General features: G+C 36.6%; 4 protein-coding genes and 1 long non-coding RNA gene across 8 annotated transcripts in view; 3 read left to right on the top strand and 2 right to left on the bottom strand.

Annotated features, from left to right (window-relative positions):
* Positions 1–5,505, top strand: part of LOC140883352 (uncharacterized) — a 19,731-nt gene extending 14,226 nt beyond the window's left edge. For all 3 annotated transcript variants that reach the window (XR_012150383.1, XR_012150382.1, XR_012150381.1), the window contains one exon: positions 4,707–5,505. This is a non-coding gene — a long non-coding RNA (uncharacterized lncRNA). The remainder of the gene's footprint in view (positions 1–4,706) is intronic.
* A 33,474-nt stretch (positions 5,506–38,979) lies between these two features.
* On the top strand, positions 38,980–40,714 carry LOC140880073 (uncharacterized). Its single transcript, XM_073284167.1, has 5 exons — positions 38,980–39,471; positions 39,556–39,649; positions 39,842–39,879; positions 39,959–40,094; positions 40,216–40,714. The coding sequence occupies exons 1-5, from the start codon at positions 39,106–39,108 to the stop codon at positions 40,629–40,631; spliced, it is 1,050 nt and encodes a 349-aa protein (XP_073140268.1). The 5' UTR covers positions 38,980–39,105; the 3' UTR covers positions 40,632–40,714.
* A 78-nt stretch (positions 40,715–40,792) lies between these two features.
* LOC140883071 (small ribosomal subunit protein cS23-like) lies at positions 40,793–42,096 on the bottom strand. Its single transcript, XM_073289379.1, has 2 exons — positions 41,724–42,096; positions 40,793–41,182 (listed from the first exon to the last, which is right to left on the bottom strand). Exons 1-2 carry the CDS (start codon positions 41,991–41,993, stop codon positions 40,904–40,906), a joined length of 549 nt encoding a protein of 182 aa, XP_073145480.1. The 5' UTR covers positions 41,994–42,096; the 3' UTR covers positions 40,793–40,903.
* Positions 42,097–56,176: 14,080 nt separating this feature from the next.
* Positions 56,177–63,595, top strand: LOC140879445 (uncharacterized). Of its 2 annotated transcripts, none has more exons than XM_073283138.1 (13): positions 56,177–56,292; positions 56,959–57,386; positions 57,528–57,774; positions 58,751–58,863; positions 59,007–59,086; positions 59,815–59,956; positions 60,064–60,144; positions 61,415–61,519; positions 61,631–61,813; positions 62,257–62,349; positions 62,825–62,964; positions 63,060–63,126; positions 63,269–63,595. In XM_073283138.1, exons 2-13 carry the CDS (start codon positions 56,994–56,996, stop codon positions 63,383–63,385), a joined length of 1,761 nt encoding a protein of 586 aa, XP_073139239.1. In that variant the 5' UTR covers positions 56,177–56,292; positions 56,959–56,993; the 3' UTR covers positions 63,386–63,595. The 2 variants fall into 2 exon arrangements, with proteins under 2 accessions (XP_073139239.1, XP_073139240.1); XM_073283139.1 differs by lacking the exon at positions 56,177–56,292 and adding an exon at positions 56,301–56,324.
* Positions 63,596–66,047: 2,452 nt separating this feature from the next.
* Positions 66,048–67,401, bottom strand: LOC140879133 (protein PLANT CADMIUM RESISTANCE 11-like). Its single transcript, XM_073282793.1, has 4 exons — positions 67,230–67,401; positions 66,956–67,027; positions 66,520–66,732; positions 66,048–66,124 (listed from the first exon to the last, which is right to left on the bottom strand). The coding sequence occupies exons 1-4, from the start codon at positions 67,399–67,401 to the stop codon at positions 66,048–66,050; spliced, it is 534 nt and encodes a 177-aa protein (XP_073138894.1).
* Between the last annotated feature and the right edge of the window lie 4,688 nt (positions 67,402–72,089).

Below are 72,089 nucleotides of genomic sequence, written 5' to 3'. Positions count from 1 at the left end.
TTGAAATAATGTTTTTAATCAAATCCGGAACAAATAAAACATCTCTTAAAAGTAACTTAAAACCGTTCTGCAAAATTAAATAAACATCTCCCACGGCTTTTGCTTCAACTCTGGAACCATTTCCGAGCCTCAGCTGGGTCTCACCCATCCTAAGCCTGCGACTTCTTGTCATCACCTGCAAATCATTGCAAATGTGAGATCCACATCCGGTATCCAATACCCAAGAAGTAGTATTAAGTGAAACATTTATTTCAATATAGAACATACCCTTTGCAGTTCGCAACTGCTCTAGATATTCCTTGCAGTTACGCTTCCAATGACCGGGCTTCTTGCAGTAATGGCAAACATCCTTGGATTTTTCCATGTTTGAAGCCTTTGTCTTGTACTTCTTCTCGGGTTCGATTTTCTTGGGTGGGGCAGAACGTTTCTTACCCTTTGTACTTGGCCCCTTCTTAGCAGAAGAAGAGGAGCCCACCAAGAAAGCAGGTTTATCCTTCTTTAATGTGGATTCATATGTCACAAGCATATTGACCATCTCTTCAAGGGAGGCCTCTATCTTGTTCATATTAAAATTTACCACAAATCCGTCAAACGAAGAAGGAAGAGACAGAAGTAGTAAGTCCACATTGAGTTCATGCTCCAACACCAAATCAAGGGTTACCAACTTCTGTATGAGCCAAATCACTCGTACCCCATGATCACGGACCGAAGTCCCTTCACGCATGCGACACGTCATTAGCTCCTTTACAGTAGCGAACCTTTAAGCCCTCGATTGAGCCCCAAAAAGTTCCTTGAGTTGAACGTGAATGTCAGCAGCATTCACGGTGTCCTCAAATCGCCTCTGGAGTTCATCAGACATCGAGGCTTGCATATAGCATTTGGTCTTGATATCATGGTCCCACCATGTATCAAGCTTGGCTAACTCCTCCGGACTTACGTCAGCTGGTGCTTCCTTCAGAGGAGATTTTTCTAACACGTAGAGCATCTTCTCCGAAGTCAAGACAATCTTCAACTTACGGAACCATTCCGTATAGTTTGCGCCAGTCAACTTATTTTGTTCGAGGATCGAGAAAAGTGGATTACGCGAATTCATCTTATGAAATACTGAAAAGAAACAGACATTTATCAGTGATTGTTTAAGCAATTTACTAAGACATAAAATAGGCGAAATTTATTTTATGAATCTCACTCCCACTATTTTGACGATTTCACTACCCTCTAGTGAAAACGGGAAACTGTTTTCCTTAGTGAGAACATGGAGTCCAATTGACAAACTTATGGTCCCGAATAATATCAGCCAACCATAATTTTCAAAAGGTAGAGCCCAATTGCTTCCAAAGCAACCTCCATGTTTTTACCTCATGTCCAATAAGGGCCCAATAATATGACGCCGTTTATTGTGACATGTCAAGATGACCCATCAATATTAAGTTGTGATGGACGGTCGCCATGTGGATCCACCAATAATATGAGCCGATCCCATGGGAGTTCCACCCAACTTACAACATGTGTCGATCCAATGTACAGCTTTCTGACGAACGGGCCCCCCCAATAATATGAGCCGGACCGTATCCGCGGGTAGCATCTCATACATTGATCGTTGATGGAAGGTAGGAACATTTAAACAAATTTAAATTTTCTTTATTTATCTTGATATCAATTTTAAATCATATTTAAAATGAGGGATTTTTAATTATAAAAATTTGTCTCATCATTTTTTAAAAATTTTGTATGCTTGCCGGATTCACACAATTATGTCTAAAACATGCATACAACTATAATATCACATATTATATAGGATGATCGATTCCATTTCTAATCGACCCGTGGTTGCCAATCACGAGTCTTAGTCAATCCTAGGTAATATGCAGTATGCAATGCAATCCTATTACATTTGCTTCCAATTTACATTTCTTCTGTCTTTATTGTCTGCTGGGCCCACCTCCATCTTCAAATCTTGATCTCCCACTAAATCTAATGTATTTACAATAAATAACAATGACAAGTAGGGGATACATTTTTAAGGGGTGGAAACGGGCCATAAACCAAGCCCACTTTTATTACATATGACATTCATATTGGGCCATAAACCAGGCCCATTAATAAAACCAACAACAATAAAACAAATGTAAATTCCTAACATACACCTACAAAATTGGTCATGGCAATCGATCATCCTTATCCAATAACATTTAATTCAAAATTAATTTATTGGATAACATGCAATGGCAATTTAAATTTAAATTTAAAAGGATAAAATCATATTTCATATATAAAATCTTATTTTACATATAAAATCATATTTTATCTTTTTATCAAATAAAATCATATTTTATCTATAAAATCCAATTTTATACATAAAATCATATTTTACTCAATATATCCATAAGATCATATCTTATCATCAATTGTACCAAAAATAATTAATTTCAAAATTCAATTAAAGGATAAAATATTAAAATTTTCCAAAAATTCAAATTTATCCAAAAATCAATTTTAAAATTTTCGGACTCGAACAATTCGATCCGACGCCTCGTGGACCAATCAAAACAATTTTCGATAGGACCAAAAATAGAATTTTAACATATTAAAATTTAATTTAAAAATTAAAATAATTTTTTTCGCGGGCCGCCCGGGACATTCCCGGGCCGGGCAGCCCGGCTGCCCCTAGGGCAGCGACGATCGCTGCCCCTGCCCCGGGCAGCGATCTAATCGCTGCCCGGGTTTTTGCCCGGGAAAAAAAAAATATTTTTATTTTTAAAATATTTATTTTGTTTCAAAAACCGAGGCCTAAAAAATTTTTGTACAATCGATTAATTTAATCGCTTGATCTGAGCAACCTGGCTCTGATACCACTATTGGATAACGCGGCGATCAGATCAATTAGGATTGATACCCGGTGCAGCGGAAGTTTAAAATTTTTGTATGGAACGATTCCATAATAGGTATCAACCTTACGATTAAATTGTGTGTGTAAAAATTAAATAACGATTATAAAATTTTTACCTTTAATCTCGAATCGAGATTTTGGACACCAACAGATTTCTCTGCTCTTGTTGTATATCCCTGGAACTGATGGACGAACTGTTCTTCAATCAGGTCCACGAACGGATATTTAATCCCTCTGATAGATTGCACTAGAAAATCTATCAGAAGTTTTCTATGAAGAGATTAACGAATTTGATCCGTTAAACCAGACTGTAATTCAAAATCACAGGCTGGATTTTTCTCGAGTAGAGGGAGAGAGGGGGGACGGCCACCTTTTAAAAATTAACTAGGGTTTTCGAAAAATCCTTGTGACCTGTTGTGTGTAATTTCTGTACTGCAATAACTTATTTATAATGTAGGCCACTAACAGCTTAGGGCCCATTAGTCATAAGTTCAGGCCCGACAAGCAAAGCCCGCATGTTCAGAAATTAATATAAAATTCATCGTGACTCCGATTGATAAACCGATTTCACCAATGTGCACAGAAACCATTTCTGCACCTTTTAAAGTCAAGATAAATTTTTCTGAATCCGAATTCAGTGATTTCCAAAAATGGCCATCCCTATGTCATTTTAGGAAATCTTACTCCTCTACTCTTAAATAAGAAGTCCAACTTCTTCGTTCATTAAATTTAACTCTTTAAATTTAACTATCTCAACGGGGATTAAAAATCCATTACATTGTGTGACCCTCAATGGTTCAGGGATACAGCTAGCCGTGGGCTCACAACTCCTTGTGACTCGGAACAATAATTTTTGACTTGCCCATCGAATCATGGTATGAGCGCCTAGAAACATCGCCCCATGATTCCCTAGGTATCACTGATAGTGCCTACAAGAACCAGTAGATTTTGGTTAGCATACAGTACGGTCCCTTCATCCAAATATCCCGATCGAATCAACAACCATTGGCATATCGAGAGTCGCTCGAGATTCGATAACTATGCAATGCATCTTGAAGATCAAATAGTGACATCGCATGTGCTACTAAGAAACCATTTCTTAAATCACATCATGTACTCTGGCCAGAGATTCGTCACACTAATATCTCCTCAGATCGCATAGGATATCCACACTCGCAAGTATGTGGTGAATCCTTGACAACAAAGCATCGACTCCTATATGTGTTGTAACTGTACCCAATCCCGACACCTGATGACCCCAATAGAGTCGGTAAACGAGTCAAAGCACAGTACTAGCATATAGAGTCTCAATGATGTCTCAAGTAGTAAGGACTAATGGTGTACAACCAAAACCGCGGACTATATCCACTCGATAAGTGATAACCACTTGGAAAGTCCGGATAGGGTAGTTCGATCATTCATCATATGAATATCCATTTGCATGCTTTGAACATCTCTATGTTCCCTACCAATGAAACGTGGTACTCTGCATCGCAAATGCTAGTCTCTAGCTTGAGCGATCCTTATCCTTATTATCGGACGGCTCAATCGACTAGGAACAGTTTAGAATATACAGTGACTATAAGATGTGTTTCATGATAGACATCTCCATGTTCTACCACATCTTACATACACTATAGTATATTCAAGGTCTTTATCAAAACAACAATAGTATATCACAATATCACAATATGAAGAAAGACAAAGTCATTGCCATTAATAAAAGTGTAAATTATATTAAACAAAAGATTGTTTATACAAAGAGTCATCAAAGCCCTTAGCCACAAGTTGGCTCACCGGGTACCCACTCTTTCAGGATCTTAATCTCCGCCGTCTTAAGATGTGTAGCATTTCAGTCCTTGAACATGATCATGATTTCAGTTTCCTTAATCCTTCTATGCCTGGTGATGTGACAATGGCACCTGCTCAACCCACTGAAGAATTTGTAGCCACTGCAATTTCCATTATCAAACTGCTTCTCCAACAAGATTTGTTCACTTTAAAGGAATCTCATTATCATGCGTTGCTTGCCTCTTTGGCAGTACTACGATCAAGCCCTGGTTTAGTTGACTCTCCCATAGGACAGCGACTACAATCTTTACCTACACTTTTTACCAAAGCACAAAATACCACATCACAATGCACCAAATGTCTTTCAAACATTGGAAGTTTCCATGCTACCATGACTCATTGGGATAATCTACAATCTCAAAGAACTGAAGATGTATCTCGACTGCTGCAACTTGGCATTGAATTTGATACCCTCGAAGAGTCCATAACCATCATAAAAGCTAAGTTAGCTAATCGAGAAACTCATAAGCCGACTCTGCTTGGTGAAGGGAAACAACTAAAGTCTAGAGTCATGGCCCTCGATGTGGACATCAAAACTTGTGGAGACACTTAGATGGTGAAGAAAGATGCATATTATGAATAGACTCAAGCCTTAACTTCTACCGATTCGATCCGTTTTGATTGTGAAGATAAATGGCAAACAGTCAAAGATTACTTTCTTGCTGATTAATTGAGTAATGAGAGATAAAAATTTTTAAAACCAGATGCGCTTTTGGAAATCACCTATTTTGCTCGTTTTGCTTATGTAGTGTTTTTGGTTTGAAAAATAATATCTGTGTTTTGCAATGAAATGTGTTGAGTGGTTGCAAAACATATTCGCATCAATGTATTTATTTATATTGATGCACAAGCCATTTTTTGGCTTGAAGTATTTACAATTTACAATAATCTATGGCTTCACAAACCATAGTTTTAAAACGTTATAACTCGATATTACTGGAGGTTAACTATGTTGAAAGCTCTATATATACACATATATTCATACTAAACAAAACACGAACTCACAAATATTCAATCACATTCAAGAAAAGAAAGTTCCTAGCTTACCTAATATATTTCAATGGCTAATTTCAATGAAGATATTTTGATGGAAATATTTTCATGGTTATCTTCAAAGAACATGTGTAAATTTTCTCTCGTGCCGAGATCAGTCGATGATCTATGCTCTGATGACTTTTTCAACAGAAAACAATCCAAAAACATGTGAATCTTGGGCGATTCCGATTTCTTCGTTCATAGTTATGGCTATAACAAAATGCTGCAACTTCATGAGAACTACAGTGTAGTAAATCCGAGCAGTCTCTTACCATAAAAAATCGATGAATTTGTGGGCAGATTCGAAAAGATTATGGACACCTTCTGTAACGACCCACTGTATCAAGACAGGTCTTTTCAGCGTGCTTTTGTCCTCACTCACACGTACCCTGAGAAACTTCCCAGGGGGTCACCCATCCTATAATTGCCCCAAGTCAAGCACGCTTAACTTTGGAGTTCTTATGTGATGAGCTCCCGAAAAGAAGATGCACCTTCTTGATATGAATAGTACATATGAAATCTTTTAAGCCCTCCTCAACCATGTAAGTCCCATACCTACACAGTCTCAGAATCTCTCTCATTCCGGCACGGGATCGGTTCATTCATGTCTCCCTCCGCCTAAAAGCCTACCAGGAGCCGCTCATTGTCCGTGCAACCTCTTGGCACCGACGATCACTCCCTGCCTCTTCAGCCCCGGGCGTCACATGCCCATCAGCTTCCGCTTGGTTCGTCCCCGAACCATACCGTACTAAGAGAGGTCGGCTCTGATACCATTTGTAACGACCCACTGTATCAAGACGGGTCTTTTCAGCGTGCTTTTGTCCTCACTCACACGCACCCTGAGAAACTTCTCAGGGGGTCACCCATCCTATAATTGCCCCAAGTCAAGCACGCTTAACTTTGGAGTTCTTATGTGATGAGCTCCCGAAAAGAAGATTCACCTTCTTGATATGAAAAGTACATATGAAATCTTTTAAGCCCTCCTCAACCATGTAGTCCCATACCTATACAGTCTCAGAATCCCTCTCATTTCGGCACGGGATCGGTTCATTCATGTCTCCCTCCGCCTAGAAGCCTACCAGGAGCCGCTCATTGTCCGTGCAACCTCTTGGCACCGACGATCACTCTCTGCCTCTTCAGCCCCAGGCGTCACACCTTCAATGGCTTGATATATAGCAGAAAAGATTAATAAGGCCCCTTGTTTATATTCAATCCGGCAACAAGATCATGCATGCAAGTCCCTGTTTCTACTGATGAAGAACGTTTTGACGTCGTTTTTGCGGATGAGGCACGTGGAAGTGTGTACAATTACATGTTGTTATCAGTCGTCCCATCGTTCGAGTGGGGCGCGGAGTCCCGATTCATGTTCTTCTCTCCAAGCGAGAGGATTTGGAAAGATTTATCAGGAGTGGACTTTGGCGGTAGGAACATAGCGTTTGATCTCAACGTCCAAGTTAAAAGAATTTTCTACTTGGTATCATACAGTGGACTATTCTTTGAAGGAAAGAGCCGATTACTTTGGTCATATATAGTGGCTTATGACACCAAAGATCACACCTCCAAGCTTGTCAAGATACCCAATAACGCGAGGAAAGGATCGTGGGACTCAAATAACTTGACTTTAATGCATCTGTTGTGCAGTTCCCCTTCAACATTAGCTAACCAATATGCATTTTCTTCCAATACTCAATGCACCTGAAATGGTCCTTTCTGATTTGGAGACCATTTTCCTCATTTCTTGTCTTTAGTGCATATCGGTAATATTGTATTTCATACAAGTTTGACTTCCTGAAATATTTTTGCTTTAACTGTTATTTTAACTATGTTGAAAGCTCTATATATACATATATATTCATACTAAACAAAACAAGAACTCACAAATGTTCAATCACATTCAAGGAAAGAAAGTTTCTGGCTTACCTGATATATTCCAATGGCTAATTTCAATGAAGATATGTTGATGGAAATCTTTTCATGGTTATCTGCAAAGAACATGCGTAAATTTTCTATCGTGCCAAGATCAGTCGATGATCTACGCTCTCATGAATTTTTCAATAGAAAACAATCCAAAAACATGCGAATCTTGGGCGATTCCGAATTCTTCGTTCATAGTTATGACTATAACAAAATGTTGCAACTTCATGAGAACTACAGTGTAGTAAATCCAAGCAGTCTCTTACCATGAAAAATCGACGAATTTGTGGGTGGATTCGGGAATATTATGGCCACCTTCAATGGATTGATATGTAGCAAAAAAGATGAATAAGGCCCCTTGTTTATATTCAATCAGGCAACAAGATCCTGCATGCAAGTCCCTGTTTATGCTGATGAAGGACGTTTTGACGTCATTTTCGCGGATGAGGCACATGGAAGTTTGTACAATTACACGTTGTTATCGGTCGTCCCATCGTCCAAGTAGGGCGGGGAGTCCCGATTCATATTCTTCTCTCCAAGCGAGAGGATTTGGAAAGATTTATCAAGAGTGGACTTTGGCGATAGGAACATAGTGTTTGATCGCACCGTCCAAGTTAAAGGAATTCTCTACTTGGTATCAGACAGTGGACTATTCTTTGTCTATAAGAGCCGATTATTCTGGCCATATATAGTGGCTTACGACACCAAAGATCACACCTCCAAACTCGTCAAGATACCCAATAACGCGAGGAAATGATCGTGGGAATCGAAGCACTTGCCATTAATGCATCTGTTGTGCGGTTCTCCTTCAACACTAGCTAACCAATATGCATTTCCTTCCAATACTCGATGCACCTGAAATGATCCTTTCTAATTTAGAGACCATTTTCCCCATTTCTTGTCTTTAGTGCCTATCGGTAATATTGTCTTCCATACCAGTTCGCCTTCCTGAAATGATTTTCGTTTTACCCGTTATTTTACTATGTAGAAAACTATATATATACACATATATTCATACTAAACAAAACACGAACTCTCAAATATTCAATCACATTCAAGAAAATAAAGTCACTGGCTTACCTGATATATTCCAATTGCTAATTTCAATGAAGATATGTTGATGGAAATCTTTTCAAGGTTATCTGCAAAGATCTTCCGTAAATTTTCTCTCGTGCCAAGATCAGTTGATGATCTATGCTCTGATGAATTTTTAAACAAAAAACAATCCAAAAACATGCGAATCTTGGGCGATTCCGATTTCTTCGTTCATAGTTATGGTTATAACAAAACGCTGCAACTTCATGAGAACTACAGCTTAGTAAATCCGAGCAGTCTCTTAGCATGAAAAACCGACGAATTTGTGGGTGGATTCGGGAAGATTTTGGCCACCTTAAATGGCTTGATATGTAGCAGAAAAGATGAATAAGGCACCTAGTTTATATTCAATCCGGCAACATGATCCTGCATGCTAGTCCCTATTTCTACTGATGAAGGACGTTTTGACGTTGTTTTCACGGATGAGGCACTTGGAAGTGTGTACAACTACACGTTGTTATTGGTAATCCCATCGTCCGAGTGGGGCAAGGAGTCCCGATTCATGTTCTTCTCTCCAAGCGATAGGATTTGGAAAGATTTATCAGGAGTGGACTTTGGCGGTAGGAACATAGCGTTTGATATCACCGTCCAAGTTAAAGGAAGTCTCTACTTTGTATCATACAGTGGACTATTATTTGCGGGAAATAGCCGATTATTTTGGCCATATATAGTGGCTTATGACACCAAAAATCACACCTCCAAACTCGTCAAAATACCTAATAATGCAAGGAAAGAATCATGAGACTCGAAGCACTTGCCATTAATGCATTTGTTGTGCGGTTCTCCTTCAACACTAGCTAACCAATATGAATTTCCTTCCAATACTCGATGCACTTGAAATGGTCCTTTTTATTTGGAGACCATTTTCCCCATTCCTTGTCTTTAGTATCTATCGGTAATATTGTCTTCCATACAAGTTCTCCTTCATGAAATGATTTTTGCTTTACCCGTTATTTTAATTATGTTGAAAGCTCCATATATACACATATATTCATACTAAACAAAACATGATCTCACAAATATTCAATCACATTCAAGAAAAGAAAGTTTCTGGCTTATCTGATATATTCCAATGGCTAATTTCAATGAAGATATGTTGATGAAAATCTTTTCATGGTTATCTGCAAAGAGCTTGCGTAAATTTTCTCTCGTGCCGAGATCAGTCAATGATCAACGCTCTGATGAATTTTTTTCAACAGAAAAAATCCAAAAACATGCAAATCTTGGGCGATTCCGATTTCTTCGTTCATATTTATGGCTATAATGAAACGCTGCAACTTCATGAGAACTACAGCGTAGTAAATCCGAGCAGTCTCTTACCATGAAAAACCGACAAATTTGTGGGTGGATTCAGGAAGATTTTTTCTACCTTCAATGGCTTGATAATTAGCATAAAATATGAATAAGACCCCTTGTTTATATTCAATCTGGCAACAAGATCATGCATGCAAGTCATTGTTTCTACTGATGAATGACGTTTTGACGTTGTTTTCACGGATGAGGCACGTGGAAGTGTGTACAATTACATGTTGTTATTGGTCGTCCCATCGTCCGAGTGGGGCATGGAGTCCCGATTCATGTTCTTCTCTCCAAGCGAGAGGATTTGGAAAGATTTATCAAGAGTGGACTTTGACGGTAGGAACATAACGTATCATCTCACCGTCCAAGTTAAAGTAATTATCTAATTTTTATCAGACAGTGGACTATTATTTGAGGGGAAGAGCCGATTGCTTTGGCAATATATAGTGGCTTATGACACCAAAGATCACACCTCCAAACTTGTCAAGATACCCAATAACGCGAGGAAATGATCATGGGACTCAAAGCACTTTACTTTAATGCATCTATTGTGCGGTTCCCCTTCAACACTAGCTAACCAATATGCATTTTCTTCCAATACTCGATGCACCTGAAATGGTCCTTTCTAATTTGGAGACCATTTTCCTCATTTCTTGTCTTTAGCGCCTATCGGTAATATTGTCTTTCATACAAGTTCGACTTCCTGAAATATTTTCGCTTTACCCGTTATTTTAACTATGTTGGAAGCTCTATATATACATATATATTCATACTAAACAAAACAAGAACTCACAAATGTTCAATCACATTCAAGAAAAGAAAGTTTCTCGCTTACCTGATATATTCCAATGGCTAATTTCAATGAATATATGTTGATGGAAATCTTTTCATGGATATCTGCAAAGAACAAGAGTAAATTTTCTCTCGTGCCGAGATCAGTCGATGATCTACGCTCTATTGATTTTTTCAATAGAAAACAATCCAAAAACATGTGAATCTTGGGCGATTCCGAATTCTTCGTTCATAGTTATGGCTATAACGAAATGCTGCAACTTCATGAGAACTACAGTGTAGTAAATCCGAGCAGTCTCTTACCATGAAAAACCGATGAATTTGTGAGTGGATTCGGGAATATTATGGCCATCTTCAATAGCTTGATATGTAGCAGAAAAGATGAATAAGGCCTCTTGTTTATATTCAATCCGGCAACAAGATCCTGCATGCAAGTCTCTGTTTATGCTGAAGAAGGACGTTTTGACGTCGTTTTTGCGGATGAGGCACATGGAAGTGTGTACAATTACACGTTGTTATCGGTATTCCCATCGTCCAAGAAGAGCGGGGAGTCCCGATTCATTTTCTTCACTCCAAGCGAGTGGATTTGGAAAGATTTATCAGGAGTGGACTTTGGCGATAGGAACATAGCGTTTGATATCACCGTCCAAGTTAAAGGAATTCTCTACTTGGTATCAGACAGTGGACTATTCTTTGACTAGAAGAGCCAATTATTATGGCCATATATAGTGGCTTACGACACCAAAGATCACACCTCCAAACTCTTCAAGATACCCAATAATGCGAGGAAAGTATCGTGGGACTCGAAGCACTTGCCATTAATGCATCTGTTGTGCGGTTCCCCTTCAACACTAGCTAACCAATATGCATTTCCTTCCAATACTTGATGCACCTGAAATGGTGATTTCTAATTTGGAGACCATTTTCCCCATTTCTTGTCTTTAGTGCCTATCGGTAATATTGTCTTCCATACAAGTTCGCCTTCCTGAAATGATTTTCTTTTTGCCCGTTATTTTACTATGTTGAAAGCTCTATATATACACATATAGTCATACTAAACAAAACACAAACTCATAAATATTCAACCACATTCAAGAAAATAAAGTTCCTGGCTTACCTGATATATTCCAATGGCTAATTTCAATGAAGATATGTTGATGGAAATCTTTTCAAGGTTATCTGCAAAGATATTCCGTAAATTTTTTCTCGTGCCGAGATCAGTTGATGATCTACGCTCTGCTGAATTTTTAAACAAAAAACAATCCAAAAAATGCGAATCTTGGGCGATTCCGATTTCTTCGTTCATAGTTATGGCTATAACGAAACGCTGCAACTTCATGAGAACTACAGCGTAGTAAATCCGAGCAGTATCTTACCATGAAAAACCGACGAATTTGTGGGTTGATTCGGGAAGATTTTGGCCACCTTCAATGTCTTGATATGTAGCTGAAAAGATGAATAAGGCACCTAGTTTATATTCAATCCGGCAACAAGATCCTGCAAGCAAGTCCCTATTTCTACTGATAAAGGACATTTTGACGTAGTTTTCGCGGATGAGGCACGTGGAAGTGTGTACAATTACACGTTGTTATTGGTCATCCCATCGTCCGAGTGGGGCGAGGAGTTCCGATACATGTTCTTCTCTCCAAGCGATAGGATTTTGAAAGATTTATCAGGAGTGGACTTTGGCGGTAGGAACATAGCGTTTGATATCACCATCCAAGTTAAAGGAATTCCCTACTTTGTATCATACAGTGGACTATTATTTAAGGGAAATAGCCGATTATTCTGGCCATATATAGTGGCTTATGCCACCAAAGATCACACCTCCAAACTCGTCAAGATACCTAATAACGCGATGAATGGATCGTGAGTGTAACGCCCCGTTTTTATCTTAAATGAATTTATTTGAGTTAATCGGATATTGCAGAGTTCTCGAGCCGGTTTGATTTTGATCAGGGTCCTTTTTGCAAATTTTGGAAATTTCAGGGACTAAAATGCAAATATTGATTTTTATATATTATCTACACATGAATTTTAATTGGAGAAGCCTCCATCTTCCTCTCCAACCGTGAACCTCCATTAGAGCCGCCCCTTTTGGAGTTTTGAGCTTTTAGATTTCCTTCCGAGCTCGATCCGGCCGTTGGAATTTATTTCTGAAGGCAGATTAGTGATCACTGCAGTGAGAGCTCTGTTATATCGTAAGTTCTTCTTCGATCCGATACATTCTAGTTTTGGATGTTGTTAGAATCATTCTATATTCGAGTATGTTGTTCTTGACAGAGTTCTGGTCGTTTATTATCTGTCGGTTTTGAAATAGAGCGACGACGTTCGGAATTGTTATGATTTTTGGAAGCCATTTTCAAAAATCATGGTTTTGAGATTTGTTGGGTTTGTCTTGTTGTTGTTGTATTAGCATTGAATTGAGTTGTTATCGGTATTGAACTGTTGTCTGCATTACTGGTTTGTTCAGTTATAGCCGTTATGCCGTCGGTTTGAGTTTTGGAGATTTCGAACCGTTTTTGAGTTATGAACTTGGCTTGTAAGTTGATCGTGGTTATTGATCAATCATCTCTTGTATCTGAACAGATTCTTTTGGAGTTTTCAAGCCCTGAGTTAGCAGCTGTTTGATCGTTTCAGAGATTTGAACGAAGAATGGTATAGAGAATTTCCTTGAACCATTACCTTGTTGTTGTATAGATTGGTTAGATTTTGATACAATCTCTTTGTAGCGTATCCAGACTTGGGAGCTACTGCATTGAAAGGTAAAAGCAGTCATCGTAGCGGGATAGCATACTCGGGACTGTGGTTCTCGAGTTTTCCCTTTGAAATCACATACTTGCATTTACACTTGTTCTAGCATGAGGAACTTGTGTCTTGTTTGATTGTATTGGCTTTTGTTAAATGACTTATGTGTTATATTTATGTTATGCATTCATCTTGAGCCAATCTTGTTTTCAGCGGGCAGAACCGCCCTTTTTGTTTAGACGTTTGGGAACTATGATTGAGTGGCCTAGGTTGTAGTATTTCGCCTAGTGCTAGCATACTCATTATGGTTGCTCAAAGTCTAGAGGAGTGGGATACGTGGCACCACCTCGATTGGGAGAGTCAGTGAGTCGTTACGTGATCTCATCCTCGGGATCCCAAAAGCAGAGCAGCACTCCCTTGTTTATCAGAATCGATATCCTGGTTTTAAAGACATGCATATCTTTAGCTTCAACTTGAATATTTTGTTTTGATAACATGTTGTATATCCATTATTTGATATGTTGCTTTTACTGGGATTATCATTCTCACCGGTTTTCCGGCTGTTGCTTTGTTTTGTATGTGTACTTGGCAACAGGTGGGGCAGGACCAAGTCAGTAGAGGCATGGTTAGCTTCAAGAGGGAGAGCTAGTAGTGGGACTCGGTTTAGAAGTCATGTCAGCATGTCTACTTAGTGTTGTTAGAACATGTTTAGATATCGAACTTCGTTTTTATGTTGTATTGACATGCAAGCTTTGCCGTGTTATCGTGGCATGTCCTATTTTGGAGTAGTTGTTAAACCCTAGAACTTCATGTATTAATCGGAGGAACTGCATTTATAATGTATGTGTTGATTTGGATTGCATTGGAATAGTTTTTAGGTGGAGTTGCAAAGCTTGTTTCTGATGTTCTGTTTCTGCTGTAGGGGGACGCCCGAGCTGCAATTTTTAGCAGCCCGAGCGTACCCCACTCTGAGAACTCAGTAGCGCCTCTGTTCAGGGCGCGCTCGAGCGGCGGTTTTTGGCCGCCCGAGCGCGGCCCTCTTTAAAAAAAAAAAATTCCTTTGCTTTGCTTTTAGTTCTTAGATCTTGGTTGTTTAACTATTGTTTACTCCCTAATTAGATGTTTAGAACCGAGGTCTCACATTAAGTGGTATCAGAGCGTTAAGATTCTTGGTCGAACTAGAGTGAGCGGGTAGATCGAGTCTGCATGTATTGGCTCCTCGCATGTGTTTGAATTATTTTATTGTGTACTTAATTCCATGCGAGCATGCTTTATTGTTTGAGCATTATTTGAATTACATGGTTGTGTGATTTAAATTAATAAAGCATGATCTACTTGAGATATAAATGTTTCTGTTATCGACTGGTATCCGGTATTCCAAGCGGTTGTAAGGGCACTGATTGTAGCGATTGAGATATCTCGTGTCCTAACCTTTGATTATCAGATGGGTCCTCGTCGAGTGATAAACAGAAACACACCGCCAGTTATCCCTGCAACTGAGCAAGCTAGCACTGAAGTTGATCAGTTGGATGCTTCAGCGACTCCTATGGAAACCTTGCTGAAGAGGTTTCAGTCGTTCAATCCAACGTTGTTGATGGGTTCAAAAAATCCAGTTGACTGTGAAAGTTGGTTGGATGATATGGATCAGTTGTTTGATTCCATTGACTACACAGATGACCGCCGAATCAGGTTAGTAATTCATCAGCTGCGTGGTGGTGCTAAGAGCTGGTGGATCATGACAAAGAAAGCATTTGAGAGTAGAGGTACAGAGGTTACTTGGACTCTTTTCAAATCTGAGTTTTATAAGTGATTTTTCCTTATCTCGTATCGTAAGGATAAGGGAGCAGAGTTTGCAAATCTGAAGCAAGGGAATCTGAACATTGAAGAGTACATGGCTAAGTTCGATAGTCTGTTGCGTTTTGCACCGCTAACTGCCGGAGATGAAGAAGCAAAGGCAGATCAGTTTATTAACGGGTTGAACCCCGATGTCTTCACGTTGGTTAACACCAACAGGCCTAGAAACTTTGCGGATGCCATGAATTACGCAAAGGGAGCAGAAGCAGGCTTGTGGAGGCAAAGAGGTAATCAGGGGACACCTCAGCAGCAGAGGCAGTATCAGAACCAACCATCTCAGTACCAAAATCAGCCACCTCAACATCAGAACCAGCAGCAGAGGTATGAAGGTGGTAGCAGTGGGGGAAGCAGAAAAGATCAGTACAAATCAAGAGGTAAGCAGTTTAAGAGGCAAGGAAACAGTTCGTCCAGTTCCAGTGGTTCGAAGCAATTCGGTTCAGGACCGAGTTCTGGGTCATCATCCTTGTACTGCAGCAAGTGTGGAGGAAGACACTCACCGGATCAGTGTGTGGGAGTCTTTGGTAATTGTAACACCTGTCAGCAACCGGGACACTTCTCTAAGGTGTGTCCTAAGCGTAACAGAGATAGAGCTCAGAGTGGGAGTTCGTCTAGACCTGCAGTTCAGCCGGAGAGGCAGTCGTCTGCAGTGCACTCTTTCCAGCCTCAGCAGCAGAACAGACAGGGAGGTAATTCTAGTGCGAACCAGCCTCCGAGACAGCAAGCACGAGTCTTTGCTTTGATAGAGGATCAGGCTCAGGCAGCACCTGATGATGTTATAGCAGGTAACTGTTCGATTTTTGGTCATTCTGCTCATGTTTTGATAGATACAGGTGCTTCCCATTCCTTTATCTCTGAGAAATTTGGGTTATTGCATGCTTTGCCAACTGAATTGTTGCCTACAGTAGTAGCTGTTACTTCACCTTTGGGTGGAGGAATTGTTTCTGTCAGACTAGTCAGGAACTGTGAACTTTGTTTTGAGGGGAATTTGTTAGAATTCGACTGTATTGTGCTTGGGTTGTCAGATTTTGATTGTATTGTCGGTATAGATGCTTTGACCAAGTACAGGGCAACAGTTGATTGTTTTCTGAAGGTTGTCAAGTTCAGACCTGAAATGGCTGACGAGTGGAAATTCTTTGGTAAGGGTTCTCGATCTAGAATTCCTTTGATTTCAGTGTTATCTATGACTCGTTTGCTACAGAAAGGTGCAGAAGGATTTTTGGTGTATGCAGTTGATGTACTGAAATCTAGCCCAGCTTTGGTAGATTTACCGGTGGTTAGAGAATTTGCTGATGTGTTCCCGGAAGATGTTCCTGGTTTGCCACCTATTCGAGAAATCGAATTCAGCATTGACTTAGTGCCAGGTACTCAACCTATTTCAAAAGCTCCTTATCGTATGACACTTGTTGAATTGAGAGAGTTGAAGGAGCAGCTTGAGGATTTGATTGCCAAGGGATACATCAGACCTAGTGTATCGCCTTGGGGTGCTCCTGTTCTATTCGTTCGGAAGAAGGATGGTTCTATGCGGCTCTGTATCGACTACCGTCAATTGAATCAGGCTACAGTTAAGAACAGGTATCCTTTACCCCGAATAGATGACTTGTTTGATCAACTGCAGGGTTCTTCTGTCTACTCTAAGATTGATCTGAGGTCAGGTTATCACCAGTTGAGAGTGCGAGAGGAAGACGTTCCTAAGACCGCATTCAGGACGAGGTATGGTCACTTTGAGTTTATAGTCATGCCGTTCGGTTTGACTAACGCTCCAGCGGTTTTTATGGGTTTGATGAACCGTATCTTTCAGCGTTATTTAGATGAGTTCGTCATTATCTTTATCGATGATATTCTTATCTACTCGAAGAATCGTACTGACCATGCAGAGCACTTGAGGACCGTACTGCAGATTTTGCGAGTTGAGCAGTTGTTTGCCAAGCTGTCTAAGTGTGAATTCTGGTTAGATCGAGTTGTTTTTCTCGGTCATATCATTTCTGAAGATGGGATTTCTGTCGATTCCAGCAAGATAGAAGTTGTTATGAATTGGCCTAGACCGACATCAGTACCTGAGATCCGAAGCTTCATGGGTTTAGCTGGTTATTACCGTCGTTTCATCGAAGGTTTCTCGTCTATTGCCAAGCCAATTACCCAGCTGACTCAGAAGAATGCGCCTTTTGTTTGGACTCCAGATTGTGAGGCTAGCTTCGTTGATCTGAAGAGGAGACTGACCAGTGCTCCAATTCTTTCTATTCCGAAGGGTACTGGAGGTTTCACAGTCTATTGTGATGCTTCTAACCGAGGCTTGGGTTGTGTTCTTATGCAGCATAAGCATGTGGTGGCGTATGCATCGAGGCATCTGAAACCGCACGAGACTCGTTATCCGGTTCATGATCTTGAACTAGCTGCGATCGTCTTTGCTTTGAAGATCTGGCATCACTATCTTTATGGTGAGTCTTTCGAGATCTTTTCTGATCATAAGAGCCTCAAGTACTTATTTTCGCAGGCAGATCTGAATATGAGACAAAGAAGATGGTTAGATCTGTTGAAAGATTTTGACTGTGAAACCAAGTACTATCCGGGAAAGTCGAATGCAGTTGCAGATGCCTTGAGCCGAAAGCTTTGTTCTTTATCTCTTTCTACTATTGGTGTTTCTCAGTTGATCGATGATTGTTGCACTTCTGGTTTAGAGTTTGAAACAGATAGGGAGACTATCAGAGTGTTTGCTATTCAAGCCGAACCGGAGTTGTTTGTTGCAATCAGAGAAGCACAGAAATCTGAGCCGAGCATTCAGGTTTCAGTAGAGAAAGTCAGATCTGGGCATCAGTCAGAATTCCAGGTTAGAGATGACGTCTTGTTTGTAAATAACCGTATTGTTGTGCCTGATATTTCGGAGTTGAGACAGCGTATTCTCCGAGAGGCTCATTGCAGTCGGTTCAGTGTTCATCCTGGAGGTCGTAAGATGTACAACGATCTGAAGATTCAGTTTTGGTGGAAGAAAATGAAGGACGATGTTGCGAGATTTGTATCTCGGTGTTTGAACTGTCAGCAAGTGAAAGCAGAACGGAAGCGACCAGGAGGTCTGTTGCACAGTCTATCTGTTCCTGAATGGAAATGGGATCACATTTCTATGGATTTCGTCACGAAGCTATCACGATCCGTTCGAGGATGCGATGCCATTTGGGTAGTGATCGACCGATTGACGAAATCTGCGTGTTTTATTCCGTACAGGATGACGTATCGTCATGATCAGATGGCTGAGTTGTATGTTAGCAATGTTGTGAGATTGCATGGTGTGCCGAAGTCGATCATTTCAGACAGAGATCCTAGATTCACTTCTCACTTTTGGCACAGTCTTCAGGGGGCACTTGGTACTCGATTGCATCTGAGTACAGCTTATCATCCTCAGACCGATGGACAGTCAGAGCGGACTATCCAGACGTTAGAGGATATGCTGCGAGCGGTAGTGCTAGACTTTGGCACTAGTTGGCAGGATTCTTTGCCTCTTGTCAAGTTTTCTTACAACAACAGCTTCCAAGCGAGTATCGGTATGGCGCCTTTTGAGGCTTTGTATGGTAAGAAATTCTGATCTCCGTTGTTTTGGGATGATTTGTCCGAGTCACCAGATTTGGGACCGGATATGCTTAGAGATATGGCAGAGCAGGTTAAGATCATTCAGACCAGAATGAAGACAGCTCAAGATAGACAGGCAAAGTATGCGAATGTCAGACGTCGACCTCTGAGCTTTGAGCAGGGAGACCGTGTTTTCCTTAAGATTTCTCCGTTCAGAGGCACCGTCAGATTCGGTAAGAGAGGAAAGTTATCTCCGAGATTCATCGGTCCGTACGAGATTCTCGAGAAGATAGGCGATCTTGCCTACAGACTTGCACTTCCTCCGTCTTTATCTGGTATTCACGACGTTTTTACGTCTCTATGCTGCGAAAGTATCATCCAGATCCTTCTCATGTTCTTCATCCTGACGAAGCCGAGTTAGATGAGACTCTGAGCTACTTTGAGCGACCGATTCAGATCCTTGATCGGAAGGAGAAACAACTCAGAACCAAGTCGATCCCGTTAGTGAAAGTGCAGTGGAGCCGTCACGGAGTCGAGGAGGCAACTTGGGAGACAGAGTCTGACATGAGACAGCATTTTCCAGAGTTATTCGGATGACGTGAGTTCTTCTTACTGTCTTTAGTTCTTTATTCCATCTTATGAGTTGTGGTTCTTGTTGATTTCGAGGAAGAAATCTCTTCTTAGTGGGGGAGAATTGTAATGCCCCATTTTTATCTTAAATGAATTTATTTGAGTTAATCGGAGATTGCAGAGTTCTCGAGCCGGTTTGATTTTGATCAGGGTCCTTTTTGCAAATTTTGGAAATTTCAGGGACTAAAACGCAAATATTGATTTTTATATATTATCTACACATGGATTTTAATTGGAGAAGCCTCCATCTTCCTCTCCAACTGTGAACCTCCATTAGAGCCGCCCCTTTTGGAGTTTTGAGCTTTTAGATTTCCTTCCGAGCTCGATCCGGCCGTTGGAATTTATTTCTGAAGGCAGATTAGTGATCACTGCAGTGAGAGCTCTGTTATATCGTAAGTTCTTCTTCGATCCGATACATTATAGTTTTGGATGTTGTTAGAATCGTTCTAGATTCGAGTATGTTGTTCTTGACAGAGTTCTGGTCGTTTATTATCTGTCGGTTTTGAAATAGAGCGACGTTCGGAATTGTTATGATTTTTGGAAGCCATTTTCGAAAATCATGGTTTTGAGATTTGTTGGGTTTGTCTTGTTGTTGTTGTATTAGCATTGAATTGAGTTGTTATCGGTATTGAACTGCTGTCTGCGTTACTGGTTTGTTCAGTTATAGCCGTTATGCCATCGGTTTGAGTTTTGGAGATTTCGAACCGTTTTTGAGTTATGAACTTGGCTTGTAAGTTGATCGTGGTTATTGATCAATCATCTCTTGTATCTGAACAGATTCGTTTGGAGTTTTCAAGCCCTGAGTTAGCAGCTGTTTGATCGTTTCAGAGATTTGAACGAAGAACGGTATAGAGAATTTCCTTGAACCATTACCTTGTTGTTGTATAGATTGGTTAGATTTTGATACAATCTCTTTGTAGCGTATCCAGACTTGGGAGCTACTGCATTGAAAGGTAAAAGCAGTCATCGTAGCGGGATAGCATACTCGGGACTGTGGTTCTCGAGTTTTCCCTTTGAAATCACATACTTGCATTTACACTTGTTCTAGCATGAGGAACTTGTGTCTTGTTTGATTGTATTGGCTTTTGTTAAATGACTTATGTGTTATATTTATGTTATGCATTCATCTTGAGCCAATCTTGTTTTCAGCGGGCAGAACCGCCCTTTTTGTTTAGACGTTTGGGAACTATGATTGAGTGGCCTAGGTTGTAGTATTTCGCCTAGTGCTAGCATACTCATTATGGTTGCTCAAAGTCTAGAGGAGTGGGATACGTGGCACCACCTCGATTGGGAGAGTCGGTGAGTCGTTACGTGATCTCATCCTCGGGATCCCAAAAGCAGAGCAGCACTCCCTTGTTTATCAGAATCGATATCCTGGTTTTAAAGACATGCATATCTTTAGCTTCAACTTGAATATGTTATTTTGATAACATGTTGTATATCCATTATTTGATATGTTGCTTTTACTGGGTTTATCATTCTCACCGGTTTTCCGGCTGTTGCTTTGTTTTGTATGTGTACTTGGCAACAGGTTGGGCAGGACCAAGTCAGTAGAGGCATGGTTAGCTTCAAGAGGGAGAGCTAGTAGTGGGACTCGGTTTAGAAGTCGTGTCAGCATGTCTACCTAGTGTTGTTAGAACATGTTTAGATATCGAACTTCGTTTTTATGTTGTATTGACATGCAAGCTTTGCCGTGTTGTTATCGTGGCATGTCCTATTTTGGAGTAGTTGTTAAACCCTAGAACTTCATGTATTAATCGGAGGAACTGCATTTATAATGTATGTGTTGATTTGGATTGCATTGGAATAGTTTTTAGGTGGAGTTGCAAAGCTTGTTTCTGCTGTTCTGTTTCTGCTGTAGGGGGACGCCCGAGCTGCAATTTTTAGCAGCCCGAGCGCACCTCACTCTGAGAACTCAGTAGCGCCTCTGTTCAGGGCACGCTCGAGCGGCGGTTTTTGGCCGCCCGAACGCGGCCCTTTTTAAAAAAAAAAATTCCTTTGCTTTGCTTTTAGTTCTTAGATCTTGGTTGTTTAACTATTGTTTACTCCCTAATTAGATGTTTAGAACCGAGGTCTCACAGTGAGACTCGAAGCACTTGCCATTAATGCATTTGTTGTGTGGTTCCCCTTCAACACTAGCTAACCAATATGCATTTTCTTCCAATACTCGATGCACCTGAAATGGTCCTTTTTATTTGGAGACCATTTTCCCCATTCCTTGTATTTAGTGTGTATCGGTAATATTGTCTTCCATACAAGTTTGCCTTCATGAAATGATTTTCTCTTTACATGTTATTTTAACTATGTTGAAAGCTTCATATATACACATATATTAATACTAAACAAAACATGATCTCACAAATATTCAATCACATTCAAGAAAAGAAAGTTTCTGGCTTATCTGATATATTCCAATGGCTAATTTCAATGAAGATATGTTGATGGAAATCTTTTAATGGTTATCTGCAAAGAGCTTGCGTAAATTCTCTCGTGCCGAGATCAGTCAATGATCAACGCTCTGATGAATTTTTCAACAGAAAACAATCTAGAAACATTCGAATCTTGGGTGATTCCGATTTCTTCGTTCATATTTATGGCTATAACGAAACGCTGCAACTTCATGAGAACTACATCGTAGTAAATCCGAGCAGTCTTTTACCATGAAAGACCGGCAAATTTGTGGGTGGATTCAGGAAGATTTTTTCTACCTTCAATGGCTTGATAATTAACGAAAAATATGAATAAGACCCCTTGTTTATATTCAATCCGGCAACAAGATCATGCATGCAAGTCATTGTTTCTACTGATGAAGGACATTTTGACATCGTTTTTGCGGATGAGACACGTGGAAGTGTATATGATTACATGTTGTTATTGGTCGTCCCATCGTCCGAGTGGTGCAGGGAGTCCCGATTCATGTTCTTCTCTCCAAGCGAGAGGATTTGGAAAGATTTATCAAGAGTGGACTTTGACGGTAGGAACATAACGTATGATCTCACCGTCCAAGTTAAAGGAATTATTTAATTTGTATCAAACAGTGGACTATTGTTTGAGGGGAAGAGCCGATTATCGTGGCCATATATAGTTGCTTACGACACCAAAGATCACACCTCCAAACTCATCAAGATACCCAATAATGTGAGGAAAGGATCATGGGACTCGAAGAACTTGCCATTAATACATCTGTTGTGCGGTTCCCCTTCAACACTAGCTAACCAATATGCATTTCCTTCCAATATTCGATGCACCTGAAATGGTCCTTTCTAATTTGGATACCATTTTTCCCATTTGATGTCTTTAGTGCCTATCGGTAATATTGTCTTTCATACAAGTTCGCCTTCCTGAAATGATTTTTGCTTTACCCGTTATTTTAACTATGTTGAAAGCTCTATATATACATATATATTCATACTAAACAAAACACGGACTCACAAATATTCAATCACATTCAAGAAAAGAAAGTTTCAGGCTTACCTGATATATTCCAATGGCTAATTTCAATGAAGATATGTTGATGGAAATCTTTTCATGGTTATCTGCAAAGAACATGCGTAAATTTTCTCTCGTGTCGAGATCAGTCGATGATCTACGCTCTGATGACTTTTCAAACATAAAACAATCCAAAAACATGCGAATCTTGGGCAATTCCGATTTCTTCGTTCATAGTTATGGCTATAACGAAATGCTGCAACTTCATGAGAACTACAGTGTAGTAAATTTGAGTAGTATCTTACCATGAAAAACCAACGAATTTGTGGGTGGATTCGGTAAGATTATGGCCACCTTCAATGGCTTGATATGTAGCAGAAAAGATGAATAAGGCCCTTGTTTATATTCAATCCGGCAACAAGATCCTGCATGCAAGTCCCTGTTTCTACTGATGAAGGACGCTTTGACGTCGTTTTTGCGGATGAGGCACGCCTAAGTGTGTACAATTACAAGTTGTTATAGTTCGTCCCATCATCCAAGTGGGGGCGGGGAGTCCCGATTCATGTTCTTCTCTCCAAGCGAGAGGATTTGGAAATATTTATCAGGAGTGGAATTTTGCGATAGGAATATAGTGTTTGATCTCACCATCCAAGTTAAAGAAATTATCTACTTGGTATCTAACAGTGGACTATTATTTGAGGGGAAGAGCCGATTATTCTGGCAATATATAGTGGCTTACGACACCAAAGATCATACCTCTAAACTCGTCAAGATACCCAATAACGCGAGGAAAGGATCATGGGACTCAAAGCACTTGCCATTAATGCATCTGTTGTGCGGTTCCCATTCAACACTAGCTAACCAATATGCATTTCCTTCCAATACTCGATGCACCTGAAATGGTCCTTTCTAATTTGGAAACCATTTTCCCCATTTCTTGTTGTTAGTGCCTATCGATAATATTGTCTTCCATACAAGTTCGCCTTCCTGAAATGATTTTCGCTTTACCCGTTATTTTAAATATGTTGAAAGCTCTATATATGCACATATATTCATACTAAACAAAACACAAACTCACAAATATTCAATCACATTCAAGAAAATAAAGTTCCTAGCTTACCTGATATAGTCCAATGGCTAATTTCAATGAAGATATGTTGATGGAAATTTTTTCATGGTTATCTGCATAGAGCTTGCGTAAATTTTCTCTCGTGCCGCGATCAGTTGATGATCTACGCTCTGATGAATATTTCAACAAAAAAAAATCCAGAAACATGCGAATCTTGGGCTATTCTGATTTCTTCGTTCATAGTTATGGATATAACAAAACGCTGCAACTTCATGAGAACTACAACGTAGTAAATCCGAGCAGTTTCTTACAATGAAAAACCGACGAATTTGTGGGTGGATTCGGGAAGATTTTGGCCACCTTCAATGGCTTGATATGTAGCACAAAAAATGAATAAGACCCTTGGTTTATATTCAATACGGAAACAAGATCCTGCATGGAAGTCCCAGTTTCTACTGATGAAGGACGTTTTGACATCATTTTCGCAGATGAGGCTCGTGGAATTGTGTACAATTACACATTGTTAATGGTCGTCCCATCGTCTGAGTGAGGCGGGGAGCCCCGATCCATGTTCTTCTCTCCAAGCGAGAGGATTTGGAAAGATTTATTAGGAGTGGACTTTGGTGGTAGGAACATAGCGTTTGATATCACCGTCCAAGTTAAAGTAATTCTTTTCTTTGTATCAGATAGTAGACTATTATTTGAGGGAAAGAGCCAATTATTCTGGCCATATATAGTGGCTAACGACACCAAAGATCACACCTCCAAACTCGTCAAGATACCCAATAACGCGAGGAAAGGATCATGAGACTCGAATCCCTTTACATTAATAAGTCTGTTGTGCGATTATCCTTCAAAACTAGGTAACCAATATGCATTTCTTTACAATACTCGATGCTCCTAAAATGGTCCTTTCTAATTTGGAGAATATTTTCCTCTATCCTTGTCTTTAGTGTCTATCGGTAATATTGTATTCCATACAAGTTCGCCTTCATGAAATTATTTTTGTTTTACCCGTTATTTTAACTATGTTGAAAGCTCTATATAAACACATATATTCATACTAAAAAAAACACGAACTCACAAATATTCAATCACATTCAAGAAAATAAAGTTCATGTCTTACCTGATATATTCCAATGGCTAATTTCAATGAAGATATGTTGATTGAAATCTTTTCATGGTTATCTACAAAGAGTTGTGTAAATTTTCTCTCGTGCCGAGATCAGTCAATGATCTATGCTCTGATGAATTTTTCAACATAAAACAATCCAGAAACATGCGAATCTTGGGCGATTTCGATTTCTTCGTTCATAGTTATGGCTATAATGAAACGCTGCAACTTCATGAAACTACAACGTAGTAAATTCGAGCAGTCTCTTACCATGAAAAACCAACAAATTTGTGGGTGGATTCAGGAAGATGTTTTCTACCTTCAATGGCTTGATATGTAGCAAAAAATATGAATAAGACCCCTTTTTTATATTCAATCCGGCAACAAGATCCTGCATGCAAGTCCCTGTTTCTACTGATGAAGGATGTTTTGACGTCGTTTTCGAGGATAAGGCACGTAAAAGTGTGTAAAATTACTAGTTGTTATTGTTCGTCCAATCGTCTGAGTGGCACGGGGTGTCCCGATTCATGTTCTTCTCTCCAAGCGAGAGGATTTGGAAAGATTTATCAAGAGTGGACTTTGATGGTAGGAACGTTGCGTTCGATCTCACCGTCCAAGTTAAAGGAATTCTATACTTTGTATCATAAAGTGGAATATTATTTTAGGGGAAGAGCCGATTATTCTGGCCATATATAGTGGCTTAAGACTCCAAAGATCACACCTCCAAACTCGTCAAGACACCCAATAACGCGAGGAAAGCATCATGGGACTCGAAGCACTTGCCATTAATGCATATGTTGTGCAGTTACCCTTCAACAATAGCTAACCAATATGCATTTCGTTCCAATATTCGATGCACCTGAAATGGTCCTTTCTATTTTGGAAACCATTTTCCCTATTTCTTGTCTTTAGTGCCTATCGGTAATATTGTCTTCCATACAAGTTCGCCTTCCTGAAATGATTTTCGTTTTACCAGTTATTTTAACTATGTTGAAAACTCTATATATACACATATATTCATACTAAACAAAACACAAAATCACAAATATTCAATAACATTCAAGAAAATAAAGTTCCTGGTTGACCTGATATATTCCAATGGCTAATTTCAATAAAGATATGTTGATGAAAATCTTTTCATGGTTATTTTCAAAGAGCATGCATAAATTTTCTCTCGGCACCTCTCGTGCCAAGATCAGTCATCGATCTACACTCTGATGAATTTTTCAACAGAAAACAATCCAGAAACATGCGAATCTTGGGAGATTCTGATTTCTTCGTTCATAGATATGGCTATAACAAAACGCTGCAACATCATGAGAGCTACAGCGTAGTAAATCAGAGCAATCTCTTACCATGAAAAATTGACAAATTTGTGGGTGGATTCGGGAAGATTCTGGCCACCTTCAATGGCTTGATATGTAGAAGAAAAGATGAATAAGGCCCCTTGTGTGTACAATTACATGTTGTTATCGATCGTCCCATCGTCCGAGTGGGGCGGTAAGTCCCGATTCATGTTCTTCTCTCCAAGCGAGAGGATTTGGAAAGATTTATCAGGAGTGGACTTTGGCGGTAGAAACATATCATTTGATCTAACCGTCCAAGTTAAAGAAATTTTCTACTTTGTATCAGACATTGGACTATTCTTTGAGGGAAAGAGCCGATTATTCTGGCCATATATAGTGGCTTACGACTCAAAAGATCACACCTCCAAACTTGTCAAGTTACCCAATAACGCGAGGAAAGGATCGTGGGACTCGAAGCACTTGCCATTAATGCTTCAGTTGTGCGGTTCCCCTTAAACACTAGCTAACCAATATGCATTTCCTTCCAATATTTGATTCACCTGAAATGGTATTATCTAATTTGGAGACCATTTTTCCCATTTCTTGTCTTTAGTGCCTATCGGTAATATTGTCTTCCATACAAGTTTGCCTTCCTGAAATGATTTTCGCTTTCCCATTATTTTAACTATGTTGAAAGCTCTATATATACACATATAATTCATACTAAACAAAACACGGACTCACAAATATTCAATCTCATTCAAGAAAAAAAAAGTTATTGGCTTACGTGATATATCCCAATGGCTAATTTCAATGAAGATATGTTGACGGAAATCTTTTTCAAGGTTATCTGCAAGAGCTTGCGTAAATTTTCACTCGTGCCAAGATCAATCGATGATCTACGCTCTGATGAATTTTTCAACAAAAAAAAATCCAGAAACATGCGAATCTTGGGCGATTCTGATTTCTTCGTTCATAGTTATGGCTATAACAAAACGCTGCAACTTCATGAGAACTACAACGAACCGAATCGAACCGAATAATGGTAAAATTTTAAGGCTCGAATTCGGCTCGATAAGAGTATATTCGAGTTCGAGCTTGATTTGAAGTTCGATAATTTCAAATATTTTGGCTCGAGCTCGGTTCGAAATAAAGTTCGAGTTCGGCTCGAAATATTCGAACCTATTCGTGAACTATTTGGATATTATGGTTCGAAAAACTCAAAATGTTCGAAAAAGTTCGAAATGTATATATATTTATTATATAATTATATTATATTAATTAATATTAAGGCTCGCAAACTATTCGCGAACTATCGAACAGAATAATTTCGGCTCGAGCTCGGCTTGAAAAAAAGTTTGAACATGTTCGAATTCGGCTCGAGTTCGATAAGCTCGAATACGAATCAAATATTTATCAAGCGGGCTCGTAAAGCTCACGAACAGGTTCGGTTTGTTTGCACCCCTAGTCCCGATTCATGTTCTTCTCTCCAAGCGAGAGGATTTGGAAAGATTTATCTGGAGTGGACTTTGGCGGTAGAAACATAGCGTTTGATCTAACCATCCAAGTTAAAGTGGACTATTCTTTGAGGGAAAGAGCCGATTATTCTGGCCATATATAATGGCTTACGACTCCAAATATCACACCTCCAAACTTTTCAAGATACCCAATAACGCGAGGAAAGGATCGTGTGACTTGAAGCACTTGCCATTAATGCATCAGTTGTATGGTTCCCCTTAAAAACTAGCTAACCAATATGCATTTTCTTCCAATATTCGATGCACCTAAAATGGTCCTTTCTAATTTGGAGACCATTTTTCCCATTCCTTGTCTTTAGTGTCTATCGGTAATATTGTCTTCCATACAAGTTCGCATTCCTGAAATGATTTTCACTTTCCCATTATTTTAAACTATGTTGAAAGCTCTATATATACACATATATTCATACTAAACGAAACACGGACTCACAAATATTCAATCTCATTCAAGAAAAAAAAGTTTTTGGCTTACCTGATATATCCCAATGGCTAATTTCAATAAAGATATGTTGACGGAAATCTTTTTCATGGTTATATGCAAAGAGCTTGCGTAAATTTTCTCTCGTTCCAAGATCAATCAATGATCTACACTCTGATGAATTTTTCAACAGAAAACAATCCAGAAACATGCGACTCTTGGGCGATTCCTATTTTTTCGTTCATAGTTATGGCTATAATGAAACGCTGCAACTTCATGAGTTCTACAACGTAGTAAATTCGAGCAGTCTCTTACCATGAAAAACCGACGAATTTGTGGGTGGATTCGGGAAGATTTTGGCCACCTTCAATGTCTTGATATGTAGGAGAAAAGATGAATAAGACTCTTTGTTTATATTCAATCTGGCAACAAGATCTTGCATGCATGTCTCTGTTTCTACTGATGAAAGACGTTTTGACGTCGTTTTCGTGGATGAGGCACGTGGAAGTGTGTACAATTACACGTTGTTATCGGTCGTCCCATCGTCCGAGTGGGACGGGTAGTCCCGATTCATGTTCTTCTCTCCAAGCGAGAGTATTTGGAAAGATTTATCAGGAGTGGACTTTGACGGTAGGAACATAGCATTTGATCTCACCGTTCAAGTTAAAGAAATTCTATACTTTGTATCAGATAGTGGACTATTTTTTGAGGGGAAGAGCCGATTATTCTGGCCATATATAGTGGCTTACGACTCCAAAGATCACACCTCCAAACTCGTCAAGATACCCAATAACGCGAGGAAAAGATCGTGGGACTCGAAGCACTTGCCATTAATGCATCTGTTGTGCGGTTTCTCTTCAACACTAGCTAACCAATATTCATTTTCTTCCAATACTCGATGAACCTAAAATGGTCCCTTCTAATTTGGAGACCATTTTCCTCATTCCTTTATCTTTAGTGCCTATCGGTAATATTGTATTCCATACAAGTTCGCCTTCCTGAAATGATTTTCGCTTTACCAGTTATTTTAACTATGTTGAAAGCTCTATATATAAACATATATTCATACTAAACAAAACATGAACTCACAAATATTCAATCACATTCAATAAAAGAAAGTTATTGGCTTACCTGATATATTCCAATGGCTAATTTCAATGAAGATATGTTGATGGAAATCTTTTCATGGTTATCTGCAAAGAGCATGCGTAAATTTTCTTTTGTGTCGAGATCAGTCGATGATCTACGCTCTGATGATTTTTTCAACAGAAAACAATCCAGAAACATGGGAATCTTGGGCGATTCTGATTTCTTTGTTCATAGTTATGGCTATAACAAAATGCTGCAACTTCATGAGAACTACAGCGTAGTAAATCCGAGAAGTCTCTTACCATGAAAATCGACGAATTTGTGGGTGGATTCGGGAATATTTTGGCCACCTTCAATGGCCTGATATGTAGCAGAAAAGATTAATAAGGCCCCTTGTTTATATTCAATCCGGCAACAAGATCCTACATGCAAGTCCATGTTTCTACTGATGAAGGACGTTTTGACGTCGTTTTTGTAGATGAGGCACATGGAAGTGTGTACAATTACCTGTTGTTATCGGTCGTCTTATCGTCCGAGTGGGGTGGGGAGTCCCGATTCATGTTTTTCTCTCCAAGCGAGAGGATTTGGAAAGATTTATCAGGAATGGACTTTGGCGGTAGGAACATAGAGTTTGATCTCACCGTCCAAGTTAAAGGAATTCTCTACTTTGTATCAGACAATGTACTATTCTTTGCGTGGAAGAGCCGATTATTATGGCCATATATAGTGGCTTACGACACCAAAGATCACACCTCCAAACTCGTCAAGATACCCAATAACGCGCGGAAAGGATCGTGAGACTCGAAGCACTTGCCCTTAATGCATCTATTGTGCGGTTCCCCTTCAACACTAGCTAACCAATATGCATTTTCTTCCAACACTCAATGCACTTGAAATGGTCCTTTCTAATTTGAAGACTATTTTTTCATTCTTTTTCTTTAGTGCATATCGGTAATATTTTATTTCATACAAGGTCTCCTTCCTGAAATGATTTTCGCTTTACCCGTTATTGTAACTCCTGGCCAATTTTTCCTTTTGGAGCAAAATATTATCCAACGCCTGCATTCTTTCATCATCCAGTTCCTCTAACTCCATTACCATGACCTCGTGTAATCTTTAGAAACCAAATGATTTTTCCTATCCACCCTGAAAGAAGGAACTATAAGTTCCATGGGTAACACATCCGCATGCCCATAAGTTAGAGCGAATGGACTTACCCAGTAGCAATTCTTTTCGATGTCCTATACTCCCACAATGTTTCAGACAATAGTCGTGGCCACATTTTTGGATTATCTTTCATAATTTTCTGAAGTATTTTTATCAAGTCCTTGTTAGATGCTTCAGCCTGGCCATTAGCTTGTGGGTAATATGGTGAAGAACGTTGCAACTTAATACCATAATCTAATGCAAATACCCAGATATCAGACCCCAAAAACATGGTTCCTTGATCAGTAATAATAGATTGAGAAATCCCAAATCTGTGAATGATGTACTCTTTGATAAAACTAATTACATCTTTCAGTTTCACCTTTTTCAAGGGTATAGCTTCCACCCACTTCATGAAGAAATCAGTAGCCACTAAAATAAAACTGTGGCCTTTGGAAGACGAGTGGTAAATCTTCCCAATAAAATCCATGGAACATCCCCGAAAATACCATGGTTTCACAATTACATACATCACGTCTGCAGGAACTCTTTAAATATTTCCATGTTTTTGGAATTGTTGACACCCTTTGAAATATTTGATGCACTCTTTCAACATGGTTGGCCAAAAATATCCATGCCTTCGAACTAACCACCGCATTTTAATCCCTGATTGGTGCGCTCCACAAACACCTTCATGCACTTGTTTCATTATTTCCATAGCTTTAGGAAATCCTATACACCTTAGTAACAAACCTTCTATCCCTTTTCGACAAAATTCTTCTACTATTAGCACATAATTGAGAGATTTAATTTTGATCACTCGAGGAAATGATCGATCAAGGAACTGTAGAGTGTCTTTTAATTCAACCCTCCAATCTCCAGCAAGGTTCACATCGATATTGAAATTATCCATTGGCAACCATATTTGCACAATTGAAGGATGATTACTTTTCTAGATCAACGCCAACCAATCAGTTAATTCCTCTGACAAGCGTAACCCCGATGCAATATGCGCCAATTCATTTACTTCCCAATTTTGTTGTCTTGGCACATACTAAAAAGTTATGTCCTCAAAATCATCAACTAATTGTGTGGCCGCCATGAAGTAAGAGGCCACCGACAAACTATTGCACTTGTACTCCCCGGACACTTGTCGAAACACCAACTGCGCATCCCCCAACACCGTCACGCTTTTGGCCTGCAAATATTTTAAAATTTCCAAGACAATAACCAATGCTTCATACTCTGCTTGATTATCAGTGCATGAGAAATCCAAATTGAATAACAAAGTAGTTTTAGTTCCCGCTAGTGATATAATCACCAATCCTGCTCATGTTGTCCCTTCAGTGCTTGATCCATCAAACTTTAATATTCATGGTTGTAACCCCACTTCATAAACAGGAATAATTGTTTCCTCAATGATTGATATGTATGAACCAGGGTGATGTGCTAAGAAAACCGCGATTGCTTGGCCTTTCATAGATTTTTGAGGACAATAGATCAAAGTGAACTCTGCTAATGCAATCGACTATTTTCCCATCCTTCCTGATAATATTGGTCGACTCAACATGTACTTGATCAAATCTATTTTAGATACCACAAACACATTTGATTGAATCAAATAATGTCGCAGCTTGGTGCACGCATAGAACAAATCCAAGCATAATTTCTCAATTGGTGAATATTTACATCCTCCACCATTCAAGGCTCGACCCAAATAATACACAGCTTGTCTCTTTCCTTCTTCATTGTTCTGGGCTAAAAGGAAACCAATATATTCAGGAGCCATTGCAACGTATAACTTCATAGGAACACCCTTCCGTGGTGGCATCAACACTGGAGGATTAGCCAAATACTCTTTAATTCCATCAAAATCCCTTTTATGGCAAGGTTCCCACAGAATTTTTCCCCATCTTTGAGCTTTAACAATGGTGAAAAATATTTTGTTTTACCTGCCAAGTTAGAAATAAATCTTCTCAAATAATTCACTTGACCCGGGAACCGCTGAAGTTCTTTTTTGCACTTTGGTGGACATGTTCCTAAACTTTTCCTGGCTTTGTTTTGATCTACTTCCACACCTGAATGATATAAACCAAGAATCCCAAGAAATGTCCCGCCTTTTACCCCGAAAGCACATTTAAAGGATTCATTTTAAGATCATGGATCGTCATTCTCTCAAAAGTTCGTCTCAAGTGATCTATATGATCTTCTGCTTTCTTAGATTACACTACAATATCATCAATATATTATTCAACAAAATGATTAATCATATCATGAAAGATTACATTCATTTCTTGCTGATAGGTTGCCCTTGAATTTTTTAACCCAAACGGCATTACCAACCATGAAAAGGCTCCAATAGCTCCAGGACATCTAAAAGGTGTTTTATTTGTATCCTCCTCCGCAATCTTAATCTGGTTATACCCTGAGTATTCATCCATAAAAGACAACAACTCATTATTTTCCACTGAATCTACTAACATATCAGTCACAGGCATCACATACATATCTTTGGGAGTGGCTCGATTCAGATTTCTGAAATCAATACACACTCTTAAATTTCCATTTTTCTTGACCACAAGAACTATATTCGATAACCACTTTGAATATCGTATTGGTCTAATGAATCCCAACTTCACCAATTTCTCAATCACTTCTTTCACTTTGGCCTCCACCTCTTCAGGCATCCTTCTAGCCGGTTGTTTGTAAGGATGAAAATCCGCTTTCTATGGCAGGAAGTGTTCGACCAGCCTCCTATTCAAATCAGGCATATCTTCATATCCCCAAGCAAAATAATTAGCATACTCTTCAAACAACTGAATAATAGTAGCTTTGAAATCTTCGGCTAACAACGAGCTTATTAATACTGACTTATGAACATATTCATCTCCCAAATTCACTTCCTGCAATGGATCTTGTAAATGGGTTTGTACATCGTCCATTTGCGATGGTGCTAGAGTGAGATCTTCCCATTGAAGTTCCTCTTCATTTAAACAATCTTCTTTACAAAACAATTCAGATCTAGCTATTTCCCAAGAAGAATTAATATCTATTAAATCCAACATTCGCTGCACAGATGCTTTCTTTATGGCGGTTGCAGCTGCTGCCATTTTTATTTTTTGTAATTCGATCATCAACACTTGGACACAGTGGTTGTATCATCGGCCTAGGAGGTGCGATAACAGCTGTTTGCAAAACCCTTCCAAACACATCATGATTGGTCGATGTTTCCATATACACTGTCTTGGGTTGACCATATTACTTTTTCCCAAAGAACTTAATAGGGCCAAAATCCATGTTATAGTATCGTGCCTCGACCACCTTAGAATAAAACTGAAATGGTTGTGAGTCATCTTGTACAATTCCACTTCATCACCTTTCCAAAACAAAAAGAACTTATGCATTATAGAAGGAATACAAAGATTCGCGTGGATCCAATAACGACCAAGTAAAGCTTGAAAATTTTCTGAACAGTTCACCACAAAAAATGCTGATACAGATGTCTTACTGCCCACTAACAACTCGGTTCCTTGAAATTTTTTCCTAAATTCAAAGTCTAGACCCCTCTGAGCCAACTTTACAAACTCCGATTCCGATAAAAACACTTTGCACTTGCTCTTCATTTTCTTGAACCTGTCAATAAAGCCACATGTTGTTTTCTTGGCTTTTGAAGCAAATGTGACAGATCTCCAATAGACATCTTTGGCTCAGTTCTATAGAACTGTGTATGGAACAATTTCTCCATTTCTTACCATGAATAAATAGAATTTCCTGGCAACTGAGCATACCAACTAAAAATAGTACTCGTCAAAGTATTCGGGAACAACCTCAACTTGAAGAAAGGAAAATTATCATAATTGGTCAATTGGCCACAGCGAATTGTAAACCATGCCACATGCTCAGTAGTTGATCGGTTGTAATCTCCTGAAAATAAAGGAAAATCCGGCCCTTTAATCTTTTCGGAGATGGACTATTAATATCAATAATCTCAGGGTATGGCTTCACAAACTCTGGTCTAGTCATGGGTTGAATACCAAGGTCATACAAATCTTGGACCATTTTCTGCAATACCTCGTGATCCGCTGCATGAGATCTAGAGATTGGAAACGGATAACCAGGTGCCCCCCGAGCATTGCATCAGGATATGGTCTAGAACATTGTTTGTCATACCAACCCGGCTAAGTTCCCGGATTAGTAACAACAAACTGAGGCCAAAGTGGAGCCTTCCCACTATCTATGTGAACTGGATGCCCTCTTCCACCTAACTCCTCTTCACGTCGATGGGGAGGAGCGTAACGATCAAATTGTTCCCGGTTCCATGGTTACCCATGCGGCGGAGATCACCAGCGAGAGGATTTCCAACAAAACTACCACCTTCTTCGAAAACTTTCTTTTGTGTAATAATACAATCCTTGTGTTTGTCTGTAGGTTTACTAACATGAACTCCACCGTTAGAAAGCTTACATATCTCACTCTGCATATACCTCATGGCGGTTATCAGCAACTTGTGAGCTTCTTCCATTCATCCCATCATATTTTCCATCATGAGATCCATTTTTGCAAACTTTTTTGACAACAAATAATCAACATGATCGTGAGGAAACATTTCTATTTCCAGATGTGGAGTAGATCTTCCGGTTGGTTTATCTCCCATTGGCGGTTCATTCGAATCTGTCTTAACAACAGGATCTTGTGGAACCTCTTCAGTAGGTTTATGTTCTTGTGAAGGATGTCTTCCGTCACCTAGCTTTCTCAACATTACTTCAATTTTTGGTGGCATTATTAGGTCCCACCGGGCGTGCCAAAATATGTTTATTAACAAATTAAGACAATATGTGACTAAGGGCGTGACAAACACTTGCACGTGCTATTTGACGATTTATGACTTCTTTAAATTCAAAAGAAAAGCAACGAGAATTGATTTAAATTAACAAACTAATTCATATATGATAGTTGCTAATCCGATAAAACATCACTAATAACATATTTACAAACTGGAAACATGGTAATATTGAAATACATTAATTTAAATAGATGAGCTTTTGCATATGAGTTTTTTTCTTGTTGAAGATTTTTTTCCGAGAGACCTCCTTTTTGCCTACTATCCATTATTCTTGCATTCATCCTCATTGCAGTTATTATCCACGATCTTCTCACCCTCATTGTCATTATTTACCATCTGGGTTTCCCTTCTCGGTCTTTTTGTTATTTTTCTTTTTCAATTATTTCCAATGTCTTGGGCTTATTATATGGGCTTTGAAAATGGGTTCAACGTTTGGGTTAAACAGAAGTTAATTGACTTTAATACAATTGATTTGCCTGAAAACAATCACAACTCCACGAGAATGGCTTGTCATACCATCAAGAAAAGAGCATAGAAATCTCGTACCCCAACTTGGCTCGTTTGGGGTCTCGATTTCTTCGGTGTTAAATGTGATCCTTGTATTTTATTATATGTATCATTCCGTACTAGCAAATGAATGGCATATGTTACACTATCCCAAATTAAAATATGAGTAGGTCTCTTGTGAGATAGTCTCACGGATCATTATCCGTGAGACGAGTCAACTCTACTCATGTTTACAATAAAAAGTAATACTTTTCATGGATAACCCAAACAGGAAATCCATATCACAAAATTGACATGTGAGAACGTCTCACATAAGTTTTTGTGTTGAAATATTAAACTAACAAAGAATGAGGCACAAACCCATGCTACACCTGAAGACAAAACTTTTCGGATTCTTTATTAGTTTAATTTAATACTTCAATGTAAGATATTGCAACCGCATATACGTGCATTTAACTATTTCAAAACTTAATTTAAGGTGTAGAGATGAAAATGACTATTTCAGAACTTAATTTAAGGTCTAGAGATGAAAATGAACTTGGATCAAAAGGGATCGGGAATTTCTGATTGTGCTACTTTATCACGTTCTATACACAATATTGCATTAGACTACATATATCGATCATCTTTTTAATTAGAACTTTTACTTAGCAAAAAGTAGTCCACGTTTGATATGATAAAATATAATTCGACATTCTCTCTAGAGAATTTCATCCCCGCACTCCTCAGATTTTTTATGTACCATTTTAGTTTTTTGTATTTTGTTGATTAGTGTAGTTTTTAAAGCCGAAGTTGGTCTAGCATCCTCTTCTTTTTCCTTTTTTTTTGGGTTTAAATAAAGAGGCAGGGATATGTCAAAAGTAGAAGTGAATTTTTGGTTTTGTCACATATGTTTGATCATTTTCCAGTTCGATCCTAAATATTTTGATGCTCCCGATTTAGTTTTAAACGTTTTAAAAAGTAACCCAAGTTGATCATTTCGTCAATTTAATGGTTAAATTAACGAAAAAAAACTGGATTTAGACTCAGATGAATGACTCATTAATTATCGGTTTGGTCCCAAATGTTTTATAGTTCTCGATTTAGTCCTAAATGTTTGTAAAATTTGATCGCGTTGGTCATTCCATCAATTTTGACCGAGTTGGCCTCAAAATGACTTAATTAAAAATGGATATAAAATATATCAATATTAATTATTACAAACCTTTCTTTATTTTATTACTCATTTTTTCTACGAAAATCGAAATTACAAAAAACCCCAAATTGAAAAATCAAAACTTTAATTCTAAAAAAACATAATCGAAGAACATGAATACAAATTCAATCAAATAATGAAATTTATCAAAAAATAGTAATTATTTAATTATTTATTTTTAATTTTTTTTTGAAAAACCATAAATTTAAAGTTATATAGAAATATCATAATCCGAGAACAATAAAAAGTGGTAGCGTGAAAATGAAAAAGGCAGAGTTACCTGATAAAGATAGATTGTGTGTAGCAACATCGTTTTCATTATCAAGGATGAGCCAAATTTCTGAGTTTGCCGTCCCCGCCCCGCCCCCGAATTATACCCCCGTATCCATCCCCGTCCCCATCCCCGATCCTGCTTAACCGGGGAATCCCCGTCCCCGTCCCCGTCCCCGTCCCCTATTGCAGATTCCGACTTGAAATTTTCGTTTTTCCAACTCATTTTCTTTATATAAATCCATTGACATACATATAACATTATAATCTCAGCTTATTATTATTATTTATTTATTTAATATATTTTCGGGGCTATTGGGGCGGGTTCGGGGATGGGGATGGCATCATGCCCCTCCCCACTCCCCTGCGGGGATTTTAAAAAAATCCCCGAACCCGCCCCCATTTTGGGTTTTCCCCGCGGGGACCCGAACCCGCGGGGAAAATTGCCATCCCTAGAAATTAGTGTTTTTGATTTAGGTTTTGGGGGTTTTAGTGGATGACTGTCACATGTCATGTTTACAGTTAGTTTTAACAGATAAATTGATAGAATAACCAACTCGTTCAAAATTTGTAGCATTTAGGAATAAATCGACAACGCCAAAATATTTGTGACTAAACTGGTAAAGTATCCAAAAATCAAGAACTTGACTGGATTTTTTTTCGGTCATATATCATGCCTAACTTTAAGTTTAACAGTTAATTTGACGAAATAACCAATTCGGTCAAAATCTGTAAACGTTTAGGATTAAACTCGGAACATCAAAATATTTGAGACCAAACTGAAAAAAAAGTCAAACATTTGATTGAGACTGAACCGGGTTTTTCCTTTTCAAAAGTCTATTCACTTTTCATGAATTTTGCTTCAACATTGAATCGCGTTTGCATTCACCAACTTTAGTTGAAATTGTAGATAATCCTAAGGGCATCCCCAATGGCAGCTCTTTAGTGATGTGGCCCAATTGTCAGAGCAAAGGGCGCTCTAACTGCACAGAGCGCCCTTTGCCCATTTCTTTTTTTTTAAAATATTTTTTAATAATTTATATATATAATATATTACCGTTATATATATATAATATTATTTTTTAAAATATATATTATATTAATAAAAATTATATTTATTTTTTATGAAATACATTTATTAAATATCAATAAAAATTATATTTATTTCATTTACTACTAAAAAATATGTTATTTTTTATTAATTAAATTAAACTATTTATATAAATTATGTGTATATAAATATATAAAATGAATTGATAGTTGAAATATTTGAATTGAGTGTGAGGTCCATAAAAATGTTGTTTGAGTTTTTTGTTATAGCGAAAAATTTGATGGGATTTTTGTTTTTGAAAGGGCAATTACGCGGCCGGAACGAGGACCAGTGGTTGGATGGGATTTGGCACTAAGGAGAGAACAACCAACGGCATGCCACGTTGCCATCCACTCAGCTACCCATCAAATCTTCCGTGACCTGGGGACTACCTCCGGCGAAATTCACCGAAATCGCCGCCCTTGCCGGCGGAGAGACCACGGAGATGCCACCGTCCACTCTAATACCATGGAGCACCAATTCTATTCCCAGGGTGAATTTCGCTTCGTTCAAGCCGTCGAATAGCTACTACATTTCCGGTTTCAGACCCCAACTTCGGATTCCCGAACAGAGAAAAATCATCGTCTCCGCGAGCAAGAGGAATCGATTGACTCCATCCATTGCCGCCACTGCTTCTAATCGACTGGCAAATGGTATTCGCCGGAGCTTCTTCCCTGCGGCCGCAGCCACCGGAGGCGGCGGCGGTTCGGTATCCGAATTGGACGATAATGTACGGAAGATACTGCAGGCTGTCCTTTGGTTTGCTGAGGGTGTTTATATTGTTTGGCTCTTCTTACTTCCCTACGCTCCTGTAAGTAACTGGGTACCACAAATTGGATATTGATGCAAATTTAATGGACTATTTGAGTTCCCAATTGGCTTATGGGCAATGCAGGGGGATCCCATCTGGGCAATCAGTTCAGAAACAATCAGTTCTCTCATAGGACTCAGTATCAATTTCTTCTTTATTCTGCCATTGTTGAACTCTGGTAATGTGCTGCTTTACTCTGTAGGACTGCTAAAGTATACAATAACTTGGAGAGAAATCAAGAGCTTTGGAATTAATAGACAAATCTTGGTCAATGAATTCAGTAAATTATATTGAAGATTCAACTTTTACTATTTATTTCTCAATCACATTGTGTTTGATCATTTGTTGATTGGAACTTTTGGCAGAGTAGTTGGTATTCATCTTATCGAGGCACCGGTGCTTCATCCGGTGAATTTTACTGCTTGCAGCTCAAATCTGCTTGGTTATTTTGTGTAATTTCAGATTCTTGATAGCTTTTGTTTTCCAGATGTCTGAAGGGTTATTCAACTTTGTAATCGGGTGGACGTTCATGTTCGCCCCTCTGTTATACACGGATAAGAATAGAGACAGATATAAGGGATCGCTCGATGTTCTTTGGGGATTCCAAATGTTCCTCACAAATAGTATGTTCTGAAATTAACAATTTTGCTTTCAAGTGATGATGGTGAAGATAGTCGTTACAGTTCTTGTTTTTCTACGATTTTTGAGATTGGATTTTGAGTTCGTTGTTTTTCTACGATGTAGCATTCTTGCTTCCTTACATGGCTATCCGTCTGAACAAGGTCGACAGAAACAACACTCCTATAAAGAACTCTCAACTAGGTTTGATCATGACAAATGGTGCACCAGTTGTGGGACTTATAGGTGGGCTTGTTTGTACAGTTTCCATTTTATGGGCAGTTTATGGTCGCAGAGACGGTAATTTTGGTGATTTAGCACAAAGATGGGAGTTTGTTCTCGATTATCTTGGGACAGAGAGGCTTGCTTATGCCTTCATTTGGGACATTTGCCTATATTCAATTTTTCAGCCTTGGCTGATAGGTGAGAACTTACAGAATATTCAAGAAGATAAAGTTGGAATAGTAAATTTTCTTAGATTTGTTCCCTTTGTTGGATTGACTGCTTATTGTCTTTTTTTAACCTCTGATGATGAGACATAGCTGAGTATTTTACAATTTACAATGTAATATTACATTATTCACAGTTCAAAGCTTATACAAGTATTAGATCTCTATTTTAGTAATCTGGTATCATCTCTCTCACTCTGTTTTTACGCTCAAGATGCACGATTATATCGAACTAGGAGCTCAAGTTGCAGAACTTAAACAAAACAGTGAACATGAAAGTAAGAAACTCGGATCCGAACCTTAGTTACAAATTTTCGTAAAATTGATACAAAAACTATGGCAATCGGCTACGGCACAATACGAATTTAAGATAGATTGCCACCACTCTGCTGCCAGAGATTGATAACATCCGTGGCCTGATTGAGAAGTATGATCATTTTCTTCTGGGATATCCAGGGCTTACTCTCCAGAGTGGCTCGTAGCTCTTCCCATGCATCTTTCCTAGGCCAAAAAAAGTATGGACTCAAAGGAACAGTTCCATGACCAGGTATAATTTGATTCAGGGCAAGCCCGATGTTCTTTTCCATCCAAATGAATTTCAATACGAGTCTCGGTTTCGCCAATGATTTCTCCTCTCCCCGTTTCTGGAAAATCAAGAATCCATTGAGTTGTGATGAACCAGAGAAAGACAAACAGTCATATATCAAACTCGAGCATCTCACAGGGACAATTTTGGTAATCACCGTATTACTCATGTTCTATAACACAAAAAGCATACTAGCTCCATTCGAAGTGATGACAGACCATAAAGAATCAAGAAAAAACTGACTCTAAAGATACACATGCGCGTGCACATGAATACCAGTATATTATGAAACTAATAAATTAACACCAGCGGCAATAACTTTATCTAGATAAGAAGCTAATGTACAAGAAACTACCCAAATGTATTAGAAGAATTCCAACATAATTCAATTTAAAGACTCAAACTTTGCCCCCCTTAATCTAATTTATCATGTCAAGCTAAACACCATGCCAACTCCAGGAATATGAAAACTAATTCAATCATTCATTTTACCATTCTCCTTCAACTAAATGCAATCAAATGCCCATATAAAGAGTTGAAAATTAAATTAAAAAAACTTACAAAACCCCAAGAAATTATTGAAAATGGAAATGGCTCACCTTAGATTCTTGACCGAGTTCCGGCTCTAGAACATCGTCAACTGTTTCAGATGGAGCTAACTCCGCGGCGGCCGCAGCAGCGTGTGGGCATCGGAATCCTCGAAAGGGGCTGGCTCTGAGGTCGATATACGCTAAAGAATGCAAAGAAATAGCTCTTGGCTTCACAAAAAACGAGGATTTCAATGGCGCCGAGGTGGGATTCTTGGAAACAATGGGTGGCCGGCAGATTAGAGTGGCTTTTACACTTGATGGAACAGACATGGATAGCATCTTTTGCTGGCTCTTCGCAGATTCACGAAGATAAAAGAGAGGAGATGGTTCTTTGTGATGCAGTTGGAAGGGAAGAAGGTGCTCGAGAGAAGTTCCGATAATGGATAAGGTGACGATGTTCCGGGGGAATGGGCTTTGGGCCTCAGTAAACAGGCCTAACTGAAATGTGGTGGGCTCTGGGATTTAGAATTATAAATACTAAAAAGAGATTTCGAAACGGGATTTACGATTGATGGGATTTCATGCGATTTAATTGAATGAAATTCTTATCATATTGGTCGGATCTTGTGAGATTTCATAGTATTTGGGTTTTAAAAATATTTTTTTTCCAAAAAATTATATTATATTACTTACTAGATTTCAAGTCTTCTTTGCAAATTTTACAAAATATCATTTATTAAAATATTTATATCATCAATTCACGTAGTTATATTTTAAATTTTTACCAAGCACCAAAATGAAATTTCAATTTCATTAATTTGAAATCCAAATCCAAATTCGATTTTAAATTCTATTTTTTAGACGTCCAAACACATAAGTTGAACTTTAAAATCTAAACCACGCATGGCAACGAACGGACTGATTTTGTCTCATACTTGATGTAATGGACTCATCAAAATTTATAAAATTTTAGATTTATTTAATAAAATATTTTTAAAATAAAAATTAACAAATTCTTAAATTTATTTTTCAACATTATATTAATAATATTTAGGAAAAAAACCATATCACAAATTAAAATCTATAAACTTTTAAATTATAACCAATTAATAATTAATAATGAATAAATTATATATCGATATATTTGCATATTTAATCATTAACTAATAATAAGAAAAAAGTATACATTGACATATTTGCATATTAAACATATCATAATAAAGTATAATCGTTTTAATCCAGAAATCTTATAAATTAAAATTATATATAATATATTAATTATTTAGTATAAGAAAAAATATAATTATATCATTAACAATATATATACATATATGTATATTTTGGCAGGACAAGCTCGAGATGAGTTTAATCAAATCTTGGAATCACTTCGGACCCGCTTGTGGACTTTCTTGTTCGAGTATAATTTATAAACCATTCTCCCTGGGATAGGTTTAATACGAGTTCGGGTCCATTGTCATGCTTAATCTTAACTTTTTCATTTAATTTCTTTGAGATTTAAGAATTTTTTTATTTTATTTGAAAGTTTTTTTAAGTTTAAATTTGAAACAAATGAATAAGGAGATGTTTGGAAATTTAACAAAGTATTTATGGGTGCATATATGGGAGATGACAATCGATCGAGTTTACTAAGATTTGAGACCAAATACTCTTAGCATGACAATGGACCCGACCTCGTATTAAAAGCCCAACAATTTCAAGGGAGAAAGATGACAGACTGGTGCGCAGACAGACATCAGCTTGGGTAGAAGCCTACCAGGAGACCAATTCAGATACTCGAGCACAAGATTTGGATCTAATTGAAGAAAGGAAAGGACATGCCTCAGTCCGAATGGAAGCTTACCGAAGTTGGGTCATGCAGTCCTATAACCAACGAGTTAAGCGGCGAGGGCTTTCAGGCAAGGGACCTAGTCTTAAAGAAGGCCAACCCCGTAGGCGAGGTCAAAAATCTGGAGGCTCGGTGGGAGAGGACTTATAAAATAATTCGGAGGTGGGAGCAGACACTTGGTACTTGGAGATAGCCACCTCTTGAATCATCCACCCAGTTTGGTAAGAAGCAGACTCAATGAAGGTGGAAGTAAGGTTAGAAACAAAGCTAGGCTTATTGCTCGATAATTCAAACAAGAAAAGGGAATTGACTTTGATGAGACTTTTGAACCAGTAGCTAGACTCAAAGTAATCAGAATATTTTATGCAAACGCGTCTTTGAAAAATTTCAAATGTAATTAAATGAATATGAAAAGTGCATTTTTAAATGGTTTATTGCAAGAGAAAGTGTATGTCCATGTTTTGTTAATCATTCTCCACCTGATCATGTATTTCATTAAAAAAAAAATTATAGGGATTAAAGCATGTTAATCTAGCATGATATAATACTCTGTCAAAATTTATTATTTAACATGATTTTTTATTGGAACCATTAACATGACTTTATTAAGTTAATTACCAATGGTGATCATACTTTGTTGGTTCAAAATTTTTTTTCCTCTTGCAAACCAATCTTAGAGGCATGTTAGCATGCTAAGTGTTTTTGGCTTTAAATTAGTTATTTGTTCACCAATGATTCTGTCACATACTGAAAATGTTGATTCGGAAGCAACACTTGAGCTTTGAACGGTTAGGACGTCTCTTCCATTTGCTGATAACATTGGATAAAGTTAGGAATTTACTTTCTACCAATCTAGAACATCGAAATTCTCTGTAGTCTTGATATATTGGCTTAGATAAATTTGGATCTCATTGTAATTTATTTTTATTTCCGATTTTCCTTTGAACTTTTGTCGTTTCAAATTTGAAAGAAGTTGAGTGCTCCACTTTTTCTTTTTCTCCATCGGCCTCTCCTCTGGTTTCGCACTCAGTTCACCTTGTTCACTAGCATACAAATCAAACAATCTTGGAGAGAATGGATGATTGACTTCTTTTGATCGTCAACTGATAAGTGCATTTTGTATGCATTAGTTCGTGATATTTTTATGTCTTTTTGTGTGAATTCATATTATTTTTATTTGTTTTTATGTGTTTTAGTGCATGTGTGTGTATTTCACTCTCCGGGTTAATTTTGTAGGAAAATGGATTTCTGAAGAATGAATTACGGAGCAGGCTTGGTAAAAAAATCATTTTTAATTTAAGAAGATCCAAATCTGATCTCCACCGTTCAAAATAAAGTTCAAGATGTTTTGAAGCTTTTTTCGAAATTTCAGCTCAATCCGATGGCTATAACTCGAGATATGAATTTTTCAAAATCGTCGCGCGGAGCAGGTTGAATGGCTTATGATGTTGCGCTGTTGGTGAATGATGATGCGCGATTGCACTAGTTTGATGCGCTGTTGGGATTTGGAATAGCGCTATAGCGCATGAGGAGGTGCAAACAATCAAGGTGAGTAGTTTTCTCTTTTCGATTAAGGCCACGTGATTGGGTCAGACAAGTTTATGTAGAAACGTGAATGTTGATATGGGATTTCTTAGAATTTATTTTATGTTATTGATTATTAGATATAAATTTGTCTTGTGAATAGCCTGATCAGCTGTTTGCTTGCATGTTAATCGATCCTAAGTCGACAGAGGAGGGATTGATTTTGATCGCTCTAATAATTAACACAAGTTTAAATTGGCTAGAAATAGTATCCGATTTCATTGTGCGGTTTTTAGGTGCAAACTGAGTTCTCATAAATCTGAATGCGTTTGAAGTTGATTTGAATTATGAAAGATTAATCCGTCAACATTTGAATAGGTTTAATTGTTCTAGAAATAGTCCTTTAAACAAGTTAGGAGAATTCACCGTAATCTAAGATTTATTCTGAATCCTGAATTAGATACATGTTATATAATTTGTCTGGTACCTGCGTGCGTCCTTGATCCAAATTTTTCTATATTGAATTTAATCTAAATTTCCTGCTACGTTCTTGTTGAGTTGAAATTTATTTGCAATTTAATTCTTTAGTTATAAATCTGAAAATTCATCGCCCTTTTGATTAAGTCTAGATTAAGTAGAATAATCATATTCTGGTAGTCATAATTATACAGTCCCTGTGGGTTTGACATTCGAATTTTATTCACTATCTATAATTTGACATGGTTCGCTTGTCATTTGATTTTAATCATACCGATTAAGCCGGTCATCAACATTCTTCTCAAAAAATTTAGCATAATATTCAAAAAAAAAAAAAATATCCAACTCACCTTGACTTTGATTAGGATCAACTAATACTGTTATGTCATGCACAATCGGGTTATTCTCCCAATATTTAAAAAATCGTCTTTCATATTTTTAACAAAGTTATGCATAAAAACATCATCACGATATTCAATAAAATTTATAAATCATATTGAAAATCAAAGGTAGAAACATGATTGAAGTAAGGTAGTTAATTGATGTTAGAAAAGTTTTCAGATGCTTCTTAAAAAATTTCCAACAAAGAAACACAATTGCTCAAAATATTCCAATTTTCATTAGTCAACATTTGAGACTCTACCACAATATTATTGTAATATGGAGTAACTAAATATTTAATACGTAACAAAGTTTGAAGCAAGTGATATAAAGAATTCCATCGAGTTTCAATAAGCAGATGACATTTTTAAAATTTAATCTCGTTTGACTTGACTAGTTTTTTTCAATCACTTTCATGTCTTTTTTCATGTAATAATTTCCCAAATAATTTGAATTTTTCTATTACAGTAGGCATATGTTCATCACATGCACTTTAACACATAAGTTGATAATATGGCGTGCACATATAACATGAAGTAAATTACCATCTAAAATCAATTTTAATGAATATTTAAGGTATCTAATTGCAAAATTATTGGATCTCACATTATCTAATGCGATCGCCATTAGTTTATTTTGTATGTCATAAATTTTAACAACATTTGTAACATATCTAGCAATAATGTATGCATTGTGATCTCACATTATCTAATGCGATCGCCATTAGTTTATTTTGTATGTCATAAATTTTAACAACATTTGTAACATATCTAGCAATAATGTATGCATTGTGTGTCGATTCTAAATGATCGAGCGCTAATATTATTTTTTTTTGCATAGTCCAAGTTCATAAATCCAATAACATGTAACAACAAGATAAAATTCATATTTCAAATTAGTCCAAATTGTTGTGAAAAAGTAAAATTTTTTGGTAAAAAGTAAAAACTCCAAAACTCAAAATATATCAAACTCTACACTTCACAAATTTTTCTCTCTCAATTCAATTGTGATTTTTTAAACAAATGGAGAGACCTATTTATATATCTCATTTGGAGATTAGTCCAAATATTAATACATCATCATCTACATCATCACACACTAATTTTAAACATTTTACAACTCAATATTCAACATTCAACTTTAAATAATAATATTAATAATAACATATTTTCAACACTCCCCCTTGTGATGATGATCGTGATATGATGACTGTCTTTATTACGTGTTTTATACGGCCTCATTAAAAACCTTACTAGGAAAAATCCAGTGGGATAAAAATCATAGTAAGAAAAAAAGAGTGCAGCCACGTAAACTCCCCCTCATGTTAACCCGAGTGATTCTTCACATATTCCGTAGATTGCGCATCCCAATGTTATATATATGCTTTCTGAATATTGTCGTAGGAAGCGCCTTTGTGAAGAGATCTGATGAGTTCTCACTTGGTTGAATGTAACAGTTATCAATATCATTATTCTTCTCAAGCTCTTGAGTGTAGGCAAAGAACTTTGGGGGGATATGTTTGGTTCTGTCACTTTTGATGTATCCTTCTTTCATTTGAGCAATACATGCAGCATTAACTTCATACAGCGTCACAAGCTTCTTGTCTACTGATAATCCATCAGAAGTTTGGATATGTTGTGTCATTTGATTTTATCCAAACACATTCACGACTTGCTTCATGTAGCGCAATAATCTCGGCGTGATTTGATGAAGTTGTTACGAGTGTTTGTTTTTGTGAACGCCAAGAAATTGTTGTGCCTCCACGAGTAAATACATATCCGGTTTGGGAACTTGTCTTATGTGAATCAGATAAATATTCAGCATCAGCATAACCAATGATACTTTGATTGGTGTCTTTTGAGTACAAAAGTCTCAAATCTGTCGTTCCTCGTAGATAACGGAATATATGTTTAATTCCGTTCCAGTGCCTCTTTGTTGGATATGAGCTGAATCTTACCAATAAATTTACAGCAAAAGATATATCAGGTCTACTACAATTTGCAAGATACATCAGGGCACCAATGGCACTTAGATATGGTACTTCTGGACCAAGAATAATTTCATCATTTTCACATGGACGAAATGGATCCTTTTATATGTTTAATGATCTTACAACCATTGGAGTACTTACTGGATTTGGTTTATCCATATTAAAACGTTTAAGGACCTTTTCTATATAATTTACCTGATGAACAAAAATTTCACATTCTTTTTGTTCGATTTGCAAGCCCAGACAATACTTGATTTTTCCAAGATCTTTCATTTCGAATTCTTCCTTCAAGTACATCATAACTTCTTGGATTTTCTTATTCGTTCCAATGATGTTTAAATCATCAACATATACATCAATAATTACACATCCTGATGTTGTTTTCTTGTTGAAAACACAAGGGCATATTGGATCATTTACATATCCCTTTTTTATCAAGTGCTCACTTAACCGATTATACCACATTCGGCCGGATTGCTTCAACCCATATAATGATCTTTGCAATTTCACAGAATAAAATTCTCTGGGTTTTTAACTTTGTGCTTCAGGCATTTAAATCCTTCAGGGATTTTCATGTATATATCACTATCAAGTGATCCGTATAAGTAAGCTGTAACAACATCCATAAGACACAGTTTCAAATTTTCAGACACTAACAAACTAATCAAATATCGAAACGTAATTGCATCCATAACAGGAGAATATGTTTCTCATAATCAATTCCAGGTCTTTGAGAAAAACATTGTGCAATAAGTTTAGCTTTATATCTGACTATTTCATTTTTCTCATTTCGCTTTCGAATAAAAACCTATTTGTATCCAAAAGGTTTTACACGTTCAGGTGTGAGGACTATAGGTTCAAAAACATTGCGTTTATTTAGCGAATCCAATTCAACCTGGATGACATCTTTTCATTTTGCCCAATCATGCCGAGTTTTACATTCACCAAAAGATTTTGGTTCATGATCTTCATTTTCATTTATGATGTCACAAGCCACATTATAAGAAAATATCTCATCAATATCTTCTATATCTTTTTGGTTCCATATTTTTCCAGTATTAATATAATTGATAGAGATTTCACGATTCTCGTCAGTTTGTGGTTCTGACAGAACATTTTCATCGTCAGGTGTTTTTTTTGGAACACCATTTTCTATTTTGTGATCATCGTGTTTCTCTATGCATTTTTTTTTTGAGGATTTTTATCCTTGGAACCGACTGGTCTTCCACGCTTCAATCATTTTATGACATCATGAATGTCTTCAATTTGTTTCTTTGGCATTTCAATTTGAGCAGGGGAATTTACAACAGATATATATGATTTTGTTACCCCTTTTGTTTCTACAAATGCATCTGGCATTTGATTTGCAATTTTTTGCAAGTGCACAATTTGCTATACATCTTTCTCACATTGTTTGGTTCTTGGATCTAAATGTAACAATGATGGTACATACCATGTGATTTCTTTTTCGATTTGTTTCTTTTCTTTCCCTAACATTGGGAAGATTTCTTCATTAAAATGACAATCAGCAAAACGTGCTGTAAACACATCGCCTGTCTGAGGCTCTAGATATCGAATGATTGATGGGCTATCATAACCGATATAAATACCGATTTTTTTTGAGGACCCATTTTTGATCGTTGAGGTGGTGCAATAGGCACATACACCATACATCCAAAAATTCTCAGATGAGAAATATTTGGTTCATTACCAAATGCAAGATGCAATGGGAAGAATTTATGATATGCACTTGGTCTGATGCGAATTGATGCCACAACATGTAAAATTTCATGTCCCCATATAGAAATAGAGAGTTTTGTTCTCATAATCATTGGTCTAGCAATCGGTTGTAGACATTTAATCAATGATTCAGTTAATCCATTCTGTGTATGAACATGAGAAACATGATGTTCAACAGTAATTCCCATTGACATACAATAGTAATTGAAAGTTTGGGAAGTAAATTCTTCAGCATTATCAAGTCTTATTTTCTTGATTGTATAATCAGGAAATTAATTCTGCAATTTTATTATTTGAGCCATTAATCTTGCAAATGTCACATTTTGAGTTGATAATAAGCATACATATGACCATCTTCTAGAGGCAACGATCAATACCATAAAATATCGAAATGATCCACATGGTGGATGAATTGGCCCACAAATATCACCCTGAATACGTTCAAAAAATATGAGTGATTTTGTTTGAATTTTAGCTGGCGATGGTCTTATAATTAGTTTTCCAAGAGAACATGCTTTACATTGAAACTTATTATTCTGAAAGATCTTCTGGTCTTTCAATTGATGACCATGTGTATTTTCAATAATTCTTCGCATCATTATTGAACCAGGATGTCCCAATCGATCTTGTCAATTGATTAATATTGAAGAACTATTAACCATCATATTTGATTCGATTGGTCTTATATGTGTATAATGCAATCCAGTAGGGAGCATTGATAATTTTTCAACCACATATTTATTTTCTGATCTATATGTGGTAAGCCACATATATTTCTGATTTCCATCAGTTATCGTCTCAGTATCATACCCATGAGAATATATGTCATTAAAACTCAACAAATTTCTTTTTGATTCTGGTGAACATAAAACATCATTTATCAAAAATTTTGTGTCATTAGGTAACAAAAAATGTGTTTTTCCACAACCTTCAATCAAGTCTATAGGACCTGATATTGTATTCACCATTTTTTTTGTTGGTTTTAATTCCAAGAAATATATTTTATCTCGGAGAATAGTGTGCGTTGTACCACTATCGGGTATGCAAACTTCCATGGGATTATTTCCTTGTTTAGGTTTGCTCATACCGTTTTCCATTTTGAACTTCAAAAGAAAATATGCAATAAAGAAAATTAATGACATTATATGAAAAATATAACATATTTCATAATACAAAAATATATGAAAAATACAGTATGCTACATTCTAGTCCCACCAATATATTAATCAATTTCCTCGAATTCATTTGAAAAATCAGCAGCATCGAAATGAGTTGAATCACTTGAATGGTTACTGTTTTCAACAAAATTGGTATCATTTCCTTTTTCCTTTGTCGATTCTTTATAGAGCTTACATAGGTGCTCAGGGGTTCGACAAATATGTGACTGGAGTGCCACATCTATAACAAACACTCTCAGATCTGTTTGAGTGATTTTCATTTTCACTCGTGTTTTCATGCTGCCTTTTTGGTGGGTGGTTTGTGACGTTCTTTTGAGACGAGTTATTGAAATAACTATCTAGATTATTTTCTTATCCACGGCCGCGACCACGACCGCGATCATTTTCACGTTCACGCCCACGTCCTCGACCTCGTCCATGACCAAAATCTTGTCTATGTCTTTGATTTTGGTTTTCATTTTTAATTACGACATTTGCTTCTGGAAATGTCGTTGATCCAGTGGGTCGGGATTAGGGGTGCAAATGAATCGAACTTGTTCGTGAGCTTTACGAGCCCGCTCGATAAATATTTGATTTGTATTCGTGCTTATCGAACTCGAGCCGAATTCGAACATGTTCGAACTTTTTTTCGAGCCGAGCTCGAGCCGAAATTACTTTGTTCGATAGTTCGTGAATAGTTCGCGAGCCTTAATATTTAATTAATATAATATAATTATATAATAATATATATACATTTCGAGCTTTTCGAACCATAATATCCGAATATTTCACGAATAGGTTTGAATATTTCGAACTGAACTCGAACTCGAACTCGAACTCAAACTTTATTTCGAGCCGAGCACGAGCCAAAATATTTGAAATTATCGAACTTCGAATCGAGCTCGAACTCGAATATACTCTTATCGAGCCAAATTTGAACCTTAAAATTTTACCATTATTCGGCTCGATTCGGTTCGTTTGCACCTCTAGTCGGGATTGATGATTTCGTACTAACAATTCGTTGTTCTTTTCCGCCACAAGAAGACATGCGATGAGTTCAGAATATCTCAAAAATCCACGCACTCTATACTGTTGTTGTAGAGTTATATTCGATGTGTGGAAAGTGGAAAATATTTTTTCAAGCATTTCCATTTCAGTAACAATATTCCCACAAAATTTCAATTGCGAGACTATTCGATACATCGCAGAATTGTAATACTGACTTTTTTAAAGTCTTGGAATCTCAACGTATTCCATTCATCACGGGCGGTCGAAAATATAACTTCCCTTACATGCTCAAATCTTTCTTTCAGCCCTTTCCATAAAATCATTGGGTCTTTTTTCTGTGAGGTACTCACATTTCAATCCTTCATCAAGTTGTATACGTAAAAAAATCATAGACTTTGCTTTTTCTTGTGAGGATGATATATTATTTATTTGATGGTATCACTTATACCCAATGACTCAAGATGCATATCTACATAGAGAGTCCATGACATATAATTCTTTCCAGTGATATCGAGCGCAACGAATTCAATATTTGCCAGATTTGACATGGTGGTACTAGAAAAATAACAATGCATTTTATTAGTTAATTTTCATTAATACGACAATACAAAATAATGGATAAACGACGAGTATAAGTATGTTTAAAAATAGATAAAAAGTGTGCGGTAGATAATCGCCGGTGAGTACAAGACTCGTGAGCATGATGATCATAATTGTTATGAAAAATAGCCTTAAAAATGCCATCATCTTTTTCTTCGAAAAAAACTAGGAGAAATAATTGAGAGAAAGAGTGAATTTTGATGTGATTGAAAATGAGTTTGAGTGATCATATTTATAGGCAAAGAACTAGCCGTTGATGATCGTTTGTGACCGTTGGGGGTAATGAAAAAAATGATTATGTGTTGAATAAAAATTTGTGATAATCATGTGATGTATATAATGATAATCATAATTAAATAATTATGTATATCATATCACATTATTATAAGGTCAATGTCGTAGAAATTCTTTTATATAATATTGTGAAATTATACAAATATAGTTAGTATAAAGTCAGGTATAGTATATCATATCACATTATTATAAGATCGGTGTCATAGACGTCATAGACATCCTTTTATATAATATTGTGAAATTATACAAATATAGTTAGTATAAGGTCAGATATAGTATATCATATCACATTGTTATAAGATCGGTGTCATAGACATCCTTTTATATAATATTGTGAAATTATACAAATATAGTTAGTATATAAATACACAATATCATATCACGTACGTTATTATAAAGTCGGTGTCATAAATATCCTTTTATATAATAACATGAAATTATATATTAATATAGTTAGTATATATACATAATAAATATATATCATATCACGTTATTATAAGGTCGGTGTCATAGACAACCTTTTATATAATAACATGAAATTATATATTAATATATAAACAATAAAAATGAATATTCTTACTTGTTGAATATTTTTGCATTCTTCTTGTATTTTGGAGCGTCGGAAATTATAGAGAACCTTCGAGCGATCGTGCTGATAACGTGTTGTGAAAAAGTAAAAATTTATGGTAAAAAGTAAAAAATCCAAAACTCAAAATATATCAAACTCTACACTTCACAAATTTTGCTCTCTCAATTCAATTGTGATTTTCTACACAAATGGAGAGACCTATTTATAGATCTCATTTGAAGATTAGTTCAAATATTAATATATCATCATCTACATCATCACACACTAACTTTTAACATTTTACAACTCAATATTCAACATTCAAGTTTAAATAATAATATTAATAATAACATATTTTCAACATAAATATCAATTGACAAACAAAATCTACAATAAATATTTGAAGATGCGATTTTAGTTTTTCTTTATGTTTCTTATACATATCAAAATAATATTTCTTAAGCGTGTACCTAGAAATATTGTGAAAACCAAGTTGAATAGTACTAATAAATCCAACAAATCCTTCTTGTTCAACTATTATAAAAGGTTGACAATATTTCACGACAAATTTAAAAATGGATTTTCGTGAAATTTCTTTTGTAATTGTGAAAGCTTTACCACTTGACATATTAATTTGTTGTTGGGTTGATTCCCTACCAAATGGTTTTAGAGTATTAGGGTCAAGTTTATGTACTTTGACTAAATATTTTTTTAAAGTGCCGGTACCACCGAAACCACCATCCGTTTTACAAGAATATTTGGCTTTGTAAATTTTATATATGACAAAAGAGTTGTTCGTGCATTTCTTTATCAATATTGAAGTGATCCCAAACTTTGATTTGTTTTGCTCGGATTTAATCGTGCTCGTTGACATCGTATGGCTTTTTCGGGCGGATGATGGTGTCCCGACATATTTTTTGGGGAGTTTCATGGGTTCTTACTCCTCGTGGCCAGGTTCGACTTCATCAAAATCGAGAATGTATCCACCTCCACCTCCATCACGATTTGAAGATGACGCCATAGAAATTCGAATTATTTATTGGAGTAAATTGCGAAGAAACAATATTGATTGTAGATAAATGTAGAAATGTGATAAAATTGTAGAGCCGAGAGAAGATTGTTGTGTGAAAATATTGAACAATCATCTCATATTTATAGTTGATTTTATGGGTTAAAAAAAGTTGGATTTTCCATTTGGCCCCTATGCAATAAAAATAACATGTATTCAAAAGTCGTTCTGTTGGGCCAACGACTACAATTGTAACCATTGGGCCAACTTACCCCTTAAAATTTACCAGTTTCGAGTCGTATTCGATGACGAGCCCAATCCAATCCCAAAATCGGAGCCGATTTCGAACCGGTCCAAACCAATTTGTTAAGCATTCCTAGCTAACACTGTCAAGGATGGATGTTTTTTAGCCGTATTTTAGAGAAAGTTTTAGAAATATTTATTCACTTCCTTCTAAACACATTTTTTATAATCCAAACATATTATTTACAAATTAATATTATATTTTATTTATCAATAATTTAAAGAAGGGATAAATATTTTTCAAAATATAATTTTTTTTGGCATTCATCTAAATGAATAAATTCTATTAAAAATTTTAATTGTTTTTAGAACATGTTAAAAGATTAACATTTTAATTTTTTTTATATTTTATTTAATATTTTAGAAAGCAGTGATGAGAAGTAAATATATAAAACACAAAAGTCAAAGTCATAACTGAAATTAATGGTAATGATATAACGGTAAGTTAGCTGCTACATATACAGACATTGCCTTACATAGATCTAACGGTGTATATTTATCAATAAATGTGGGGTTAATTATTTTTTAGTGGACCCCACATGTATTGATAAATGAGGACCCTTACCTTAGATCTATCATGAGGATAATGCCTGTAAAGATAGGTTGAAATGAACCTGATATAACCAATGCAAAAACATTATTTTTTTCAAATATATAAACGTATTTATTTGCTATTTTTTTCAAATTTTTTATTCCGGTATGCGTAAATATTGAATATCTATACAATCTATACATCTATACAATATTATAAAGATTGAGCACTACATACTAACTGCTTTGGTTAGTTAATGACACACCAAATTTTTTTTTATCATCTTTGCCCCTCATAATATATCTTCTTTCAAATTTTTAAAATTTAAAATTAGGCTATGAGAAAAACAGTTTTTAAAATTCCAATTGTGGGAGAATTATGTGAAATTTTTTCTTGAAATAAACACGTCTTACACACACAACGTGTGTGCAACATACGCTAGTATTAATTAATACGGATAAATATTTCCTTTTATAATAATTTATAATTTATTATTTTTGGACAGAACTTATTATTTTTAGCAAAAATTATGTATATATATATATATATATATATATATATATATATATAGAATATAGATAGTATACTGATAATCACACAATTATAATTATAATGAAAAAAGATCACCTTCATCCGATGATCGCGTTGCAAGATGATACAAAATGGTCGAAAATAAATTTTTAAAATTGATAAAAAATTACTATAAAAAAATCAAAAGACCGTCTTCATCTTTTCTTTTTAAATGTGATAAATAATGATTTATTTATTTAATCTATTTTAAAATATATTATACTCTTTTTTTTCTTTAAATAATATATTATACTCTTATTCAATCAAATGTGATAAAAAAGTGATATGTTTAAATTTTTTTAATAAAATTTTTTATACTAAATATTTTTTTTCTTTAAATAATATATTATACTCTTATTCAATCAAATGTGATAAAAAAGTGATATATTTAAATTATTTTAATAAAATTTTTTTTATACTAAATCTATTAGTTATTATTAAATTATTAAAAATGTATTCAAAAAATAAAATGTATTATTAATTAATATAAAATAAATTAATTTAGAATAGCGATTTTTTTTACGAAAGATTAGAATAGCGATTTTAGTGATACTGTTTCAGCGATCGAGACTCTCTCTTCTCCTCTCTCTCAAAAAGCCTTCGAATCTGAGAAGAGCCGTCTGGGAACCATTATTCCTGGTAAATCTTCGCCTGCCGTTGTGTATTTCTTTGTAATTATGCTTGTGAAATTGATGTATTTTACGTATATACGCTCGCAAATTCTTTGTTCTTTTTAAATATTTTCCTGGATTTTTGTTTCTGTTGCCAGATCTTAAGAGTTTTGCATTTGATTTGATTTTCGTTACTCTTAAATGTTTTGATGTTGTGTAAAAATTAGGTTATGCGAGTTGGTGATATTTTCCAGCTATCATTTCTTTGTCATCGTAATTGTCATTTCTGTTTTGGGATAAAAGTTTGAGATCCGGGAGTTTTCGTTAAAGAAGTGAGGGGGAAGAAAATTTACCGTTGTATTGATCTTCGATATTGCAGACTCTTTTGTTATGGAATTTGGCAGTTGAAAGCGGCGAGTTACTTCTGTTAGGGTTTTCGATTTGGGTGTGAATTCTTAGTTCTGATAGGATTTTCAGGGTTTGGGAGCTAGAGTGATTCTTATATTCCGATTTCAGGATTTGGGGGTGAATTTCGTGAGATTTCATGTATTATTTCAAATATCTAGAAATATCACGATACCAAGTTTTGGGCAGTCTAGTTCTGTGATTATGGTTTTGTTCTTTGCATAATTCTGGAATCATATCATAATACCTAAATGGCTAAATCTTCCTTCTTTTTCATTTTCTTTTTCAGTTTTGTGGTGAATCTTATAGCTCCAGGAAAACGCAATGTCGGCTGTGGATGAGCCATTGTATCCAATAGCGGTATTAATAGATGAGTTAAAGAATGACGACATTCAACTACGATTGAACTCTATCCGTAGACTTTCCACAATTGCACGTGCACTTGGGGAGGAGAGGACTCGGAAAGAGTTGATTCCATTTTTAAGTGAGAACAATGACGACGATGACGAGGTATTGCTTGCTATGGCAGAGGAATTGGGTGTATTTATCCCTTATGTTGGAGGGGTGGAGCATGCACATGTGTTGCTTCCTCCTCTGGAAACACTTTGCACCGTGGAGGAGACCTGTGTGCGGGAAAAAGCCGTGGAGTCATTGTGCAGAATTGGTTCACAGATGAGGGAAAGTGATTTGGTTGACTGGTTTATTCCTCTCGTGAAGGTCAATTATAACTCAGTGTTTTTCGTATGATTTTTAGTTCTATTCTGTTAAGTGTTATAGGTAGAAAGTACTGATACAATTTAAATTAATATTTCTTTGCAAAAAATATTTGCTTGAACTTGATTTAATTATGAACTACAGAGGCTGGCAGCTGGTGAGTGGTTTACCGCTCGGGTTTCAGCTTGTGGGTTATTTCACATTGCTTACCCAAGTGCCCCAGATATGCTAAAGACAGAGTTAAGATCAATATACAGTCAATTGTGTCAAGATGATATGCCAATGGTGAGAAGGGCTGCTGCAACAAACCTGGGAAAATTTGCTGCCACTGTGGAACCTGCTCATCTCAAGACAGACATTATGTCAATGTTTGATGATCTTACACAAGATGGTAAACAAACTTTGAGTTATTGACTTATTGTATTTAACCTAATCAGTCATTTTATTAACTTTGTTAGAATGATTGATAATGTATCTAGATGGTATCAAGTATATATCAGTAAGTATCAATTTTTTTTTAGTTATTTGAGTACACTCACTACAAATTGTTGGGATAGTTTCCAAATCTAAATAATTTTTCTAGGGGAAGCATCGAGTGTTGCTGCAATATTATTAGTTGAGGCTAAAGTAAATGGTTTCCACCTTTGTCAGTTGATTAAATGTATTTATTAGGTTACTGAAAATAACCACTGGGTTTCATTGCCTTGAAATTGAAAAAAATAAAGGTTTGTTGACGAGTTGGAACGTGTTCATTTATCCAGAACTGGATATTCACTTGTAACCTTATTAATTAAATATTTAATTCCTTTCACAGCATTATTTAAACCATTAACTCTCTTGAACTTGCCTCTAGTTCGAAACAAAAGTTGATATTGTACAGTGAGATTTTAAATAAAACTCTATTGCCTTTTAACTTGGTATAAGCATAACATGGTAGCATACATGGCTTTTGCTTGCAGACAGATTACTTGAACCATGCAAAAATTTTGTAGTAGGATAAGATAAGGAGTAGTTGGAATCTCTATTTAAAGCTAGACAGAATGAAGTGCATCATTCATGCTAAAGAATAATGGAATCATACTCAAGAAAATTGAATGTGGTCTTGTGTGTGGAATGTGATTGAAGGAGTCAATAATCAGAAATGTTTGAGGGTATTCAAATCATCTAACGCTCAGATATCTTCAAAATGGTTTTTCGTATTGTCATGCCCTGTAATCAAGAGTGCTTTAAGTGTATTAGACTATTAGTCGGATTGAACAATGAGAATGAGAAGCATCGATTTACACGATGTGGAATACATAATATCATAAGTATTTCTGGCTGCAAACAAGTTTTAACATTCATGATTCGTCATATCCTCTTTTCAGATCAAGATTCTGTTCGGTTACTAGCCGTGGAGAGCTGTGCTGCTCTTGGAAAATTGTTGGAGCCTCAAGATTGTGTTGCACATATTCTCCCCGTAATTGTAAACTTCTCGCAGGTACAATTTTACTGTTTGTGATTATCAGTGCCAAACATGTTTAATGTCTTACTGTTCTGACGTCTGTAATTGTTGTGCTTTTGATTATTTTTTTGGGTATTGCGGACAATCCTCCATTTTAACATTCTTGAAAATTGTATCAGGATAAGTCTTGGCGTGTTCGCTACATGGTTGCCAACCAGTTGTATGAGCTTTGCGAAGCTGTTGGACCTGAACCTACCAGGTTATTATTTTTTTATTTCATTTTTCGTGATGCATTCTTGGTTCTCTGTATGGCCTGATGCTTATACAAATTTCTTGTTTAACATTTAATTTGTTTACAAGGTAATCACATGGCATGTGGAAAGTAGATTATCAGTTATATACTTATATAATTATTTGTTCTTTCTTCCTTATGTGTGTATTTGAGGCCCTATATGTTTTTATCAACATGTAATAACAAGCGTAAGATTATTGCTATTATTTGATTAAGAGTACTCTTTTGCTCCGCTGATCCTATTTATTATTTTTATCCATGTGTTATCACGACGTGCTTTCGTTTTATGCCTGTAAGATATCGAAATTTTGGCGATTCAGTGATTTTCGAGTTTCTTTCCATGTATTTTAATTGAAAATTTCCTTGGGATTACTTTCAAATTTAAGAGTCGTGTTTTCCTTGTGATGACGATGGTATCTTAACTGATCATATTTAGCTACAACAAAGTTGCAGAATGACAGATGCCAATGATAAAATTTTTGTTAATGTGGGCACTGTTATCACAGTCATATATGTTCCTATGTCCCTTTTAATTGTTTATGGGGTGTCTAGTCGAATTTTAGTTCCTCGTTTGAGAACTATCCACTCCCAACTTTAACTGAATATGTTAATTTTTGCTGTGATTTACCTTTTTTAATTGCTAATTTTTCTCATAATAAAATAAAATGATGCATTATACTGTTATTATGTCTCAGGACGGATTTGGTTCCTGCTTATGTTCGCCTACTTCGAGATAATGAAGCGGAAGTGCGTATAGCAGCTGCTGGAAAAGTCACCAAATTCTGTCGGATTCTTAACCCTGAACTCGCTATTCAGCATATCCTTCCCTGTGTGAAGGTAGTAGCCAGATGTATTTTTTTTATGATAGTTGGTGAATTTATGGTTCATGTAATTGCTTTCTTTCCCTTCCCTTACTGTCTAATAAAAGGAGGTGTTGCTTGCAGGAATTGTCATCTGATTCCTCACAACACGTGAGATCTGCTTTGGCATCTGTCATAATGGGAATGGCTCCTGTATTGGGAAAGGTAAACGTGAATTGCAACTTAAAGTTGCTGAAAGACACTGTTGATCCAAATTCTTGTTTCACGATGAACTGCTAATTCATTCTGCTCCATTGTAGTTTAAATAATGTTGTTGGTGCCTTACTGTCTTATGTTATTTGAACGCATTTGCGTTGCAACTAAACACTTTAACAGCACAAGGGAACAATTCTACAATTAATCGATATCATAGGCGCTAGAAAATGAAATTTATATTTAGGAATATGGAATATGGAATATGGGATATGGGATATGAGATATAAAAGTAGTTTCCCAGAGAAGTAATCATCTGTATGAAGGATAAATATCCCTCATCCAGGCAATGCTGGTAACGAAACTCTCAAAGAATATCTGAATCTTCATCTTCCCCCTCTGCTCCTATTTTATCCTCTCCTTTCCTCTTACACTTGAACTGTAGTAACCATGGACCCTGATTTGGGCCTTGACCCATTTCTTGTTAAATATCTAGGCCCACCATTATTTGGGTCCCCAACACCATGCATGTGTTCAGAGATGGAATGACAATCTCTTTTTGCTTCATAATACCCACATGATTGGCTACGCTGAACATTAAATTGTTTTATGCATATGCTACCATGTCCACCTGCTTGTTGCCGTATACTTAGTTTTTGCTGTCAATCAATCTTAGTTCCAGTTCAACAATATACAATTTCTATCCATGGATAGCTCTAATCTTGAGATGGCAACACCTTGTCATTTGACCTGGAGAACGTATACATTTTCTTTATGCACGCGAAATCTATGTCATGGTTGGTGAGCCAGAGTCAGCAGTGGCTTGCCTGAATTTAGAGTCAAGATGTCTCTATTGTCCAATCCTGGAGGTTGGAATCATGCGCAGATTGATCTTGGTTTTTGTGAAGGGGAAGTAGGGTCTTTTTAGGATTCAATGCGAATTTAGCTTTGCAATGTCTTTGGGAAATAAAAATTCCCTGTTTCGTAGACACGTATGCATTTTAGCCCTGTTTGGATCCTATAAATATTGGTTCAGTCACCAGTATAGTTTTTGTATGGGTATGGATGTGAGGTGGTATTTTCTCTCCTTTCTAAACTCACCTTATATAATTTGTGTTGTAGAAGTTTCAACTGATTGGTGATTCCTTGTTGATTTCATGGTTTTTTAATATAGTATTTATACTTTCGTGGAGCCTCATTTCTTAAGTAAAGAACTAATTAGAAATGCAGACAATTACAGTGGCTTTTAAAGATTGAAAGCTTGGTTTTGTTGATAATGCAGGATGCAACCATTGAACAACTTCTTCCTATTTTTCTTTCTTTATTGAAAGATGAATTTCCTGATGTTCGCCTCAATATCATTAGCAAGCTAGATCAAGTCAATCAGGTGTGTAACATTCCTTCAAATTGTTTCTTTTGTGAAGGAACTTCTTCACCTGTATGGCTTTTTCAAAATATTGATAAATTATTCCTGTTTCTGGAATCTGGATGCATGCAGGTTATTGGGATTGATTTGCTCTCTCAATCTTTGTTACCAGCTATTGTCGAGCTGGCAGAGGATAGACATTGGAGGGTTCGGCTTGCCATCATAGAATATATACCGCTATTGGCTAGTCAATTGGGTGTTGGATTTTTTGATGATAAATTGGGTGCCCTTTGCATGCAGTGGTTACAGGACAAGGTTGGTGTTCTTTTCTTAGGATTATGCTCAGCTAATGTGTATACTTATTTTACAATTGATAGTTTTTTCTCGTTGTCCAATCTACATGGGAACTTTGAAAGAACAATGCGTCGATGCCATGTCTGTTATTAAGTTTGAAAAGGGAGGTCAAATTTGATGTTATTCATGATGAGACTTTCAAGAGATATACGTAGATTCAACCTTCATTTAATTATTTCCTCTTTGTTGCTTCGTTCCCTAAATGACTTTTGCTTCTCTATTTTGATTAATGATATTTCATGTAAGTTGGCCGTTTTTTTTCCTTTCGAATAAGCCTTTTTTCTTTTATTTTCTTTCCCTAAACAGGGCATTTTTTTAACCTTTGTCATGGACTAATGCACGTCAATGTGTAAAACCATTGAAATGGACAACCGTTGATGTCTTATTTTTTGTTTTTTATAAAGGTTCACTCAATTAGAGATGCTGCTGCTAATAATCTGAAACGACTTGCTGAAGAATTTGGTCCAGAGTGGGCAATGCAGCATATAGTACCACAGGTTTGTTGATGATTGTCAGTTATCGTGTTATTTTTCTTTCTGCTTCCAATGAAGTTGCTAGCTTGTCTTTCAATAAACTTTTTTGCATTTACGACTGATTAAATTCTCGTTGTAGCTCATATATGAAGCCAAAGGGGATGTTTATCTTTCAAGTTTTAGTCTCTTATGTCATGCACAAGTTTTTCAAATCCTAGAGTAAAATTAACGAGTTGATGTCTGCTTTTGTTAACCTAGAGAGTATAGAAAGGAGAGAGTCATAGTGAACTCATGCCTATCAAGGCAAGAGGAGCATTTGTGAGCATATTAAGGCGTATGACTAGATGAGGAATGGCTCGAGTTAGTCATGGATAACATTGTGATGTTATCTTCATTGAGGCAAATTGTTCAAGCATTAAAATTAAAATTTTTGCCATTTTGGCCACTGTTTTAAAATATAACATGAATATGCGTTCATAGCCTTGTCGTTTCCATGCAGGTGTTGGACATGATTAGCAACCCACACTACCTGTATCGAATGACCATTCTTCGTGCAGTTTCATTGCTTGCACCTGTTATGGGCTCTGAGATAACATGTTCCAAACTGTTGCCTGTCATTGTTACCGCATCAAAAGACAAGTAACCCCAGTTTCCAAAATTATCTGTGAATATGGTTGTGTAATAATTAGCCTCTCTGCATATAGTCAACTATATGAGTTATTTGTATTTTGCAGAGTACCGAACATAAAATTTAACGTGGCTAAAGTTTTGCAATCCATGATCCCCATCGTCGATCAATCGGTAAGTTAACTATCTGTTTCTTTTACTTGCATGCATATGCACCTGGTGAAACGTGAAATTGAATCGATAGTATCTCGTTTTTTCCTGTGTTCTTTCTGTTCATCCCTCACTCATGTCTTTGAAACATGATCTACTTTCCAAGGTGGTGGAGAAAACCATACGCCCTTGCTTGGTAGATCTTGCTGAGGACCCAGACGTTGATGTCCGTTTCTTTGCCAATCAAGCTCTTCAATCGATCGACCATATGATGTCGAGCTAGAAACAAGTTCACGCCCGACAAAATGTTATTTCTGGTGTCTATTTTTATGCATGTCTCCCGTTATTATTGTAGTGCCTCTTGAATAATCATAAATTTGAGCAGGCGATCGAATTTTACTTGTTTACTATTATCTCAGAAATTCCGTTTTGTTTGTATTGTATTTTCTCCGAACCAACTCTTGCTAATGTTGTAGTTGATCTTTTCTGTTTAGCTGTGATACCCACCTCCTCGAGTTTGAAATCTTATTTTGAAGGTTTGATGCACTGGAAACTTGCAAAGCATTTTTGAAGGATTGTGAAAAGATATTAGTAATAAGAGTTGGACTTCTATCCGTGTGAATAATTGACATGATCCATATTTACAATGAAATAATATTTTTGACATAAAAAGCAAAACAAAATGTGATTTTAAGGGTTAATTTTGTGAGAAATTTTTTTTTTTTGATTACTTGTGAAAAAAATATTGTTTTATATATCAAAACTATAATTTTTTTATTATAAATATGTTTGGTTTGAAATAAGAGATTTGTTTTATAAAATTTATTTGTAAGATTATCTCTAAGAATTTTTTGTAAATAAACAAACAATACATATAATAGGATCGTAAAAGATGATGTGTGAGCACCTAATCTTGAACATATTTGGGAACAAAATGTAATGCTATTGACCTTGAAAATGAAGGTTGCGGTATATGAGGGATAATAGCACTCGAAGTTCTCGTGAAAATTTTAATTATCACAATTTGTTTTTAGCACTTGGACTTCTCGTGAAAATTTTAATTATCACAATTATTTTTTTTAAAAAATTTAATAGACTAATATGTCATTGACTTTTTAAAAATTTTGCTTACAACAATCATCCTACTCATGTTGTAGTTGCATGAGAAGTGATGCAAGTATTTATGAAATTTTGATGTTTTTTTATTGACGTGAGATCCCGCAGTGGGCTACTTTATAGTTCGCACCGGGTAAAATCTCGGACTAACGCAATAGCCTGTAAACTATCCTAGTCAGGTAAATCGCATTAGACAAGCACTGTGCGACAAGCTAGTCCAAGAAGATATTGGCAGGAAGAACCAGACTCTTGACCTCTAGCCAAATGCTCACCTACTCTATCAACTTGAACACTCCTTAGGGAAGACATTTTGATGTTTTTTTCCACAAGAATTGACCCAATTGCCATTTTTTGAGAATAAATTATTCTTTTTCTTCTTTAGACTATTTTTGGATGCATTTTTTTCAAAATTATATACCCTTAATTCTCATTGATCTTCATTTTTTTAAAAAAAATAAAATTATATTTGGACACTTGCGATACACAATTCCAGAGATCAATAGTGGTGACAACTTTGATAGTATCACTTTGTATCAAAATTTAATATTTCTTAATATTATGCAATACAACTCTAAAATAATATACATATTTGTCCAAATGTCTAATACATTATTTAAAATAAAATAGAAATACTTTTTTCGAGAGTATAAAATACAAATATAAGTACATCATATATAAAATAAAGGCATGTTAAAACTGGGATATATCAATATGTATATTGTCTCAATATTTAATTTTTGTATTATAAATCGATAATGTTATCCTTTAATCGATTAATTTTATATTAGTAAATTCATTAATAATTTCAAGTTCTAAATTAATTATCTAAACATTAATTATTTAAAAAATTATTGTTAAATATATATAAAAATTTAAGCAGATATTAATTATTAGCTCTATTTTCATCTTAATTTTTATTGTATTTTCAACTTTTCAAAACAAGTTATACTTTGTTTTGACATTCTTAATTTTGTATCTCATAATTTTAAATTTTAAGTTAAAAAATTAATTTTCTAATTAATCATAATATCTTATTAAAGAGATATATCCACTCAATAAATTGTTATTTTAAAGTAATATTATTTATCACAGTTAACATATTTGTATAATAATAATATTTTTTAAAAATAAAAAATAAATATTTATTCGCATGTACTTCACAAATCCTCCCCCATTTTTTTAAAAAATATTTTGACAGCTTTTGTTTTCCTTGTATTAAAAATTTGGTCCACATTTTGTAATTTGTTTCCCAGATACATGACTTTGATTGGTGAGAAAAAGAAAAGAGTGATGATTTATTCTGAAAAATGAGGGCATTAGATTCAAATCACATGCAAAAAACACTAAAATACAATAAATATCTACACTTGAGCGCCCGCTTCACATGGGTCGCAGGGGACGTATTCTGAGCAAAATTTTTAAAATATCAAAGATATATCAGTTTATTAAATTTTTATACAAAATTCTATAACAATTAAGATTTTTACAAGAAGATCATGATGGAGTTGCGACGCTGCTGGATTATTGAGGATATTCAAGGTTGTCAGACCTCAATATCTCAAAGTTTTTCCACACGACAAATTGTATCGCGCGCACTTTCAATCGCTAGTCTCAAAGGTTTTTCTCAAAAAATAAAAAAAATAAATAAATGGAGTCCAAGGTAAAATAAATAATTAAATAACGAAACATATACAAATTTTTTTTTTGAAAATTCATATACAATTTTTTTACTTGAAAGGAAACTAGGAAGTACATTTTAAAGTCATAAAATAAAAACGAATGAATCAATTTTTTTAAAAAAAGACAAATGGTACGACTTGGTCTCCAGTCTATCGCTTTATTGTGTTCTGAATGGGCGGAGGCATTGTATCCTTTCGTTTCTGCCTCTCCACGTTCGCATGCCAACCTACATTTTTCTTTTCACATTAATTAATTAATAATTATATTATATACTTCCAAAAATAAATAACGTGACAAACTCTGAAAAGCGTTTCACACAAATTTTTATATTTTTATATAAAATAGAAATAAGAAAAAAAAAAAGAAGTTAATCTCGATTTTGAATGAAACGAGGATAAATTAAAATATGCCAGTAGAAACATATAAAATTATAATTCCCTATAATTATTTCTGTTAAAACTACCCATTCCATTATCAACCCATTACTGCATATATATATATATATCAATCTAGGCCTAGATAGATACTTCTTGCCTAGCCTTCCAATTAACTCTATTTTCACTATAAATATCGACCCTAAATTATTCAAATCGAAATCGAGAAAACTTATATATATTATACCTATAGACAAGTCGAGTCCCTGATTTTGGAGCTGTCGATATTCTTGGCATAAAGCGCACATCTCGCAGCACATATGAACGCAGCAATCTGCGCAAGGGCTCTCTTCCAAGAAATATTGCCCCCTCAGTTTGGCTCGATAGAAGCACGAATACAAGCAAGAACACCCGCACACACACAGTATCAACGAGTACAACGCCCCGCTCACCCCACAAGCTGGATTAATACAATTATAGATCAACGAAAAATCGCGTACGTATAAAATCATCTTCAAATTCTGAAGTTTAACATATATAATTTCTAAATTTTCTACGCAAAACTCGTTAGTAATACAAAATATTCAACACAAATAACTTATAATTTATACGCTTACATGCATGCAATACCTGCATAAAATGACTAATATAAATAAACATTTATAAGTATGGGGAATTATTACATGTGGATCCTCTGTCGACAACTTCAGCAATCCGACCAAATGTTATGCAAGGGCACCAACATGTTAAGCAACCTGCATCCATACATATCATAAATTAGATGGAGTCATATAATTAAATCAAGTAGCAAATAAATTTTTCTCATGAAAATAAAAAATTTCAAAAAAATTATATATATAACATAAAATTCCCTCATGTTCTCAATCATGATTCAGTATTATGATCAGCATTTTCTTACTTATTGTATTAAAATTGATGAAGAATAATAATACTCACAAGTGCTAATATCTTCGCAGCAATCGCAGAGGCCGGTCGACCAAGGAACAGGAAAACGAGGGGCGGAGATAGCGTTGGCCAGAGCCACCGATGGAACAATATGGTTCGCGGGAAGGCCAGCGGCTGGTGTCGCGGCTAATAGAGGTTCCGGTGGCAGCGCAACCTCATCCATTTTGTTTTTTGTTTTTTTCAATGTTGAAGAATTAATAAACGGTTGTGGAAGTTAAACTACGTAAAGAAACATGATAAATTTATTTCTTCGTGAATTGTTGCGGCTTTTGGCAACCGTTATTTCCCGCATGCCAAGTTTATTTATTTACTTATTTTAATTTAATTAATATAACTTATTTTTTTGCTGTACATTTCTCCCTCTTTATAACTCGTGAGATTCACATATTCAGGGGTTTAGTACATGCCGTCTGCAGGGCATTACCCTGTGGGTGATGTGTAATCCCATGATTGGTCAAAATTAGTGAGTCCCACGTGTGACCCACTGATTTTAACCAATTATGCGCCGCCACGTCACCCGCAGGGCACTACCCTGCGGGTAGCATCTACTCAACCCATATTCAGATCAAATCTTGTTTATAATTTTTTTTCAAAAAAAATAAGTTTATGATGTAATGATTCATTTAATTAAACTAATGGGTGTTTAATGTTTTTTTTCCTAAATTACCCAGTTCTAATAATTGATAAACTGTTAGAATTTTAATTTAAAAACTACTAGATCGATTACACCCAAAATGAATCATAAATGGATATATCAAATAGTTTTTTAAATTACAATTACTAATTTCATAATTTTCGATTTTCATATTGTTGGAAATATTGAATGAAAAAAGGGTTGATGATGGAGTTGGCAAGTTTTAAAAAAAAAAAATTTCGTGTTCGAGCGCAACTTCTTGCACTCGAGCGCACCTGGAAAATGGCCAGGCAATAGCCAACAGAAATTTGCACGCTCGAGCACGGTTTTATGCTCTCGAGCGCGCCTGGCAAGTGCCCACGCAGTGGCCACACGAAAATTATAAGCGCTCTCCAGCGCAAATTTTTACGCTCGAGTGCTGTCTGACGTTTCCAAAAAGGTATGTGTAGTGACTCGCGCCGTGATCACATACTAATCAGAGACTTAAGCATGCAATTAAACATTAAATAATCTTAATTAAAGTAAATGCAAAACTTAAAATAAGACAAATACCAGGTAAGCATAACTTAGTGGTCAATCCTATTATCCGACCTTGGTCATCACCTAACCTCCCTGCCCACAGGAATACTACCTACAACTGCCCCATTGAATGGGGTATCCAGACAACAGAAATAAACCGGAAGTGAGCTTAACATGCTCAGTATGAGAGTATGAGTATACGATATTATACGTGCATTTATGCAAGTGAACTGAGTACAAAAAACTCAAATCAAGAAACAAGTTCATAGACCGGGCCCAGGGTATATAGCACGTTGCGCCGTCGCATCAGAAGGTGGCTCATATACCCAATGGATAATGGTGACCTGATACTAGTACAATTGTCCAACCATCACGGTGATCTGACGCAATACTTGCGTATCCAACCATCCACATACTCATAGGGTGAGCGCCCTACTACAGGATTCTTCTAAGAAAAATGATCAATATGCTCATGTATGCAACATATAGTCATGACATGCTGTACATAAAGACATATAAACATGCAATCAATGAATACATGCAAACACATAATACACGCATACTCAATCTGGATATCTCGAATAATACTTCCATACCTTAGTAAGGCAAATCCTAGAAGCTCTTATTTAGGTCCAAGCCTACCATGTGACACTACAATACATAATTACCATGTATTATCTAGCATGCCAAACATCACCTATTAAGCTCTAAAAGCCTTAATTAAACTATAGCCTACTATCTATTTACTATAGGGAACTAGAGTCATACCTTCGTCCATCGTTAGTCCGCTGATATTATCGCATGCCCCAGAGCCTGGACATAGCCTAGCTACGACCTCTGAACACCTCGCCAGAGCTCCGTCGTCCGGTCGCTACTACGGACACTGTCCGCTATAAAAACTACTACCTAATCCAACTCTTAAAATAAGAGTATACAAAAGGCCCTAAAATAGAGCCATATGGGCGAAGGAGGATTTTGAACGGCTGAAAATGAGCAAATCTCGCCTCTATTTATAGGCGGAGAACAGACGCAATGTTCTGGAGATCGGACGCAAAATTTTGCACTGTTCAGCCACGTGTCATGATCTCGTTGACATCTGTCCAGCCAACAGAACGGAAGCAACGTTCTCCAGATCGGAAGCAACATTCTTGCACCATCCAACCATGTGTCATGATCTCGTTGACACATGTCCAGCCAGTAGAACAGAAGCAATGTTCTGGTTCGGACGTAACGTTCTGGTTAGGTCCTTCCGAACTCGTTTGGCTATTTCTGGAATGTCTGAAACCTTCGATGTAGTGACCCTGCATTGAATCACCTACTAAATAAAAACTATAGTATGCATTAATCTTAATTAAAAACATAAGAACTTAACAGAGTAAAACATGCGGAAACATAACTCATATCTGGTTCTGAAAGCAGTCGTAGAAATATCTGAGTCTCGTACTTGCATCTGATGGTATCCTGATCTCAGATCTATCTTCGAATAAACAGAAGTACCCTATAATTGATCAAACAGATCATCAATTTGTGGCAAAGGATACTTATTTTTAATGGTGACACGATTCAACTGTCTGTAATCAATACATAATCACATCAACCCATCTTTCATCTTGAAGAATAGAACATGTGCTCTCCATGGAAAAATACTCGGACGTATTTATCTCTTATCAAGTAAATCCAGTAACTGCTTCCTCAATTCCCTCATCTCTGACGGAGCCAGACGATAAGGTGCTCGTGATTAGGCGTTGTTTCTGGTACTAAATCAATACCAAATTCAACCTCTCGGACCGAAGGAAACTAGAAATCTCATCAGGGAATACATCAGGAAATTCGCTGACCACAGGTAACTGATCAATACCTTGACTACTCGTGGACATATTATAACGACCCACGTCCTTCCACCGCATCCCTCCCCAGCCCGTAGCATGGGCTCGGACCGCATGGTTTGACGGACATCGCACTCATGACCTCCCCACTCCTGGCAGTGGGTTTTTTCCCTCCCCAGGGATAGAACCTTTCACCTTCAGGCTTAAGTACAAGTTCTTATCATCCCTGGTACCAATTGAGCTAGCCCTTCCAAGGGATAGAACCTTGCACCTCCAGGCTTAAGTACAAGTTCTTATCATCCCTGGTACCAATTTAGTTAGCTAAAACCCACTGCCAGGAGTGGAGAGGTCATGAGTGCGATGCCCGTCAAACCATTCGGTCCGAGCCCATGCTACGGGCTGGGGAGGGATATGGTGGAAGGACGTGGGTCGTTACATAAAAGGGCACCCTTTTATGTAACGACCCACGACCTTCCACCGCATCCCTCCCCAGCCCGTAGCATGGGTTCGGACCGCATGGTTCGACGAGCATCGCACTCGTGACCTCCCCAGGTATAGAACCTTACGCCTCCAGGCTTAGGTACAAGTTCTTATTGGTACCAGGGATGATAAGAACTTGTACTTAAGCCTGGAGGTGCAAGGTTCTATCTCTGGGGAGGGCAAAAACCCATTACCAGGAATGGGGAGGTCATGAGTGCGATGCTCGTCGAACCATGCAGTTCGAGCCCATGCTACGGGCTGGGGAGGGATGCGCTGGAAGGATGTGGGTTATTACACATATCAACTGCATATATGAGATAGCTCTCCCCACCTGACTCTAAGAGATGACATCCCTTCAAAGCCGATACAAGTGGCATTGGAGGTCGTGCCCCCTCACCATAAAAGTACCAGCTATCACCCTCATCCGGATGAAACTGTACTAGACGCTGATAACAATCCACAATAACGTGATACAAAGTCAGCATGTTTATTCCCAAAATACAATCAAAATCTTCCATTGCTAAAATCATCAGATTAGCAGACAACACATGACCTTCAAACTCCATAAAGCAACCCTTACAAAGTTTTTTTAACCACAGAAGAAAATGAAGTTGCAATTGCGCTTCAACGTTAGCGTTACTGATGCTTAGGGAACTCCATATCAGATGGTTCTGGTACATGTTCTAGTCAATATAATTCATTTAAATCCATTTAATATTTAGTCAAGCACAAGTGTACAAGAATGTATATTCTCGTCTCGGCATAGTTTAATAGAACATACGTAGCAACAACATGAAATTCATCGTTATGAAGGTTTTTTGATTTAGAATCACCAATAGGTCTGCCATACATTTGGAACATCAAAAGATTTTCCGAAACTCCCTCATTCGCTTCATGTAACGGTTTTCTTGGTGTCTTTCTTTATCTTATTTTAATCGAATTGCTGAAGTAATGCTGATAGAAAATGAAAGCTTCTTTCACCAGATAAGCATTGCAAATGGATCCTTCTACGCGGGCTTTGTTACGAACAGTTTTCTTCAAATTACACAAGTATATTTCAAACGGATACATCCTCATGAACTATTGTGGGGCCTCGGGTTGCTAATCTCGTCTTAGGGCAATATCTTTTCGGGCCTTACAACTGCACTGGCACACAAAATAAGGCTTCGTACGGGAGATGCACACATAGATGTTCCATCGAGTCAAAGAAACTTGATGGGAATGTATTCTCCAACTTGCACAAAATCAGTGGTATTTGTTCATTCAATCTGAGCACATCACTAATTTTGATATTTCTTTCATTTAAGTCCGCGAAGAATAAACCCAACTCTGTCAAAATCTCCCACAAATCTCTTGGAAATAGCTCCCTGAATGCCACATGTACAAGACATT

The sequence above is a fragment of the Henckelia pumila genome, chromosome 2 (assembly GCF_033568475.1).
Source record: "Henckelia pumila isolate YLH828 chromosome 2, ASM3356847v2, whole genome shotgun sequence".
NCBI lineage: Eukaryota > Viridiplantae > Streptophyta > Magnoliopsida > Lamiales > Gesneriaceae > Henckelia > Henckelia pumila.
The sequence above is the reverse complement of the archived record's forward strand: the minus strand, read 5'-3'. Positions and strand labels throughout refer to the sequence as shown.

What these genes read in the sequence shown, in the direction of transcription:
- LOC140880073 (XM_073284167.1), top strand. Translation starts at nt 39,106, where the DNA reads ATGCCACCGTCCACTCTAATACCATGGAGCACCAATTCTATTCCCAGG. An exon ending in AGGCACCGGTGCTTCATCCG is followed by an intron (nt 39,880 to 39,958) that starts GTGAATTTTACT and finishes TTTGTTTTCCAG; the next exon opens with ATGTCTGAAGGGTTATTCAA. An exon ending in CCAAATGTTCCTCACAAATA is followed by an intron (nt 40,095 to 40,215) that starts GTATGTTCTGAA and finishes TCTACGATGTAG; the next exon opens with CATTCTTGCTTCCTTACATG.
- LOC140883071 (XM_073289379.1), bottom strand. Translation starts at nt 41,993, where the DNA reads ATGCTATCCATGTCTGTTCCATCAAGTGTAAAAGCCACTCTAATCTGC. An exon ending in AACTCGGTCAAGAATCTAAG is followed by an intron (nt 41,183 to 41,723) that starts GTGAGCCATTTC and finishes TTGATTTTCCAG; the next exon opens with AAACGGGGAGAGGAGAAATC.
- LOC140879445 (XM_073283138.1), top strand. Translation starts at nt 56,994, where the DNA reads ATGTCGGCTGTGGATGAGCCATTGTATCCAATAGCGGTATTAATAGAT. An exon ending in GGTTTATTCCTCTCGTGAAG is followed by an intron (nt 57,387 to 57,527) that starts GTCAATTATAAC and finishes TATGAACTACAG; the next exon opens with AGGCTGGCAGCTGGTGAGTG. An exon ending in ATATCCTTCCCTGTGTGAAG is followed by an intron (nt 59,957 to 60,063) that starts GTAGTAGCCAGA and finishes TGTTGCTTGCAG; the next exon opens with GAATTGTCATCTGATTCCTC.
- LOC140879133 (XM_073282793.1), bottom strand. Translation starts at nt 67,401, where the DNA reads ATGGATGAGGTTGCGCTGCCACCGGAACCTCTATTAGCCGCGACACCA. An exon ending in CTGCGAAGATATTAGCACTT is followed by an intron (nt 67,028 to 67,229) that starts GTGAGTATTATT and finishes GTATGGATGCAG; the next exon opens with GTTGCTTAACATGTTGGTGC. An exon ending in TGTCGACAGAGGATCCACAT is followed by an intron (nt 66,733 to 66,955) that starts GTAATAATTCCC and finishes GTATTAATCCAG; the next exon opens with CTTGTGGGGTGAGCGGGGCG.